We start from the raw sequence: 72,089 nt of genomic DNA on the forward strand, positions 1-72,089 counted from the left end.
AGCTATAGACAAGCGGGTGAACAAGCTATGGGCAAACGGGTGAACAAGCTATGGGCAAGCGGGTGAACAAGCTATGGGCAAGCGGGTGAACAAGCTATAGACAAGCGGGTGAACAAGCTATGGGCAAACGGGTGAACAGGCTATGGGCAAGCGGGTGAACAAGCTATGGGCAAGCGGGTGAACAAGCTATGGGCAAGCGGGTGAACAAGCTATGGGCAAGCGGGTGAACAAGCTATAGACAAGCGGGAGAACAAGCTATGGGCAAACGGGTGAACAAGCTATAGACAAGCGGATGAACAAGCTATGGGCAAACGGGTGAACAAGCTATGGGCAAGCGGGTGAACAAGCTATGGGCAAGCGGGTGAACAAGCTATGGGCAAGCGGGTGAACAAGCTATGGGCAAGCGGGTGAACAAGCTATAGACAAGCGGGTGAACAAGCTATAGACAAGCGGGTGAACAAGCTATGGGCAAGCGGGTGAACAAGCGATAGACAATGGGTGAACAAGCTATAGGCAAGCGGGTGAACAAGCTATAGGCAAGCGGGTGAACAAGCTATAGGCAAGCGGGTGAACAAGCTATATACAATGGGTGAACAAGCTATAGGGAAGCGGGTGAACAAGCTATAGACAATGGGTGAACAAGCTGTAGACAAGGGGTGAACAAGCCATAGACAAGGTTTTGAACAAGCTAGAGACAAGGGGGTGAAAAAGCTATAGACAAGGGGGTTAAAAAGCTAGAGACAAGCAGGTGAATAAGCCATAGACAAGCAGGTGAACAAGCCATAGACAATGGGTGAACAAGCCATAGACAATGGGTGAAGTAAACTAGACCAGCACTCAGTCGAGAGCAAAAGGGGTAAACAAATTTTAGACAAGGGGGTGAAGTAGCAATAGACAATGGGTGAACAAGCTATAGACAAGGGGGTGAAAAAGCTAGAGACAAGCAGGTGAATAAGCCATAGACAAGCAGGTGAACAAGCCATAGACAATGGGTGAACAAGCCATAGACAATGGGTGAAGTAAACTAGACCAGCTCTCAGTCGAGAGCAAAAGGGGTAAACAAATTTTAGACAAGGGGGTGAAGTAGCAATAGACAATGGGTGAACAAGCTATAGACAAGGGGGTGAACAAGCTATAGACAATGGGTGAACAAGCTGTAGACATGGGGTGAACAAGCTGTAGACAAGGGGGTGAACAAGCTATAGACAAGGGGGTGAACAAGCTATAGACAATGGGTGAACAAGCTATAGACAAGGGGGTGAAAAAGCTAGAGACAAGCAGGTGAAAAAGCTAGAGACAAGCAGGTGAACAAGCCATAGACAATGGGTGAACAAGCCATAGACAATGGGTGAAGTAAACTAGACCAGCACTCAGTAGAGAGCAAAAGGGGTAAACAAGTTTTAGACAAGGGGGTGAAGTAGCAATAGACAATGGGTGAACAAGCGATAGACAAGCAGGTGAACAAGCTATAGACAAGGGGGTGAACAAGCTAGAGACAATGGGTGAACAAGCTATAGACAAGCGGGTGAACAAGCTATAGACAAGGGGGTGAACAAGCTATAGACAAGGGGGTGAACAAGCTATAGACAATGGGTGAACAAGCTATAGACAATGGGTGAACAAGCTGTAGACAAGGGGTGAACAAGCCATAGACAAGGTGGTGAACAAGCTATAGACAAGGGGTGAAAAAGCTAGAGACAAGCAGGTGAACAAGCCATAGACAAGCTGGTGAACAAGCCATAGACAATGGGTGAACAAGCCATAGACAATTGGTGAAGTAAACCAGACCAGCACTCAGTCGAGAGCAAAAGGGGTAAACAAGTTTTAGACAAGGGGGTGAAGTAGCAATAGACAATGGGTGAACAAGCGATAGACAAGCGGGTGAACAAGCTATAGACAAGGGGGGGGGGGTGAACAAGCTAGAGACAATGGGTGAACAAGCTATAGACAAGCGGGTGAACAAGCTATAGACAAGGGGGTGAACAAGCTAGAGACAATGGGTGAACAAGCGATAGACAAGCGGGTGAACAAGCTATAGACAAGGGGGTGAACAAGCTATCGACAATGGGTGAACAGCCTATAGACAAGTGGATGAACAAGCTATAGGCAAGTGGTGAACAAGCTATAGACAAGGGGGTGAACAAGCTATAGACATGGGGGTGAACAAGCTATGGATAAGTGGGGGAACAAGCCAGAGACAAGGGGGTGATCAAGCGTGAGACAATGGGTGAACAAGCTATAGACAAGCGGGTGAACAAGCTATAGACAAGCGGGTGAACAAGCTATAGACTAGCGGGTGAACAAGCTATAGACAATGAGTGAACAAGCTGTAGACAAGAGGGTGAACAAGCTATAGACAAGTGGGTGAACAAGCTATAGACAAGGGATGAACAAGCTATAGACAAGTGGGTGAACAAGCTATAGACAAGGGATGAACAAGCTATATACAAGGTGTGAACAAGCTATAGACAAGGGGCGAAGAAGCCATAGACTAGGGGTGAACAAGCTGTAGACAAGGGGTGAACAAGCTATAGACAAGGGTTTAACAAGCCATAGACAAGGGGGGGGGGGGTAGCTATAGACAAGTGGGTGAACAAGCTAGAGACAAGCAGGTGAACAAGCCATAGACAATCGGTGAACAAGCTATAGACAAGTGGGTGAACAAATTAAGACATGGGGGTGAACAAGGTATAGACAAGTGGGTGAACAAATTAAGACATGGGGGTGAACAAGGTATAGACAAGGAGGGGTGGGGAGGTAGGTATATACAAAGGGTGAACAAGCTATAGAAAAGGAGTGAAGTAGCTATAGACAAAGAGTGAACAAGCTATAGACAAGGGGGTGAACAAGCTACAGACAAGTGGGTGAACAAGCTATAGACAAGGGGGGTGAACAAGCTAGGGACAAGCAGGTGAACAAGCCATAGACAATGGGTGAACAAATTAAGACATGGGAGTGAACAAGGTATAGACAAGGGGGGGTGGGGAGCGGGTGGGATAGCTATATACAAAGGGTGAACAAGCTATAGAAAAGGAGTGAAGTAGCTATAGACAAAGAGTGAACAAGCTATAGACAAGGGGGTGAACAAACTATGGACAAGGGGTAAACAAGTTATAGACAAGGGGGTGAAGTAGCAATAGACAAGGGGTGAACAAGCCATAGACAAGGGGGTGAGGAAGATATAGACAAGGGGTGAAGTTGGAGGCGGGGCTTAGTCCGATCGTGTCCTGCCTCCTTGTAGTTGGCGGTAAATGTTGATGTTTAAAGGAGGTGCATGGTCGGCCGGGGCAGTTAAACCTTGGAGGAAAGTTACTGAGGGAAAGCATGCATTGGGGAAAACCAACCTTAATCCCTACCACTAATTAGCATGTCTTCACCCACCCTTCCCATATTTTTTCCTTGCACAATATTTCATCGACTTATGTACAGAACATTTGTTGTTCAGTTTGATAAAACAAAATATCAACTGTTTCAGATGAAGAGAAACCAGAGTATTTAAAGATGAATTAAAGTGTGAAGCATATGGTCACTTGTGGGTGTGCAAAACATGTCATCAAACATTGAAAAGGGGCCAGGTACCTGCACAAGCGTATGCCAATGGGCTCCACCTGACGGATATTCCACAATAACTAAAGGCTCTACGACCATTTGAAAGTCGCCTCATCAGCAGGAGAATCCCATTTATGAAAACGGTCGGGCTACCAAAGGGGCGACAGAAAGCAATCCATGGCCCACCTGTCGATATTCCAACCAAATTGGATCATTTGTGCTAATTGTTACCTCGATGAACAGAAGATGCTCATATACTTGCAATGAAGGTGAAGAGAAAGTTAGTCCACAAAGGACACCACTTATATTTCTACGTCCGGCCACAAAAAGTGATGTCTGCCTTGCTAGGGTTGAAATGGGATACCCCATACGACAAAGACGTCAATGTGTGTAAAGACTGGGAAAAACAGTGGAGTGACAATGACAGTGAATTATGGGAATCATTGATCGACAAACCAACTGAACAACCAACTTCCGATCACCTTGCTGATGGTCATGGCAGCCCTTCAGTTTCTTCAAAGTCCCTCTGTGGTGCAACTGTAGCTCTTTCAAATTGTAACTTCAGATCAGTGCACACCTTCAGTGAGAACAGAGTTACCATGAATACCCCGGCTGCAAAGTTTGGATTTTCTGTGGATGATGTACCATCAGATGACAACTGCTATTTCTCTGCCATTAGCAAAGACTTGAAGACCACCGGCATCCAGGAAATTAGCGCTGAAACACAGCGGCAACAATTTGTTCATTTTTTCTCGATCCACTGACAATTCTCCTCGTTCCACGAACTTCCTATCTCGTCCTGCTGGTGGTCGTTTAATCAACAAATACAGCGATGCTGCAGCAGCACCAGAAGATGTTGATCACACAGTTGCTTCAATTAGGAAACCCCAGATCTGTCAAACAGGGACGTGGAACAAATATGTGAACCGGCTTGAGGAGGGTGCCTGGGCTGACCATGTAGCTATTCAGGGCTTGGCAGACATGTTGGAAATTGGCATACATATTCTCGCCACACTCAATCAAGATAGGTTCGCAATAGTGAATCCCATTAACAAATCAAAACACAGCAAGTCCATACATTGTGGTTGGCCTTATCGACCAAATTCACGATGTTACATTGGAAAAAGCACATCCAGGGCCTAATGTTCCAACAACAAATGGACATGCTCAAGATGATGAACCAGTATCTACAACTGAAGAGGTGGAGGACCAGACAGCATTCGAAGAAGCTGTCAGCAAACATGGACTTCCATATGAAACCTGTATGCAGCCTGAGACTCCTTCAGATACAGATGATATCCTTTGTATAGCCCCAGGACAGATGATATCCTTTGTATAACCACATTTCAAATCTGGCCTCCAAAGCCAGTCGCCGACTGGGCATCCTCCGTCGTGCGAAGTCCTTCCTTGGCACACCTGAGCTCCTCACTACGTACAAGGCTTTCATCCGCAGCTCAATGGAATACTGCTCTCCCCTCTGGGCTGGTGCTCCTGCCTCACACCTAGCTCGTCTTCACGCTGTTGAAACCAAAGCGTTCAGAATCATTGGAATCTCCCGCGATGAAGCTAACTCCAAGGGCCTCTCACTCACTCACCGCAGGCAGGTTGGTGGTCTTTCCGTCTTCTACCGACTCCTCTCTGGCCTTGCCCCCCCAGCTCTCTCTGGGCTCTGTCCCGCAAATATTCCTACAGGTCGCACAAGATCTGCCTGCAACCCTCTTATGGTCAAACTGCCAAAATCAAGACTCTCTGCTCACCTTCACTCCTCTTTTCTCCCGCCTCTGGAACAAACTCCCTCACTCTCTTCAATCCCACTCCACCCTCCAAGTCTTTAAAACAGCTGTTCACCACCATCTCTTATCTTCCCCAATCCAAAACCTTGATCTTTTCTACCCCCGCTAATTTCACCCCAATTCCACTTTTTTGAAATACCAACTTCTGTCCTGGAAGTCCTTGTGTTTTATGCTTTATACTTCTCCCTCCCCCCCCCCCCCCTTCCCACGCCTCCTCTCCCCAAGCCCTCTCCCTTCCACACATCTCCCTGCTCTCAAATGTTGTGTTTGTGTGCTTCCCCTTCTCTCCCCATCTTGTCTTCCGCTCCCTCTTTTTATATATTTTGTTTGTCTGGTTGATTTGTTTGTGAAGTAAATGTTAGCTCTTGCACGAGCCTCGATTCAGTATACAAAAAAAAAAAGGAGAAAACCAACATCTCACAGCATTTCTAACAGATATCAACTTCGAAAACTTCTCAAATCCTGACAAATACCCATATGGAAACAATCGTTTTTCCACATCACGTAGCAAACGACTACACAAAGAAAAGGAAGAGGGCGAGTCCAAGCATAAAAACCTGTTGATGATTTATTGGCCATGGACAAATGAACATGACCAAAAAGGAAGTTATAACACCTACCAAGCCCACTACAATAAAGTTCAGGATGCCGTTGAGTTGAACAAACAAATGTACACACACAATGCCAACATCATTGAAAAAACGCTTGGAGTTCTGGAAGACTTTGGTCCCCCCCATACATGCCTGGGATCTGCTGGCACTTGGGACTGAACAGCAACAAGGGGATCAAGAGGAAGAAGGCCACCTCCAAGAGCAACAAGTTGATTCAGTGGATGGTGCCAACAATCCTGATCTTAATGACCATCGTCAAAACCTAAACCAAAAACAATGCTGAGCTTCATGTAAAACTTTACTGACCCCACAAGAGTACAGAGCAATGATGAGGCAACTCAACCCCCAACAGCAACAAGTCATTACTCTTCACCGAAAGTGGTGCAAAGAAACTGTAATTTGACCAACCTCCACCAACCCAGCCAGCACGTGCAGGTAGGGCACAGCTGGGAAATAGGTGCTTTTGATGGGTTAAGCTGGGCTTGGGTTCTGGGTGTGGTTTTTAACTGGTTTCCACATGGGTCTCATCTGGGCTGCCGATGTCATTCTACAACTTTAGAACGACACTCTTTGACGTCATATCCCACCTTACAAAGCTGGCTGGGGCCCACATGGGTTTTCGTCGGTTAGGTGAGCTGAACTGGACTTGGGTTTTTGAGTGGGCTTTGAACTGGGTCCTATGTGGGTCCCAGCTGGGTAAAGCTAATGTATTTTCAGAAATTTAAAAAATGACAGATATATATATATCTATATATCTATTGTCGTGTGACTACACTGTAGTAAACACCGCAGGGCGACACGGATGACCAAACGAGCTTTACTCCAAGGCGTTCAATCCAATGATGACGGTATTCTTTACAGGTGAGGGAAAGGAGGATGACGAACTTACCTGGACGGCTTCCACCCAACGTCTTTGCACCTGGATAATTAATTCCAAGCCGACACCGGATTAAAATGTACAAAAATACCGGCTGTATTGAAGAAATGCCGGTAACCAAATGATGCACGATAAAATAAAGTCCTAACCTGAGCGCCCACATACAGACTCAAATACAAACAATGGGAAAAATAACTGTGAAAAGAAAAGTGTTTGCGTGGCACTTAGCTCTAATCGGCTCTTGAACCTCGTCAGGAATCATCCCGGGCCCCGCGTCCTTGCGCGCGAAAATACGCTCGTTGGCGCGAAGTCTGTGCATGGGAACGACCTTGGCTCGCAGCTCGCCCTTCCAGCCGCCGAGCTCAAAGTTAGCAGGCCGTGCTCGTCCAATCGCCGTCTGCTCCACACCAGCACCCACGTCTCCCAGCGCAAGAGCGCTATGAACTCCGACCACTCGCCGTCGAATCCCGAAAATCAGAGCAAGCCGAGAGAGAAACCATGAGCCAAGAAGAAGAGGAAAATGTCCAGACACGACCGTTTGTTATTGAGGCCAGGACTCAAGAGGACGAAGAAGAGAGGAGAGAGAGAAAATGTCGGGCAGAGCGTTCCTTCATACTCAAGGCTCTGACGTCATCTCATGACGTCTGCTCCACCCATCCCATCTTAGCAGTCCTTACTTGAACCAAATGCCAGACCAATCACTGCTCTTCAGGGCGTGGCCTTATGAACCTGCTTGTTCCTGTGTGCTCACCAGGTCGGTGTCATCAGCACCTGTGTGCTCAATATCCTGCTTCCGGTTGATTTTTATTTTGTCATAAATGCACGATTTCTTTCTAGGTGTGTGTGCTGCATGTGTCATAAGGAACAGGAAAAATAACAAAGGCCATTACATACAGGGGATTAATTACCCTTAATCCCTAACTAATTAACATAACCCCACCCCTAGTGATGGCAAAGATACACTCTTCCACGACATATAGTCTACTGGATCCCTACTTATGATACATGGGCTTTCTTCTTCTTCATGACAGTCGGAGTACGCTACCTATGCAATTCTACCTGGACTAAGGTAATCATTGCTTAACCCCTACAAACGTAACAATATATATATTATTTTAAACGTGGAAGCTGTTTTTATAACAACAAAAAAAACAAATTAAGCAATCCATGCAGGTGTGTCTATACCTACAGATTGTTTTTAAGTGGCCCTGGTGGAACAGGAAAAAGCCACATAATCAAACTCATCCATTATGACATCAAGCGACTCCTCAAGCTGCCACGCCATTTCGAGCCTGATGATGTGCTTGTCCTACTCACTGATTGCACTGGGACAGCTGCATTTAACATCGATGGAATGACGCTCCACTCAACCTTCCTTGGTGCAGGTGCCAAACAACATACCAATCAGGCTTTGAATTCAGAGAAGCTGAAAAGGCTCCGCTCAAGATTAGGGAAACTGAAACTACTTGTAGGGAAACTGAAACTACTTGTAATCCATGAAGTATCCACAGACACAGGTTGGTGCTTGGCCCGATGGACAAAGTGCATCGCCGGATGGAAGAAACTATGAACACATCTGCCTCTCTCTGGCAGGAAAATTTCCATATGGTAGAGCTCACTGAAAGAATGAGACAACAGGGAGACCGACAATTCGCAGATTGCCCCAACCACATGTGCACTGCTGCATGCACCAAGGAAGACATTACATTGCAATTTGAATTGATTATTTAATTTAATTAATTATAACGTTAATTATTTGACATCCATCAAAGTTTTCTGTCCATTCAAGACCATTAATTTTTTTAAAGATCTTTGAATTCAATAAGTATTTACATTTGTACGTCTATGTGTTTTATGTACTTTTGATTGTTATTTCTTCAATAGGATTTATTTGATACTTTTCACATTTGTGATGTTTTCCATTTATATACCAAGACTGATTTTCTCCACTCCTCGGTTTGGTTTTTACTCAGTTCTATAAAGGTATTTATAGATGCACTTATTTAAACAAGACGGGAAGTCTAACATCAGTGTAGCCGGGAATGTAAAATATTATAAACCACAAACAAATATGATTAGCTTTCTAAACAGTCGCTAATGCTGTTTATAACATTAAACAAAGAAATTTGGAGGAATCACAACATCCGTGAGGTAAGTTTTACTTACAGAACTGAGCGAAGATCTACTGTAATCTACATACCCCACAAGGGTTGGAGGTGTGCTCATTTACCAAGCAGCTAGGTAGCGCTTGCCAGGCCAGCCGTTCCTTAAGGGTTTTGAATGGAGTGCTTGCTCGAATGCTGAAACCACTTGGCGATCTCTCCACAAGAACCTTGGTAAATGAACACACACCCAATGTTCTTGAGACCGGCCATCGATCGACTGTAATCTATATACCCCCAAAGAGGAATGACCCTTCCTGCCACTCCCGTAGTGAGCGGATGTACTTGTAAATTAAAATGTACGTTGGTGGGGTCAGCCATCGTAATGACATCATAGATGTAATGACATAACGGACACAAAACTGCCGCTACTTTAATACATAGATGATATATTTTAACTTCCAGTACGTTTGCAGTCACTACGAAGGGATTCGGGTTACGATTAGATTTACTATAATATTAACGTTACGTTATAATTATTTCAAAAATTATATTACCATTAAAAAACCGAGGCGAATTCCTTACTTCCGTGGTTATTAATATTAATGCCGAACACCGATCATTAGACTACGGATTTTTATGTTAAGAAAATAGGCCTTTTATGTTTTGAAAAGCGAATTTTTTTTTTTTATGTGAAAAAATCCCGAAATATTTTTTTCCCCCGTTTTATTCATTTTTTTATTATTGCCAAGTTTTTCAGAAATCAGTCAAAAAAAGAACAAAAAATGGTAAGCTTTTTCCTGCACAACATTAAGCACTCTGGGCTAGTAAACAGGTAAAAAATGACGTTCAGGTACCTTTATTGCAACCGCATTGTTTGATAAGTAGAGGACGAGAAGAAATTGACAAGACCCTTTTAGGAACAGTTAAAGTAGGTGTTTGAAATCATTATCTTGGTAATGTTCTCCTTGGTGAGACAGTGTCGGCGGTCGGTGAGGACGTTTCTGTAGACGGAGAAGGACCTTTCCACGTCGACGCTGACGATGGGGCAGTACCTCAAGAGGGGGATGTCGGCAAGCTTGACTCCAGCCGGCACACCAACCTCAGATCCGTGCTGATCTCCATCCAGGATCAAAGCCACTGTCCTCAGCACACCAATGTCGGGATTGCACTGCAGCACCGCCTTGAACTTGGTGAGCAGGATCTCCTTACGGCAGCCTCGGATCTTTTCGAGCTCCTCCTTGGCCTGATCAAGGAGCTGGAAGGCCTTGGCCAGCTCCATGGCGGCCTCCTCCAGCTGCTTAAGGATCTTCGGGATGAACGACACGTGGGCATTTAAGAAGACCAAACTGAGCTTGATGTCCGCCTTTCTGAACAGGTCCTTCGCACTCCGGATTGCCATCGCGTCGTCATCGTTCAGCTGGTCCACAATGTCCTTGACGGCCTCGAAGTGCTCGGCGTAAAACACCGCGGCGTCGATCCACGTCCCCCACCGAGTCAGAATGGGCTCCGGGGGGAGAGAAAGATTGGGCTGCTGCTCCTTCCAAAGGACAACACGCGACGGGGCTTTGACGAACACCTTCTTCGTCGTGGCAATCAGGTCGTTGACGTCCTTGAACATTTCTCGGACTGTCTCGCAGACACGGTGGAGCGCGTGGGCAACGCAAGTCACATGCAGCAAGTCCGGGAAGAGTTCCTTCAGGGCATGGCCGGCCTTGATCATATAGGCCGCGGCGTCGCTGACGAGGACCTTGAGGCACTCCGGCTTGAAATCAGGCCAAAGATAGCGCAGCGTGTCATTGACTGCGCACACGATCTCCCCGGAGTTGGTCTTCTCCAGAAACATGCACTGGACGAGGTGGGGACGAAAATATCCCTCCTTGGACAAGCGTCCCGCGATGATGTTGGCCACATATCGACCTGCCGAATCGGTCGTCTCGTCGACGGACAGCCAGATGGGCTGCTGTCCGAGGTCGGCACGGATCCCCGCCAAGGCCTCGTCGTAGCACTTGTCGAGGTAGTGCTTTCGAATCCAGCTTTCATCGGGGATCTGGAGAGTGATGTGCTTCTCCAGGAACGACCGGAGGGCAGGGTTTTCCAATTTCGACCATGGGATGCCAGCGGCCAGCATGGCCTGGCACAGCTCCTGAGCCACGACGTCGCACTTGTGCCTCTTTCCGCCACCAAAGTCCTCCATGGTGGCTTGCGTGACCGTCCTCTTCTTCTTCAAGGCCAAGTTGCTCTTGTGGCGGTCTCCTCGGACATGTTGGGCCAGCTCAGACTTCTGCTTCGCCCGGAAAGTCTTTTCACAAGCTCGACAGAAAGCTGTGTCACTCGACACGTACTTGAAGGTGGCCCATCGCCGCCAGCGTTGAATTCCTTCAGCCACTTGTCACGAAGAGCAGCACTCATCTTGATAGGAGACTTGTTCACACTTTGTGTACACTCTCTCACTGTAGTACACCGCCTCACTGCTGTACACGCTGGGGACGCAACGCACGCAAGTGGACGCAACGTTTTGTTTTTGAGATCGATCGCAGTTAAAAATTTAGAAAAATTCCCGAATTTTTTTTAGCGTTGCAAGACATTTTCAACCAAAAAGGGCATTTTATTTTATTTTTCCCGAAAAAGGGCGAAAAAATTTTTTTTCTCCGAAAAGAGCAAAATAATTTTTTTGCGCGCAAAAAAGCCGTTTTATGTGAAAAAATATTTTTTCTTTTTTTCATAAAAATCCGATGTGCACTGATCATGAACCATACACCGCTAACTTTGTATTCATGACATTGGGATTAAAGTGTTATGGTTACATTTACTATATTATTATTATTATGAAAACGTTACTACTGAAACGATACACGACTGTAATTAAGAAATCTGGGCTTAATTTGTCCAAAGCGGTGCGCAGGTGAGGCATAACGCCTAAGGCCTATACGTACCGTATTGTTGGAAGAGACGTGACGCCAATGCTTTCAATATGTCATGATCATTTTAACAATCAGTTTGTTTGTGTTTCACACTGAATGAAAAACGTAAAGGTGGAGCATGGCGATTGTGATATATGACAGGTTCGACGATATGTTCGGCATTAACGGAATATAAATCAAAATGGCGGAGTGTGGCGAGTCAGCCGCCATGCTGCCGTAATGACATCAGACATAAATCACATCACCCTGTCATGTGACCCGATCCCTCAGCTCTGGTTAGTATACGTTCGAGGGGACATACATACATACATACGGACAAACACTGTATTAGACAGCTTTGCCCGGTGGGCTTCGCCATAAAAAGATGGGTTAGGAAAGCAGAGGTGGGGTAATGGATTTTCATCTTGCTTAATAAACATGTTAATTTGGAAATGTTCATTTTCGGATGTATGATATTGTTACGTTTATGGGGGTAGGTAAGAGAATACAGGAGGAAAGGTAGAATTGTATAGAAATGGCATGGACCGTGTGCCGTGTAGGAGCAGTTTTTTTTTTTTTTTTTTGTATACAAGATCGAGGCTCGTGAAAGAGCGAACATTAATCACACAGAAAGACAAACAGACACATAAAACAAATAACATCGGGAGCGGTAGACAAGATGGGGAGAGAGGGGGAAGGACACAAACACAACATTTGAGAGCAGGGACCAGCTGGTTGAGCTGGGGTACTCAGCAGACAGGATGCATCTGTTTCCAAAGGTGGTGGGCTGTGCACCAACTGATGAGGTTAGCGTACACCGCCATCGATGACACCGCCACAAATGGCGGAACAGATGGTTGTTTTGTTTTGGTTGATGGTTGTTTTGATGTGCATCATACGGGGGATAATGCCGTGCTAAAGAGAGTAGGGTTTAAGTTTAATTTCCCCTGTACGTCAAACCCTCTGTGGCCATCCCTAAAATTATAACCGCACGCCAAGCAACATGGCAGCCGGTTAAGCGATTCATGCTCCCTGGACACTTACGGCAAAAGACCCGCCCAGAAGAGGCGGAGCGACCATGGTACGGGGAGGGAGGGGGAGAGGGAACAAGGCCGGCATGCCAAATCCCCGAGTGACGTGACAGCACGCCTGGCACATGACAGCACGCCTAGCGTTTCTAAAAAGGCACGTGAAAGACTCAGAGCATGAGGCAAAATATTCTGTGGTCTGATGAGACGAAAATTGAACTATTTGGTGTGAATGCAAAGTACTACATCTGGTAGAAACCGAGCACAGCTCATCACCCATCGAGCACCATCCCTACCGTGAAGCATGGTGGTGGCAAGGCAGCATCATGCTTTGGGGGTGCTTTTCAGCGACAGGGACTGGGAGACTTGTAAGGATAGAGGGAACAATGTATGGAGCCAAAACCTTGAGGAGAACCTGCTTCAGAGTGCAAAAGACCTCAGACTGTGGCGAAGATTTACGTTCCAACAAGACATCAACACTGGAATTGAATGAATGGCTTAAGAAAAAGTCCTTGAGTGGCCCAGCCAATGCTGAGAGTTTAATCCCACTGAGGATCCTTGGAAAGTCTTGGATTGCTGTTCACTGAAGCTCCCCATCCAATTTGCAGAGCTGGAGCATATCTGCAAGGAAGAATGAGAAACTCCCCAAATCCAGATGTGCAAAGCTGATACAGACATACCCAAGAAGACACCAAACTGTAATCGCTGCCAAAGGAGCTTCTACGAAGCATTAACTCACGGGGTTGAATACTTATGTAAATTAGATATTTCTGTCTCTCATTTTTTATTATTTCATAAACAACTCTAAAAAAAATATCCCACTTTGACATTATGCAGTGTTTTGTGTAGATCAGTAATAAAAAAAATATCAATTTAATCCATTTTAAATTCAGGCTGTAACAAGAAAATGTGAAAAAGTCAAGGGGTGTGAATACTTTCTGAAAGCACTGTAGTTGTAGGTTTCTTCGTTTTCTAGTTCCTGGATTGATGTACTTTCATCGATCAAGATATTTTGTGTTCTTTCTGTTTTACCAGATAGAAATGTGCATTTGGCACATTTGTCAAGACCAAATTCCATTTGAATGTCCTCTGAGTAGTTTTACCAGTTTCAGTTGATCTGCCAATCTTCTATGATATAAAAGGAGCTCGGTCTCGGTGCGCCTGAGTGCGTGCGTCCTTCCGCCTGTCAATCAACAATTGTCCTATAAGGGATTTATACGCCGTAAGTATGCTCGCCATCAATTCTGATCGCCATCTTTTTATCAATCAGATGCTAGGCGATCTCCAAACTATGATACACTCGTATTTGACCAAGGTGAGGATAGATGGGCCGGTGTCAATTTACATTCCAACAAAAACTCTTCCTCTTCAGTTAAAATAATGGAGAGTCTCATTCAATCCGGTATCTCATATTGATTAGATTCAGAAAACTCTTGCCATATTCAATACTTTTCCCCTAATATTTCCATTTTAATCACATAACAGTAATATATCGTCCCATCAAACAGTATTTCTGATAAACACCGCCTTTTAAAGCATCACAAAGCAGGTCGCTCCACTTGCAACACAGGTGAGAAAAGGATACGAACAAAAAAGCAGCTGCTATTTCAATAATTTATTTGCACGATTTTTAAAGAGTAAAAATTAATTTTTATATATTTTCTCTGAAAAAAAAAAACCCAAAAAAAAAACTATACCATCTATTTATTACATAAGCAAAAATGGCAGAATTTCCCTCTTCCCTTCTGCACTGTATTCTCCATACGTGAGGAGTGGCAGACTGATGTGACATGGTGCTTCACGAAGGGGAGGACACACATGACCTCAAAAATATCTCTCGCGTGCATACGGTACGTAAATCTATCTTTATATACAAGATTGGTATACCCATCAGCAAAGCAACGGGTCTTATATTCCAGTTGGCCTGAAAGTAAAGACGAGAGTTAGGGCCAGTGGTTTCCCCAGAAATTTAAGTTAGGGGGGGTGTTTGAAATCCCAGGTGGTGAGAACTGAGCTTCAGTTTTTATTGCATGACAGGTGAGATCGTGAGGGTAGGCACTAGGTTGTGTTCTTTTTCTGTTGCACGTTACATTCTATCCGTGTCCATTTGGAAAGCTTCTCCCGTTGGTTGTTATCTCCATTTGTGGGCTTCAGGGGGTCGACCCTCACAGGTCTCAAAGTATCCACCTTCGTGTGCGTGTGTGTGTGTTATGTAATATGTTTTTAAAAATACGAATCCCATCCCCTACTTTAAAGCTAATATAATCCACCCTTTCTAAATGAGTGTTTTCCCATATGGCTGAAACTCCTCCCGTTGGTTGTTATCTCCATATGAGGGTTTTGGGAGATGGAAGGAAGTTCTCCGAGAAGTCAAAATCTCCACCTCCTTTTTTTTGGTAAACTATCATTATTCATGAACCAGACTGTGAAACTTCATTCTCACAGCTTCGTTCCAAAGGCTCTTTTCAGAATCCTCACTGAACCTCTGACAGCCTAAACTTGTAGCTCCTTGTCGTGATATTCCCCGGAATGCTTTTCAAGTGCTCAGTAAGGGTTTTCTTGATCATCCCTGTTTCTCCATCACTGGTACAATTTCAGCTTTCTTCAATTTCCAAGACCTCTTGACCTCATTTTTCAGCTCCTGGTATTTAAGCATTTCCTTGATCTCTGAAACATTTAGTCCAAAGTCATTGGGAACCGAAACCTCAATCAACAGCTCCGTCTTTTCCTTTTTGTGTTTGAGCATGATGTCAGGACGCAATGCTCCACCTGCAATGTCTACACTTGCTGGGATCACTCCTCCCCTGTGTGTCTTCTTTGATGTCTACACAAACTTGATGGACGATCAAACGCCTTATTACATACTGGGCATGTGAACGGTTTCTCACCTGTGTGTACTCTTTGATGAATTTTCAAATCCGAGATGTAAGCGTAACCCTTGCTGCACACAGTGCACTTGTGCGGCTTCTCTCCAGTGTGTATTCTGAGATGATTTTTTAAATTTGATGATCGCATAAAGGCTTTCGGGCACACAGAACACATATACGGCCTCTCTCCAGTGTGTGTTCTGAGATGATTCTTTAAACTCGTCGAATCGGCAAAGGCTGCAGGACACAAAGAACACTTGTAAGGTTTCTCACCTGGGTGTATGTTTAGATGCTTCCTTAAATGGGTTGATTGAATAAAGGCTTTAGGACACAAAGGGCATTTGTAAGGCTTCTCTCCTGTGTGTATTCTTTGATGTTTCCTCAAATGTGAAGATTGACCAAAGGCTTTAGGACACAAAGAGCATTTATAAGGCTTCTCCCCTGTGTGTGTCCGTTGATGAACGTGCAAATCTGATGAGCGAGAATACTCCTTGCTGCAAATGGAACACTTGAACGGCTTCTTGACCGTGCGGATTGTTTGACATCGTTTCAAACATGGCAACATTGCAAATGATTGATCACACACAGAGCACTTGTGTGGTCTCTCACTTCCTTTCATATTCTTGAGGGTATCTGTGCAACATTTACGAGATGCACTGCTGGGCGTGTCCGTTTCTTGAGTAGCAGTCTGTGTCATGTGACGATTGCAAACTCGCGTGTTGACCAACTGAGAACAGTTGGAACAAGAATCCAGCTTTGTTTGTTTCTCTGTAAAGACAAGTAAAAAAAAACATCATCAGTAATTCACACCAACTTGTCCATCCATATTTGATAAGTTTCTCACAAGTTAATTCAAACACTCCATATTTCTGTCCTCCAATCAAAGGAGCGGGTCCAGTTAGAATTGAAAATAGAAGAGTGTTGGAACTAGCCAAATTAATCAAAGAGTTATTGAGCACATACTACCTTAGCAACGTTTGTTCCATTGTTCTGTACAATGAAAAACAATCAGAGGTTTGTCCGACCAATATCAGCTTCTCCTTGCTTCCAATGGCGAATGACATACTTCGATCTACATTCTGTTGAATCCATCCATTGCTCTTTCCGTCCACCAATCTCTCATCCTTCAGTTAAGCAGGCAGCATCCTCTTCCCTCCCTTCAGACCTTGACAAAATCCCAACCTGGTCAACCACTTGGAATATGTCTTTCAATCCAGACAAAAACCTGATCATATGTTTGTTAAAGTGGACATCTCTCTGGCCGTTCTCAAGGAGCCTCCTCAGCGCCGACGAGTCTGGCATTTCACTCAGGTCGACTGGCACGGTCTTCAAGCAGCCATCAATCTGGACTCGTCTCCCATCTCTACCGTCTCTGATATCAACTCATCCTGGGAATTCTTCCAAATGCCGACTGGGCATCCTCCGTCATGCGATGTTCTTCCTTGGCACTACTGAGGCTCCTCACCACATACAAGGCTTTCATCCGCAGCTCAATGGAATACTGTTCCCCCCTCTGGGCCGGTGCTTCTGCCTCGCACCTAGCTCGGCTTCACGCTGTTGAAACCAAAGCTTTCAGAATCATTGGAATCTCCCGCGATGAAGCTAACTCCGAGGGCCTTTCACTTACTCACTGCAGGCAGGTTGGTTGGTCTTTCTATCTTCTACCGACTCCTCTCCGGCCTTGCTCCCCCAGCTCTCTCTGTGCTCTGTCCCCCAAATATTCCTGCAGGTCGCACAAGATCTGCCTGCAACCCTCTTCTAGTGAAACTGCCAAAATCAAGACTCTCTATTCACCTTCACTCTTTCATTCCTCTTTTCTCCCGTCTCTGGGAACAAACTCCCTCACTCTCTTCAATCCCACTCTTCCCTCCAGGTTTTCAAAGCAGCTGTTCACCACCATCTCTTATCTTCCCCCATCCAAATCCTTTATCTTTTCCACCCCCATGAACACATGCCAAATCCATCTTTTTCAAATTCCGTTTTTCTTCCTGAGAGTTTGTGCAGTGTCCATCTTGTTTATCCCTTGTACCCCACCCCAGCCCTCTCCCTTCCAAATATCTCTGGATGGCCCTATTCTCCACTATTGTTGTGCTTCCCTCTCTCTCTACCCCCCCCCTCCCCCCAAGTCTCCCGCTCCCTGTATTATGTTTCATGTGCGTTTCTGTTTATGCTTTTGTGTTGTATGGGTTTGCTCTTACACGAGCCTCAAATTTGTATACAAAAAAAAGTCACTCTGTCCAAAAGGACTGCATGAAAAACCCTCCCATATACTTTCTTAACAATCCTCTGGAGGAAGTTCAGTCTCTCAACCTCCAGTGTCTCACTATCAGTCATGTTCTTTCTTCCAAAGCCCCCAAAGCCTGTTTCCGACTGGGCATCCTCCGTCATATGAAGTCCTTATTTGACACATATGAACTCCTGTCCATATTCAAGGCCTTCAACCGCAGCTTGCCTAAGGACTGCTCTCCCCCCTGGGATGGTTCCCCTGCCTCAAACCTTGCTCAGCTCGACGCCGTGGAAGCCAAGGCCTTCCAAGATTATTGGAATCTCACGCATTGAATCTGAGTCTATGGGCCTGTCACCTTCCCATCGCAGACAAGTCTGTTTTCACTGTCTTCTCCCCTCTGTGCTTTCTGTGCTATATCGCCCCCAAGGTTTCTGCAGGGAGCACGTGTTCCACCATTAACTTCCTTCTGGTGAAACTCCCAAAATGCAGAATCACTGCTCACCTCCACTCATTCGTTCCTCTTTTTCCCCACCTGTGGAATCAACCTCCAATTCTTTTCAATCTCATGATTCCATCCAGGTCCTTCATGACAGCTGCTCACCATCATCTCAAATCATCCACCATCCAAAACATGATCTCTTCTACCCCCCACGAATCCTGCCATCCCCAAGCCCATCTTCTTCCAAATTTCCAGCCTTTCTTCCTGAAAATCTTCTTCTCCATCTTCATCCAACCCGTGCATCCTCCCCTTCCCCTCTTGCCTCCCTACTTCCATTTTTTGCTCAGTCTCCATCTATTTTAACCTGTAACTCTACTGTTGGTGTCCACCCCTCATTCAACTCTTCTTGCTGTTCTGTTGTATTCTGATCCATTCTGTGTTCTCACTCTTCCACGAGCCTCGACTTTGTGTACAAAATAAACAAACAAACAAAAAACTGCGAGAGATACAACCACTGTCTTTCTGTCAATGGGCAGAATAATTGTCATAAGTCCTTCCAGATGGTCTGTGGAATGGTAATAAGAGGTTTATGTCGAAATAGGGAGGTTAAAACAGTAATCGTGAATATCATGGAATACAGAATGCTCTCACAGTGCAAGCTAGTGCAGGAGATATGTTGACATTCGATGTTGATCTGATCATGAACTTGAACAATCGGATGCACAACTCACGCTGATCTACGATAGCAGCTCCCTATACTTCAAAACAACAGAACCACAAGATGACCGAGGATAAGGGACATAATCGAATAAATGGTGAGCATTTTCACTTCTGACCCCGCAAACGATCTCAGATGTTAAATAAAAGGGTCCTGGCTTAATGCATTGCATTAAAATAACCAGGAGATAGTAGATGTGTTTGAGATTGTCACGCAGCTGAGTTGTTGAACTCCTTTCCACAGGAAATCATCCAAATTAGTGTTGGTGCATGTAACACTGTGGAACGTGGAAGCACAATTCTGAATGGCTTGTGATCGACATGATTAATAATCTTGAATATGCTTCTCGTATTATTTGTTATTTCCAACGTTATTGCCACTGTGTACACGTTGATGAAATACAGACTTTTAAAACTTTATCTTCAAGTGTCCAATCAATCCTGAGTTAAGACCAGAAATACAAAGTGGAGAATGTTTTCTGGGTATTTTGAAAGAACAAGGTATCCCTGTCTCATTCACATAAACAATCGATTTTAGTGAAAACTATTCAAATGGACCTGTCATCTGTCCTGCTTACCTTCGAGCAGCTGAGCAGATTTGCATGGCTCCGTGGGTGGAGAATCACACGGTTCCTGCTTTACATGATCCTTGCTCAGAGCATCCTGGGAAGTGTGAAGAAGGTCGTTTTGGAAAGTTTCTGACTTCTCTACTTTAGCTTCACCTGCAAACCAAGTGACAACAGCTCATTACAATAAAGGAAGGGATAAACATATTGTTACGTTTATGGGGGTAAGTGGAAGGATACCTAAGGGAAGGTAGGATTGTATAATTGTATCATGGACGCATAGGAGAAACCTCAATGTACAGTAAGTAGGGAAACTGTAGCTTAAGATTGTTTGTGTGTTGTCACACGGGGGGTGAAGCAGTGCTAATTAACTATAGGGATTAAGGCTAATTTTCCCCAGTACATGATTTTCCCTCTGTAATTTTCCCCTCACGTTTTTTGCTGACAAGGCCGGCCATGCAAAACCTCCCATAAACAACAACAACACCAACTGCAAGCAAAAAGGTTCCCGGACTAAGCCCCGCCTAAAGGACCTAACAGGTGAAAGCCCGCCCACAAGAGGCTGAGAAATGGGCGGTCAAGAAAAGCCATGAGCCATGAGACGATTGGCTCACAGGAGTGAAGAAGAGGAGTCTCTCGATCTTGCTTGGACAAGACGCTGGCCATTTCTTTTTTCTTGGTTGTGTTGGTGCGATTTCTGTGAAAGTGTTGGGGGATTTTTGCCTTTTGGAGTGCACGGTGTCCTTCAAGGAGCAGCGACCTGTTTTTATGCATTTGACTGCATTGGTTTTGACTGCATTGCCACAACTGGAGAGGGAAATGGTCTTCGGGACTCGCCTCCTGCCTGTGGAGCCGAAAGCGTGCAGCGCTTTCAGGCCGTCGCCATTTTTGGAGTGCTTCCCGCGCGAGTGGCCACATTCGTGCTCGGCTTCAACAGCCGCCAATCTCCTAAAAGGATCTATTGGGACCAGCTAAGTGCTGAAAGGGGATTTCTTTTTATTTTCATTATCTTTTCCCTTTGTGCGTGTTCGAGACTGCGTGGAGGTACCTCGGTTAGGAAATTAATTTACCTCCACCTTTATTTCGATATTTTCATTCCCTCATGTATTTACATTAAAATCATTGTTGTTGAATTTTATTGGTCATGTTTGCATGTTTTGTGGGCTCGGGAATAAACCCGTGTTGCTTTTCGTTCTGTTCAGGTAAACGTCTCTCAGCCTCTATCTCGCGCATGCTCATAACCGCCATATATGGTTGGCCGCCTAGGCCCTAGGGAGTAAAAACGTTTGGCTATTCATCATCCGGCGGTCTCAATCGCCGGTGACAGGACAATGTGATAATATGTGCATTGTCGTTGTAGTGATTTAAACAATAGAGGTGCAGAAGATGGTGAGAGGGTGTATTGTGTAAAAGCTCCTGTGCAGGCGAGGCCAGGTGGAGGACTTAGGCACAATCACATCAAATAAAGTGTTACATGCTTTCAAAAGGCACTGGCCGTGGCATAATTTTGCCTTTCGTTTCGTAATATGTGAATATGCTTTGGCATCGGTTTATCGGGGCATTTTCAGGTACGGGGTTTCCCGGCAAGGGGCATTTGTAGAGGTTTTTCCGTTGTGGTTTAATAAAGATGAATCGGAATCCGAACGCCTCGGATGACTTTTCTTCCACACTAAATTGGTGACCCCGACGTGATTCAAAGGGGAAGGACTAGGAGTTGCAAGCGCTCAACGAGTCCCCAGGGATGAACAGCCAGTCTTGCCCTTCCCAGATGTTCAACCACCATCAGTGGCAGCGATTTCGTTAAAGCTGCCGCAATTCTGGCCTCATGACCAGCAGCTGTGGTTTACGCAAGTTGAAGCGCAATTCGACACCCGAAACATCACTACCAAGATGAGCTGGTCCAAACACATTGTTGGCTCCTTTTCACCCGAGTATGAAACAAAGGTAAGAGATATTTTACTACATCCTCCAACAAACATTCCGCAGACATCTTTGAAGACCAAGTCTAAGCACTGCCGCTTTCAACAACTTCTTACAGCCGAGGATTTCGGAGATTGCAGGCGCACAATTGCTGTGTGACAAAAAGCAGCTTCTCGGTGACCACCTTGCTACCTTCAACCAGTCGCTGCCTCATGAGTTGTTTTTGCAACGTTTACAACCACACATCTGCATGATACTTGCAGCTAACTGAGCTGGCACTGAACACCGCTGAGGATCTGGCTGACATCTCATGGACACTGTTCCACCGACTGTGCCTAATGTTCCACCTCCACTGCAGCACGTGGCACAACTACAATCTGAAATGGTGGCCCATAAGAAGCTCATCCAGGAACTCCATGCTGCGAAACACCATTCGTGCTCATCTTCGCGTACCCCATCGAGGGACGGAGAGAAATCAAGTTCTGTGGAACCCCAATATTCGCGGGTTTTCACAGGATTTTCGATTTTTCCTTTTGAATCATGAACCGCCGGGAACCTATCCCCCTTTTCCCATGGAAGCAATGCCCCAACATTCGCAGCATTTTTCAGAAACGTATCACCTGCGAATGTTGTAGTTCTACAGTACCTTGTGCCACCATTTGCCTTCATCCTCCGTGAACACTCCAGATTGGTGTTGGTACCACATAATATCTGGTGCTAATGCTCTTCAGTGTAACGCACAGATTATTTCTTGACCGCCAGTCCACGGACAGCCGACAGTCTGCAGAAGGAAGGTCTGTGGAGTAATGAAAAAAAAAAAAAAAAAAAAACATTCTTCCACTCACCCGCTAGCAACACCCAACAAATGTATATATAATGGAGCAAGTGTATGTATGTATGTATCATCTACTCCAGGGGCGGATCCAGGATGTATTGAAAGGGGGTTTGCAGAAATAAAGGGAGCAGGGTGCATACTCGCCGATATGCAGTGAGCACAAAGCCATCAAGGTGTGGGGTCCGGGGCCCACTTGCGGGGCTTGGAAGTTGTGGGATTTCATGGTACACTGAGCATCTGCTGACCACATTGGCTTCATGTTGGGAGGAGTGGGTGGGAACCTTTGTTTCAATTGTAAAAAATATTTTATTTGTCTTTTCATTATTAATTTTGATGTGATCGAGATGGATCCTGTAGCTTTATCAACTTAAAGTGACATCACTTACTCAACAATCCTTTTGTAATTTACTGCAAAACAAAACATGTTTATTGAAGTAATTAAATCGTAGTATCTGAATTTGTTCAGGAACTCCGAGGATGGATTGCTCATGAATATTCATGGGTAGTTTAACTTATGCAGCAATCGGGAACAATTCTCATTCATACGGCGTGTGTTCGTGAATATATGGTGAGCGATTCGAGTTGCACTTTCCATGTATATTAAAAAAAATTTATTTGTCTTTTTACACACCAGCAAATAGCCCACCACACCGAGTGTCCCACCAAGCCTAAGGTTTGATCTGTTCTTAGGCGCTCAGGGACTTCATGCGTACTCGAGGGTGTGTAACATCAGAGGCAGCTAAACTCGGCAATGATAGAAAAAACAAAATATTACTGTAAAAAGGTATTTGAGATTTAAGACGTGCTAAAGTACAGACAGTACAAGGCCATTAATTACGTGGTTCCCAATTGGTACTCCGCGGTCATTTATCGCTAATCTTTGCCGGTCCCAGTTGTGAAGAAAGGTTAAGAACCCCTGGTGTAGAGCACCGTGCTTGTACCAGCCACAAGGAAACGATGACACACACAACTAATACTAATACACAACTAATGGCGATGAGGTCACCTGGGGCATATATGTGAGTCGCCTTCTCTTCCTCGTGGATCGTACTTGGGCTTTTTCTTGTGGATACAGGGGAAGGGGTGAGTATTGTGCCACTGCTTTTCACTGAACGGAAAAATAAACAGGAATATTTATTGCATGCAGCATCCAACAGTACCATTGCTACTTTTGGAGAATGTCTCCTCCTGATGGATTTGAGTTTATGTCGCTCATTTACATGGGGTTTTATGATTGCCGACATCGGATACTCGATCCTAGGTTGTTACGGATTCGGCCCTAATTATGGTTGTTATTGTTGTCATTGTTGGTTCTAGATATTATGCTTATTGTGGCTTAAGGGAAAGGGTTATTGTGGTTAAAAGGTTTAAAAGCGCTCCTGGTAAAATGTGGCCGGAAATCCGGATCGTGACCGGAAGAGGTGGAGCGAGGAAGAAGAGGCGGGAGGAGATCGTAAAAAGACGTTTTGGTTGAAGCTCCGGACCGATTGGTGGAGCGTACAGGGCGAGTGGACCCTGCGTCCTTGAAAGGAAGTTCGGGCGATAGGAGATATCGCCGGAATGCTGTGGAGCCTGTGTAGTCGGGTATCCTCATTGAGGTTCCGGAGTATCCTTGCCTCAAAGCCCGGGTTCGAGTGAAAGCTGCCCACCATCTTCGCCACGCGCGCAACCTGCAGTGAACAGGTTTTTGTCGCGTCGGCCGGGCATTATTCCCCGGTGGGTTGCCGGGGACGGCTGTGCAAGAAAGGGGCTTTTGAGGATTATACGGAGACTCGTTCATTGAACCGCAAACGTGTACATCGGAGGTTTCCCATTCCACCGCTATTGTGCTGGATGTGGATCACGTGACCTGTGGGTTGCTTCGATCGTCCACGCCTCAATTGATTGTGATCGGACATTGATCCAATTATCGCTGGAGCGAATCGACCTCACCTTGGAGGGGTACAGAGACATTGGGGGAGTACTGTGAGTTTGGGTTAAAGGACGAGATAAGGTGGTACCATCTTAAAAATAGTGATTGTAGGGTGAATTGTTAGTATTATTTGTGTCGTGATTCCGGTGTGATTTATAATATATTATTGTTTGTTCATAACCCTTGGTGTGGTTTCATTATTGATTTGATTGATTTCAACCAAGGATAACATATCTTTCTGCCGGGGACCCTCTCGGGGTTCGGAGGTTTACCGAGACCAGGGGATAGGGGAGGACCCCGTAACAGAAATTGGGGGCTCGTCCGGGAGATAAAATTCCCTAGATTTAGTCCGGGAAAGAATTCCCTTACATTCCCAAATTTGGAACTTGTTCCAACATTCCCAAATTTTTCCAAAAAACAAACAAAAAAAAAACTTGTTTTTTTTTTGTTACATTTCTTGTGTGGAGGTTAACAGGTGAACAATAGTCACCATGGAGTTTGACGCAGATAAGTTTACAGTGACCCCTAGTGAAGCACAGTTCAGAGCGTTAGTAAAATCGGACCTCTTGAAATTGGCCAAACATTTTAGCTTGGAGGTCCGAACTAATATGAAGAAGGCAGAGTTGCAGACAGTGGTGATACAATCTATGGTGGGATTAGAAACATGGGAAGAGGTAGCCTGGGATTGGTTACCAGAAGAGCAAAGAAAATGTGGAGCTCCGGAAACTGGAGATGCAATTACAGAGCCAGGAAAGGGAAAAATCAGAGGAACGAGAACTCCAGGAAAGGTTAGAAGACAAAAAAGCAGAGGAAAGGAGAGTGGAACGAGAACTCCAGGAAAGATTAAAAGCAGAGGAAAGGAAAGCAGAAGAGAGAAGAGAAGTGAAACAAGCAGAGGAAAGGAGAGTGGAACGAGAACTCCAGGAAAGGTTAGAAGAGAAGAAAGCAGAGGAAAGGAGAGTTGAAAGAGAACTCCAGGAAAGGTTAGAGGAAAAAAAAAAACAGAGGAGAGAAAAGCGGAAAGGGAGTTAAGGGATCGTGAAAGGGCCCTTCAGCAGGAAATTAAACTCAAGGAGCTGGATGTAATGAAAGAACGGGGAGAGGTACCATCCATGCCGACTGGTTCGACACCAAGTCAGAACACCTGGGATGTTGGCAGACATGTGAAGCTGGTTCCACCCTTCAATGAAAAGGAGGTAGCCAAGTTTTTTTCCACACTTTGAGAAAGTGGCTCGACTGTTAAACTGGCCTAAGGAGTACTGGTCCATACTCGTGCAAAGTGTTCTGGTGGGTAAAACTCAAGAGATTTATTCGGCTTTACCGATTGACCAATGTGCAGATTACGAGGTATTGAAGAAACACATCCTCAAAGCCTATGAATTGGTCCCGGAAGCTTACCGGCAAAAACTCCGGAAGGCCAGGAGGAGGGAGAATGAGACCCATGTGGAGTTTGCCAGATTGAAAGAAACCATGTTTGATAGGTGGTGTGATTCAAAAGGAGTTGGAAAAGACTTCGAACTATTGCGACAATTGATCCTGGTGGAGGAATTCCAACAGTGTGTCCACGAGGACATTAAAGTTCATCTGGAGGAAAGGAAAGTACCAAAGCTGTATGAGGCAGCAACCATGGCAGATGACTATGCCTTAACACACAGGATGGGATTCCACAAACCGAACTTCTCGCCCAGACCTAGCATGGGGAGCTATGGTACATCAGGGGCGGAGAATGAAAATCCATGGGGGCGGCCTCAAGATGAAAACGAGGACCACTCTGACACCACGACTTCTAGAAATCAGAAGAATGCGGCTCCAAGACAGACCTATCGTCCGGGGGGCTCGAGGCAGACCGCCGCCCCCATGCCTTGGCAGACCACGAGGTTCTCCTCCGGGCCTACTTGCACTTTTTGCCATAAACCTAGACACTTGATGTCCAACTGTTATGCTCTGGGAAAGGAAAATCAGGAGTGGAGTTCGAACAGTACGACTCCAAATGCGATGGCCATTGTGAGAAATCGCCCTCAAAAGGGTTACCAACCATTTATTTCAGAGGGGTTTGTGTCACTGGATGGAGCCTCGACTAACCGGAGACGGTTAGGATATTGAGGGACACAGGAGCACATCAATCTTTAATGCTTGAAGGCATCTTGCCATGGTCCGGGGAGACGGCAACTGGGGATAGTGTTCGTTTACAGGGGATTGGTGGCTGTGTTAGTGCTCCACTTCATGTCATCCATTTGGAGTCCGATTTGGTGTCAGGACCGGTCACTGTCGGTTTACAAGCCACGCTTCCTGTAGAGGGAGTATCTGTTGTTATCGGGAATGATTTGGCCGGTGGTCAAGTCTATGGTAACCCGATGGTTGTTAAAAAGCCCAGTAGGGAAAATAACACCAAACCAGTTAGGGATGGCGACAAATTTAGCAAGTTATTTGTAGGTGGACTGAACTTCAAAACAAAGGAAGATGTTCCGGAGTCTGCCTTCAGCAAATATGGACTGCTTTTGGAAGTGCTGCTGATAAAAGACAGGGAGACATGAAAGTCAAGAGGGTTTGGCTTTGTCACGTTTGAAAACTCAAAGGACGCCAGAGAGGCAGAAAAGGATCTGAATAGCAAGGAGTTGGAGGGTCGGACCATCACAGTAGGGAAGGCATTTCCTAGAGGTCGAGGGGGCTACAGAGGAGGACCACGGAGTAGTAGTGGTGGTGGCCGCAATCGATATTATTATGGAGGCTTCCAGAGTTATGACAGCTCCCGAAGGAAGGATTATCAGAGCAGTGGCCGAGAAGGAGACCGCCATTCAGGTAACTACTGTGACAAGTGGTCCAACCGTGATTGTTAGGAAAGTTAGAAAGAGTTGAAGCACTGAATGCTGTGGAGCAGCCGAGCCAAGATTCCTACACGGGTTAACCGTGAACTCCACGTTCCTGAAGGCGTCCACGTAGTGAACTTTCCTACACGGACTAACCGTGAACTCCACGTTCCTAAAGGCGTCCAGGTAGTGAATATGTCCAGGCCTCACCACCCAACCACCATGGAACCTGGCCCTCAGCTCGGCCTCCCAGAAAAAGTGCTATCGATTGGCTTGACTTTGGATTTTTGATCAACCCCTTAACCTTCATTCAAAAGAAACTAAAAGTAAAAATCAGAGGTTGATGAGAGGGAGTTTGGCTTTGCAGGGGTAACTTGGAAATTGAACATGTAAAGGGCAGGGACAATGTCGTGGCTGATGCTTTGTCCAGAGTGAATTAATTTTGGGAATTCTGTGGGTGGTGTGAAAGTTTTGTTGCTTTATTTTTGGGGAAACATTGATTACTTGTGTTGGTTTCAAGAATTTGCCTACAAAGAAAGTTTTCGCTGTGTTCAAACTTTCTTTCTTGAGGGGGGAAGTGTTACGGATTCGGCCCTAATTATGGTTGTTATTGTTATCATTGTTGGTTCTAGATATTACGCTTATTGTGGCTTAAGGGAAAGGGTTATTGTGGTTAAAAGGTTTAAAAGCGCTCCTGGTAAAATGTGGCCGAAAATCCGGATCGTGACCGGAAGAGGTGGAGCGAGGAAGAAGAGGCGAGAGGAGATCGTAAAAAGACGTTTTGGTTGAAGCTCCGGACCGATTGGTGGAGCGTACAGGGCATCCTTGAAAGGAAGTTCGGGCGATAGGAGATATCGCCAGAGTGCTGTGGAGCCTGTGTAGTCAGGTATCCTCATTGAGGTTCCGGAGTATCCTTGCCTCAAAGCCCGGGTTCGAGTGAAAGCCGTCCGCCATCTTCGCCACGCGCGCAACCTGCAGTGAACAGGTTTTTGTCGCGTCGGCCGGGCATTATTCCCCGGTGGGTTGCCGGGGATGGCTGTGCAAGAAAGGGGCTTTTGAGGATTATACGGAGACTCGTTCATTGAACCGCAAACGTGTACGTCAGAGCGCGTCTTTGGGAGGTTTCCCATTCCACCGCTATTGTGCTGGGTGTGGATCACGTGACCTGTGGGTTGCTTCGATCGTCCACGCCTCAATTGATTGTGATCGGACATTGATCCAACTATCGCTGGAGCGAATCAACTTCGCCTTGGAGGGGTACAGAGACATTGGGGGAGTACTGTGAGTTTGGGTTAAAGGACGAGATAAGGTGGTACCATCTTAAAAATAGTGATTGTAGGGCGAATTGTTAGTGTTATTTGTGTCGTGATTCCGGTGTGATTTATAATATATTATTGTTTGTTCATAACCCTTGGTGTGGTTTCATTATTGATTTGATTGATTTCAACCAAGGATAACATATCTTTCTGCCGGGGACCCTCTCGGGGTTCGGAGGTTTACCGAGACCAGGGGATAGGGGAGGACCCCGTAACAAGGTGCAGATTAATTTGTCGTTTCAATCTCATCGTAGATGTCAAACATCGCCATCTATTGGATGCCGCCACACAACTTATTCTTCTCAGTAAAGCATCCACTGTTTTGACGCTGAATATCACGTGTCTTCCATCCATACCGACATGCCCTTTACAGAAAGTACTTTATACACCTGAGCTAAATTACAATTGCTCTTATAAGGGGGGTGGACACTTTCCAACCAAAATATTCTAGTTTTGCATAAATAATGAATTTTCTGAAAATTGTAGAATTTGTTTTTCACTTCGAAGTTGTGGGTTACTATGTGTAAATAAAGTTGGAAAAAGTCTGATTCAATGCATTTTAATTCCAGGCTACACGGCAATAAAAGGTGAATATTTTGAAAGGGGGGGGGGGGGGGTGTAGACTTTCTATAGGCACTGTAGATGATATTCTAATCGCCAGTGCGGCTGCAGAAAAACATCAGCAAAACCGATGTCTCCACTGCATCCCTTTGCAGAATCTTTTGGGCCTCGTCAACTTTTACAATTGATGTACCGTGGGACCCCGCTATTCGCGGGGGATACGTTCCTGGAAAATCCGTGAATTGCGAAACCGCGAATTGCAGGGCATTGTTTCAATGGAAAAAGGCCGAATTGGTTCCCGAGTCACGAAAATCCATGGAGAGGAACAAACCGCGAATGGCGAGGCAAAATCCACTAAGGTCGATGAAAATCACGGAAATGGTGAGGCAAATTCCGCGAATGTCGGCGATAATCCCGGAAATGGCGAGACAAATCCCGTGAATGTCGATGAAAATCCGTGAATGCATGCCGTGCCAGTTTCAATGGGGGAAAAGAGAGACAGTTAATTGCACTAATATATACTGTGGAGTGTTTTCATTCCATACGGTAACTCGTGGGGATGACGTGTTATGCAGCTGGTGGAACATCCCGCGGCTAAAATTTGCGGCTGCGAAAGCCATGAAAACGCAAAGCACACAGCAGTGAATGTCGAAGCAGGTCATGCTCGTGGCTCGTAGATATTTTTTTTGCGTATGCCCATCAGCTTTATGCATGGCTGGTGAAAGATGGGTTTTATAACTGTGTCAAGCCAGCGGCTCATGATTATTTTTTTTGCGCACCTGAAAAACCACAAATTCACGGAACACGGCCGCGAATAGAAAAAAAAACCCCCTGCGAATTTGCGGGACACTCTTCCGTGAATAAAGAAACAGGTTGCATTTTATCACCCGCGAATACAAGGAACCCGTGAATAGCGGGGTCATACTGTATTCAAAAACGCAGCGACAATGCTGCAACTTCTGAACGAGTTACTCACAACTGGTAAGCAACCTGAAGTGTTCCGATGGTCGGAGCTAACCTTCTCGGTCTTCTACAACATCAAAGACACACTGGCAAATGTCTCACTCCTGATTCATCTGAAGCAAGAGGTGCAAACCAGCCTGATGGTAGATACAACTGAGGTCGCAGTGGGTGCGGCCCTTCACCAGTTCATCAATGTCAACTGGCATCCACTGGCCTTTTTCTACAAAACGCTAAAACCAACAGAGTGCAAGTCCACCGCCTTCAATCGGGAATTGCTCGCTGTGCACTCAGCAAAGTACTCACAATCAAGCCGTCCGCCACTTCTTCGTGGCCTGACCATTCTCTGTCCTCAGAGACGACAAACCTTTACCTTTTGCTTAATCCATCAATTCAGACTCTCACTCACCTCACACAATTCGTTAATCTCGCATTTCGCCACCAACATCCAGCACATTAAAGGAATTATGAACTCAGCAGCCGACGCTCTCTCTCTCACGCATCGAGGTATGTACAATGTACATTCACACATAACTGTCTGCAAATGGAACAAGCAGAATGTTGTTGTGGTTCAGACCTTTCTCCTGAGATATTGAATCATCCTCAAACTCAGATTCCATCTTCACTTTCACAATCACTTCTGAAAAGAAAAACATCCTCATAAAAAAAAGAACTGAAAGAAGAATAAAGCATTGGCATAGTATACATATGAAGGTTTACTCTTTTACTTGAATTTTATCCAGCTACCAATACGCCTGCCATACCAGGTGACCTATGATGTCAAAGATACAGCGGCCTGCAAAAGTATTCACCCCCTCCAATAATGCAACATTTAGATGAATTTTGAAGAAACAATTTTTCCAAATGAACTATTGCATTCATATCTGAAGAGATCAAATGAAATACTGTTGTAGTTGAAGGAACTTACATGTTAAGAATACCTGAAAAAACATGTACAAATCAAAATTCACCAGATGCAAAAGTATTCATCCCCTTAGGTTAGTAGTAGGTGGAAGCACCTTTTGCAGCAATGATGGCTACGAGTCTTTCTGGGGAGTTCTCCACCAGCTTTACACAGTGAGATGGTGAAAATCTTTGCCCATTCTTCATGTGAAAATTGCTCTAGTTCTGCCAAGTTTGATGGGTATCGTCAATGGACTGCAGTCTTCAAGTGTCATCATAATTGGGTTCAAGTCAGGATTTTGACTGGGCCACTGAAGAACATTTATTTTCTCTTTATTCAGCCATTCCAGTGTGGCTTTAGCTTTCTGCTTTGGATCATTGTTCTGCTGAAATGTGAATCTCCTACACAGTTTCATATTAATGTTTGACTCGAGCAGCTTTTCATCAAGGATTCTCCTGTACTTTGCCTCGTCCATTGCCCCTTTTATCCTGACAAGCTTGCCAGTCCCTACTGATGAAAAACAGCCCAATAAGATGATGCTGCCACTGCCATGCTTGACAGTAGAGATGGTGTTGACTGGATTATGTGCAGTGTTCAGCTTGCACCAGACGTAACTCTTTGAATTTAGACCAAAAGGTTGAATTTTTGTCTGATCTGACCACAAAACTTTTCTCCACATGCCTGCAGTATCATCAAGATGCCTTTTCACAAACTCCATGCAAACCTTCGCATGCATATTTTTCAGTAATGGCTTCTTTCTTGCCACCTGTTCATGGAAGCCAGCTTTGAGAAGAGAACGGGATAATGTAGATTAATGAACAATGACCCCATCTCAGTCATTGAGCCTTGCAGATATATCAGTCATTGTTGGATTTACAGTGACATCCCAAACCAGTTTCCTGCTTGCCCTGCTGCTGAGTTTGGATGGGCGACTTGATCTGGGTCGACTCTAGGTGGTATGATACATCTTCCAACTTCTTAATTATGGATTTCACTGCAATAACAGGGATAATGAGTGACTTTGAAATATTCTTTAACCCTCTCCTGAATGGTGCTTCTCCTCCATTTAATGTCACTTCTTTGAAAAGCTCCATGATCTCCATGTTTGCCTTGTTGGTTGACCAAGCGAGTTGCACCTTGAAACTCCTTACATAATTGGGGGAGCTTAATTTTAAAGTTAAACAACTGATTGCATACAGGTGAAACCGATTCAGGGGCGGATCCGGGGGGGGGGGGGGGGGGTGCAGGGGTGCGCACCCCCCCCCCTTCGATCCAGGATGAGGGTACAGGCGGTGCGAATCTGCTGAACTGTTGGACCAGGGAAGAACACAAGGAACTGCAGAAACTTCCAAGAACGCACGAAATGCTGTTTCTGATGATCAATTTTTAAAAATTTCCTGGGGGAGGACCCCCAGACCCTCCTTTATCCCCCCCCCCCCCAGCGCTAGAGTTGCATGCACCCCCCCCCCCATCTTTAAATTCCTGGATCCGCCCCTGCAATTATACTATTTTGTAAACTTTTAAACAAATAATTTGCTCCTGAAGTGATTTAGGGTTAATTAAGCAAAGTGTTTGAATACTTATACAACTGAGAATAATCTAATTTTCTTTTTAATCAAACTTCACATTTTATCTGCATTTTTTTTTAGCTTTATCACTTTGGAGTAGTTTGTGAATTCTCGATACATTAAGTTTGATTTGAAAGCATCATGGAAATAAGCTCAGGTTGCATCGAAATGTGAAATCTTTGGAAGGGGTGAATACTTTTGCAGGCCACTGTACCTTGTGTCACATACCTGCATGGATCACACACCTGGGATTTTCATTTACAGCAATACTTGATCTATTGGATCAACAATTACATGAATGTTGGGAACTAGAACGGCACCGACGTCGCGATGTCGACCGAAATGCATCCGCCCACATTATTACATCATTATACATACTTTACTTAGGCAGTTAAGACTGAAAAATAGGGCGTATCGTTCATTTTTTCAGGAAAGCACCAAATTTGGCACAGATGTAGTATTGACCTATACAATTGTTTTCCTGAGGGGCGCCCAAAAATTCAGAACCCCTGGTGGCCGCCATATTGAATTTCAACATGACCGCCCTCTGTGACCTATTTCCCTCAATAACTTCTATACTATGAGCGATAACACCACAGTTCCAGTGTCTTACCCCATGTTTTCATGGTCTCTGAATCCAATGGGATCAATTGCATAAAGATTGGCATCCATCATCTTTAATTTCAAGATGGCTGCCATGGTGTTTCCATTTTCCTGGAATCTCTCATAGTATTTTAGGTAAAATTTCAATTCCAAGTGATACACATTGTTTTATTGGTCTCTGATAACAATGGAATGGTATTAATTAATCAAAGTTACACACAGTTGCAGTTTTAACTTAAAATATTGTGGGCACTTGAAAGGTGGAGGCTCTCGCACAGACGCGTAGTACTACAAGCACTGTCCATCGCAGTCACACAGTGATGTGCAGGGCAGATTTGCCCTGGAGCATTTACAGTTGCCTTTACAGGCCGACTTACAATGGCAGCTTGTAAGCTCTGAACATGCCTCCTGTATCAGTGGTATTGTGGTCCAAATTGGTGTCCAAGAAGTCCCTGTTTTCATCCAGCCCCAATCAGCTGGTGATGGAAGTTCTGGGTAGGGCACAAGTGCCTGACTCCATACGTGTCCAGCCTGAAAACATGCACGTTTTAGGTGTTGTTCGAAGGCATCTGCTGTTGGGGGAATGTGATCAATTGTTCTTGCCTTCTTCGTGAACAAGTGTCGGCGCATGTAATTCACTGTCTTTATCTCGGTAGTCCGGTCATAGAGGATGGCAACATATTGTAACAAATTTGAGAAAGTGTAAAGAATGTGAGAATTATGGTTTTGTTGTGTGGAAATGGCACCCTCCGTAAGTAAAGAAAGGTCGAAGCTCGTCCTCTTAGTTAATTCCATAAACCTACACGCAGGGCACCATATATCCTTTTAAATAGTTAGTCCCTTATTCTATGTAGTTTAAGAATGTGTTTCCCAATAGTTTGACTCTTCATTGCACCGAATTAAATAAGAGTAGGTCCCATCTGCAAAGTGTCAGGTTTGGATGGTTTTCGCCACAAATGGACTCCATTGAGCACGCGGTCGGTTGGAAGAAGAAAGGCGTGTCTCCACCTCGTCATAGAGGGGAGGAGTGAGCCAGCCCCGAACAACCAACCAAGTATAAGGGGTTTGGCTTGAGAGGGCGGAGAGAGAAAGCTTGGGGGAGGTTCGCAAACGCTCAAGGGTGGGGCTTATATAACCCGCGGGAGACGCCCCCACCAGAGATGCGCTGGAGATGAGCAGGTGTGTCCAAGCCGCCGTGATACGTGCCGCGCTGCGGGAAATACGGACCGAGGCAACGCAAGGAGCGCGCGATGCAGCAGTGCGGAGAAAGGAACTTCGCCCGCGCAGTTTGGGACTCCCGCGGCTCGGCTTTTTGACGGCGGTGCCTTCTGGCTCGACCGTGCCCAGTCCCCGCTGAACCTTCCTTGCCTCTCAAAGCCATCCATCTCCAAGCCATTCATTCCTGCCTGCATTTCCCCGTGTAAGTGTGAATGTTCGTCTGTCTTTCACGTTGTGCTGGGGTTTATTAATTAAGCTTGTATAGGTAAGCTAATGATTTCACTGTGTCTCCTGCTCCTTCCATTTCCCTGTATATAACCATGACTGCTCTTTTTGCTTTGGCTTGTGTAAATAATTAATAAATCCTGTTATTCCTCCATACTTCTTCTTCTTCACATTCGGTCGCTTTAGAGGTTTCCCAATTGGATGTACGCGGCGCGATTCGGCCAACGAATAAATCGGGTCTAGTCATTGGTAACCGGCTCACGGTGCAGTCCGCTTCGCTCGGCGCAACTAGTCCATTACGCTGCGACCGTGAGCGGGGGAGTATTTCCTCGCGTGTCGGGGAGCGCTGGTATTTTAATAGGTAATAGGACGGTTTAGGCCTAATACCCTACCCAGCGTCGACCGGCCGTGGCGTCATACCCCCAGGACCACGTCGGTCAGTCATATAAGCGAGGGAACTAATCCCCCCTTGGTAAGTGGGGAAGGCCGACGTTGGATTCCGTAACAATATCTTTCTATGCTCTGTAGTTCCATAGTAATAGCGTCCACAGATGGCCTATAAGCGAGAGCATGAAAGGTCTGCGTGATGCTGGGGTATGCCTCCCAAGCCTTCCAAGCTGTCATTTTCCCAATTTGGGCAAAAAATGACACTGTGTCGCAGCCAGTGAAGGCATGAAATAATGGCAAAGACTAGGACTTCCTGCGGCCAAGGCCGGTGGCAATTTTATGGATGGCAAGGTAGCGGTAGCTTTTACCAGTGCCAATGGCAATCCAGAGTTCCTCCACACCATGTGACTGGTAGGTAAAGTAGTGTGCTATTGCCAAGACCACAATATCAGAATCTACAGTTCGAATCGATACCCGTTTTCTCCCCTTTTTCACGGCATCCAGGACATTTTTTTGGATTTTTTGAATTTTCTGAATTTTTGGGCGCCCCTCAGGAAAACAATTGTATAGGTCCATACTACATCTGTGCCAAATTTGGTGCTTTCCTGAAAAAATGAACGATGCTTCCTCTTAACTGCCTAACTACTTTTTTTTTTTTTTTTTTTTTTTTGTTGTTGTTGTTGTTGTTGTATACAAGATCGAGGCTCGTGAAAGAGCGAACATTAATCACACAGAAAGACAAACCGACACATAAAACATATAACATCGGGAGCGGTAGACAAGATGGGGAGAGAGGGGGAAGGACACAAACACAACATTTGAGAGCAGGGACCGAGAGACATGGAGACATCGAGAGATCTGAGAGAGGGCGAGGGCTTTGGGGGGGGGCATGGGAAGGGGGCGGTGGGAGAGGTATAAAACATATGGACACTGCCAGGACTTCCAGGAAAGAAGTTGGAATTTCAAACAAGGTGGATCTGGGGTGAATTAGCGGGGGTAGAAAAGATCAAGGTTTTGGATGGGGGAAGATAAGAGATGGTGGTGAACAGCTGTTTTAAAGACCTGGAGGGAGGAGTGGGATTGAAGGGAGTGAGGGAGTTTGTTCCAGAGGCGGGAGAAAAGAGGAATGAAAGAATGAAGGTGAGCAGAGAGCCGAGATTTCGGCAGTTTAACCATCAGAGGGTTGCTGGCAGATCTTGTGCGACCTGTAGGAATATTTGGGGGACAGAGCACAGAGAGAGCTGGGGGTGCAAGGCCGGAGAGGAGTCGGTAGAAGACAGAAAGACCACCTACCTGCCTGCGGTGAGTGAGTGAAAGGCCCTCAGAGATAGCTTCATCGCGGGAGATTCCAATAATTCTGAAAGCTTTGGTTTCAACAGCGTGAAGCCGAGCTAGGTGTGAGGCAGGAGCACCGGCCCATAGGGGAGAACAGTATTCCATTGAGCTGCGGATGAAAGCCTTGTATGTGGTGAGGAGCTCAGGTGTGCCGAGGAAGGACTTCGCACGACGGAGGATGCCCAGTCGGCGACTGGCTTTGGAGGCCAGCTTGGAAATGTGGTTTTCCCAAGAAAGATCATGGCAGATAGTGAGACCCAAAATCTTGAGCGACAGAACTTCTTGGAGAGGATTGTTGAGAAAGTAGATGGGAGGGTTGTCCAGTCGATCTTTTCGGAGAGACATAGTAAGAGTGTGAGATTTGTCAGGATTGAAAGACATGTTCCACTTGTTTGACCAGTCTGTGATTTTGTCCAGGTCTTCAGAGAGTGAGGAGGCAGCAGACTGCCGATCTGAGGGAAGAGGAATGGAGCGGCAGAGAGTGGAGTCATCAGCAAAGAGATAGAGAGGATTTTCGAGAGAGTCAGAGAGATCATTGATGAAGACCAGAAAAAGCACGGGGCCCAGAACACTGCCTTGGGGAACTCCAGCCTGAACAGGAAGAGGAGATGAGAGAAACCCATTCAGGGCCACACGTTGACGACGACTAGAGAGGAAGTCCGCCAGCCATGCGTGGAGATTTCCATGGATACCAAAGGAGGAGAGTTTGGTGAGCAGAGCGGGGTGCCAGACCGTGTCGAAGGCACGTGATATGTCGAGGGAGACAGCTCTAATTTCCTGTTTGGCATCGAGGACCTCCATCCATTGTTGAGACAGCAGAAGCAGCATGTCCAGAGTAGAGTGACCTGGTCTGAAACCAAATTGATGATCAGAGATCAAGCCATTGGAGAAGAGGAAAGATTTCATATCCGAAGCAATGATGGATTCCATGACTTTGCTGATAATTGGGAGAAGGCTGATTGGTCTGTAGTTGCTAGGATCTGTTTTTGCACCTTTTTTGTGCAAAGCGGTGATGTTGGCTGATTTCCAAGCAGATGGCAGTTGACCTTGAGCAAAAGAGAGGGTGAAGAGAACAGAGAGAGGGTGAGATAGAGCAGCAGAGCAGGATTTTAGGACCCGTGGGCTGATGCCGTCGGGTCCAGTTGCAGAATCAGAGTCGAGGGTTGACAGAAACTTTTCCACCTTGTCAGGAGGAAAGGACACGGAGTCCAGGAGCAGCAGGGTACGACTGGGTATGGTGGGTACAGAGAGGGATGGGTTTGGGACACAAGATTTAGAGGCAAACACAGAGTTGAGGCATTCAGCTTTTTCACGTGCGGAGTCAGCTGTGTAGCCGTTTGAGGTAAGGGAGGGGATGGAGGGGGAACAAACACCAGAAACGGATTTGACCAGACGCCACCAGGATTTGGAAGAGGGAGACAGATAAGAGAGTTCGGTCTTGAGAACGGAGAGATATTGTTTCCTGGCTCTCCTGAGGGTGGACACACACTTGTTTCGGGCTTTGTGAAAGGAAATGAGATTTCCTTCCGTTGGATTTGCTTTCCAGGAGACGAAGGCAAGTTGTTTCTGGGCAACAGCCTCACCACAAGATTCCGTGTACCATGGACGGGAGGAAGGGTATGACAACTGAAGACGAGATGGGATAAATCTGTGCATGAGAGAGAGCAATTTACTTTGGAAGAATTCCCAGGATGAGTTGATGTCAGAGGTGGTAGAGATGGGAGACCAGTCCAGATGATTGATGGCTGCTTGAAGACCGTGCCAGTTGGCCTGAGTGAAATGCCAGACTCGTCGACGCTGAGCAGGCTCCCTGAGGATGGTCAGAGAGATGTCCACTTTAACAAGGACATGATCAGATGATCCGATCGGAGCAGAAGAAGAGCAGCAGACATTTTCAGGGAAGTTAGTCATAACCAAGTCCAGAAGAGAAGATGTTCCGTTGACTGAGATCCGGGTCGGGAAATTGACAGATTGTGTCAGTCCCAGTGAGTCGCAGAAGTCCTTTGCTGAAGAGCCATGGCTGGTGAGAGAGGTACCCACACCCAACCAACTGGCATGGTGACAATTGAAATCACCACATATGAGGAAGAGAGAGTTGGGATGAGTAGATAGAAGTTGGTCCATATCATCAGACAGCGAGATGTAGATGGAGTCATCACTGTTTGGTGGACGGTACAACACACATATGAACAAGAGGTGGGAGCGAAGGGGAAGCCGTAGCCAGAGGTATTCCTGGGGGTGAGGTGGAGAGAGTGCAGTGCAGGGCGAGTGAGGAAGAGAGTTTTTGATAAAGATAGCAACCCCGCCTCCAGGACGAGGCTCAGGTCTATCATACCGGAGGAGGGAGTAGCCCGGGAGAGATACTATGGAATCAGAGACATCATAAAGGAGGAAAGTTTCTGTTAAGCAGATCACGTCTGGTTTGACAGAAGCAACCTGTATGGAGAGATCAGTTAAGTTTGAACGAAGGCCCCGGATGTTTGAGGTCCATACCGTTAATGAAGAGGAAGGGGGAGCATCAGATACAGAACAGGGGGGAGGAGGGGTAGGGTAAGATGTGGAAGAGGTGGAAGAGATAGGGAGAGCTGTTGAAGGTGTGTCAGAGATTTCAGAATAGCTCGGAGAAAGGGAAGGATGGGGCGGACAAAAGGTTTGATGGTGATTGGGTGAGCCACAATGAGGTGTTATTTGAGGAGGGGGAAGAGCGAGGCAGAAGGTTGGGGGAGATGGAGGTGAGAGTTTGAAGGGGGAAGAAGCGGGGAGGACGCTTTGAGGAGGGGGAGTGAGAGGGGGGAAATTGAGAAGCAATGAGGGTGGGGAGATTTGAAGGGGAGGGGTGAGGGGGGAGTTTGGGAGGGAAGGGACAAGGGGAGGGATTTGAAAGGGATGGGATATGGGGGAGATATGGAGGGGAGGGGTGAGGCAGGAGTCTAGGAGGGGAGGGGCGAGGGGGCGTCTTGGCGGGGAGGGGTGAGGGGGTAGTTTAGGAGGGAGGGGGCAAGGGGGAAGATTTGAAAGGGATGGGTGATGGGGAAGATTTGGAGGGGAGGGGTGATGGGGAAGATTTGGAGGGGAGGGGTTATGGGGAAGATCTGGAGGGGAGGGGTGAGATTGGATTTTTGAAAGTGTACGATTTATGGGAAACGAACATTTATTGCAAAATGAGTTTCTTGTGACCTTCGAGTTAAAAATACGTTTAAGGACGCTGGATGGAGGATGGAGTGCAGGAGAGTTTAGGGAATGTAGAAAAAAGGCACTATAGGAGATGGATATTTTTTTTGGGATGAATTGATTTGGTGAGCAAGTCGAAAGCAGCCTTTTAAAGAAGAAGAAGAAAAAGGTGTTATAAAATATGACGGAATACATAACTTGAGGGGAAAGTGTAAACATTGAAGGTTAATGAGTGAAAACTATCTGGGGGAAATGGGGGAGAAACACGTGGTCGAAGAACGAACGAACGAATAAGAATGAATAAACGAATGAGAACAGAGAAGGAAATGTTTTTTTTTTTTTGTTTTTTTTTTGAGTTGAGATTTACACAAGGAAGTAGGCTATGGGTGAAAAGCCTGGGAATACAGAGAACGAAAGTTATTGGATCACAAACGACGGACCGCTGAGAGAAAAACAAAGCCTCAAGGTTGTACAGTGCACACTGTACAAGGCCTCAAGACACGACACGGCAAACAGACGATCAATTTATGAAAGATAAACACCGAGAAACAACCAAAGTTGCACACAATAACTTCACACACCGAAAGATAAATACAGTTTCGACAAAATACAATTGTGAACAGACTTAACTTCGAAAAACGTGGAGACCGTGTGGAGCTTCGAAAATCCCTCCCACCGTCTCCGAGATCTCGCGAGATCTCCAAGTTTGTACCAAGTTTGATTTAAATCCATTCAGCTGTTGTCAAATATCACATTTTTACCTGACACGACCTCTGAACTTTGATGCCAAAACATAGTCAGTTCATCTTTTTATCATATGTACTTATACCAAGTTTGGTCAATATGCCATCATTGGTTCACAAGTTAGCTCGGCAACAGAATTTTTACCAAACGAGACCTCTGACCTTTTGACCCCATCATCTAATCCGTTTATCTCCACATCATTAATAATTATACTTGTACCAAGTTTGACTTGGTTCTCTTCAGCCGCTCTTAAGTTATCGCGTTAACGAAAACCTATTACAGACTCTGACCTTTAACCTTTGACCTCTTGCCCCCCCCCACCCCCAAAATCAAATCAGTTCATATTTGCATCATCATACATACTTGGTTGGTCAAAATCCCATCAATGGTTCACAAGTTATCGTGGTAACAGGATGTTTTCCTAACATGACCTCTCACCTTTGACCTCGTGTCCCATTCTTTCTATAGGTTGGGAATCGAACTCCAATAATAACACTTGCACATTTTACTCTATCCAACTTTTACAATCAACATCTCGCCTCAACAATAGCGTCATATAAAGTTATCCCTTGCTTTACACGGGTTTGGCTTACGCAATTTCGACATTACACATATAATTTTGTGTATGCCGTTCTGTGTTTACACGGGTCCAGTCTCACTTTTACGCAATATTTCCTCCACACCCTACCCTCTCCCCCCAGTGTGGATCCATATTGTTCCTCCAGGATCATAACTCATGTGTAAAGCAAGGTTTTGCTGAATAATAAACAATTCCACGTCGAATAACAAGAATAATTAGCATGAACATCTCACTGAACAAATATACCGCCCAACAGTCTCTCATAAAGAAGTTATTACTGTCGTTTGGTAAAGATCGATGAGAAACCTCAGTTAGCAAAACAAACAAACATAGCGTTCCAGGTTTAGAGTAGAGAACTACTAAGTTGAACAATAACATGAAGACTGTTGTCGTTCAAACCTTTGTCGAATGACGAGGAATTGTCCAGTAACTCGGGTTCAAGCTTCACAGCCACAACAAAATCTGAGAATAAAACACCGCATTCAAACTTCATTTAAGGAGCATTTCTAAACTAGAACGGCACTGGTAGGGCACATAGTCTCACCTCGCGTGCTCATTCTGAAGAAAATTACCATCGTTAACTGAACACTCTACTATTATTAGTCCTTGAGCCAGACCAAAAGTAATGCTCCGGCGAGGGGAGTAATTCTCATTATGATTTTCCATTAGACCAATGTCTCAAGTGTCAGAAAAGGTGTGATGGACATCTGAGAACGGTAGCTTAGTGCCCGGATGGACGCCATCTTTGAAACCACCCAGCTCGAAAATGCCCATTTGGTGGGGTACATTGTTGCACGTGTATCTGGACTTCTATACTAGCTATCGATGTGCGGTTGACGACTAAATATACGTCCGATGTGTACCGTCTAAATAAAAAATAATATGAAGCATTTTGTTTTAGATTAATTATTATAAAAATCAATTATCGAAAAAAAATCATATATTTTTCAATATTTTATTATTAGACTTGTACTTTTTTTAGTGAAACAACACTGGTATGATTTTCCAAATTATGCATTGTGCTACACCGTTTATCTGTCTATAAAAATAACTCAAAAACTAAAACATATCATCCACCACGAGTTTACAACAAATAAATGTAAAGAGGCATAAAATGACTTAGGCCGCCGCTGGCATTATCTATTCTGACGATAACGCAAGTTAGGAATGTCGTACGGAGAGGATTTTAACACCATACGATATCTAATAAGCAGGCGGAAATTGTTACATAGGAAATCTGCACTTTGGTGGCCATCTTGGATTTCAAAATGGCCGCCAATTATATTAATTATTCATTACTAGAGTTTGGAAAGACGTATGGAGCTGATTTTAACACCATACGATGTATATTCCTAATAAGCAAGCGGAGGTATCATTGAACATGTCATGTTTTAGTCAAATAACACCGGTATGATCTTCCAAATTATACATTTTGCTAAACCGTTTATCTGTCTATAAAGATTTTCAGGCAATTTGGCCTGCATTATAATAGAGAACAACATATGCTATACAATATACAGTGCACACAAAGTTAATCATCAGAGTCGCCATCAGAGTCATTGGCATCCTGAGCCACGATAGCATCATCCTGCACCATGTTGGAGCATCCCTGCAGCTTACACACAACAGTGCACTTCAACCCATTCAGTATGCAGGAGCAATCTGACGGTCGACACGTCCTTCTGCATGTGCATGAGATGAGATTCAAGAAGACATCTGGAGCTGGTAGACCCGCCATCCATCGGATTGTGAGCGAACCGCCATCATCGAGTTCCCAACCATGTCCTGCTGATGGTGTTGGGACGTCTGGTAGGTTTTCAAGGCTGCGTCGCCAGATAGCCGCCTGATAGTTGGCCCTAAGCGTATGCTGCATCAAGGAGTCTTCACAAGGCGGCAATTGTCCAGATTCGATCTGGCCCTTCTTTGCACAGAACATGTGATAACGGAGCGAATTAACACCGACGATCTTCGTGTTCTTGGCGTACAGCTGACACGTGAAGGCCTGAATGCTATTGAAGACGTCTGTTGGTACATTCCACGAAGATCCCAGATCTGTGAATGCTTGAAGATACAGCTCATTCGCTTGCACAAGCTTCAAAGCCTTTATCTTTCCTTGGCTAGCCAGAGCACTCACAGTGTCACACCCGCTCCATGCATGAAGCCCTGGCAATGCACTGCAAACTCCAGACCCCAATACCGCAGCCAACTTTCCAACGTCGATCATTCTGACTCGAACCTTTGTTCCTCGTCTGATGAAGAGCTGACTATCGATGGTTCTGCTGAGATGAAGACTGATGATCAGAACGTCGGTGTCATCTGCCACTAAGATGATCGTCTTGTAGTGGGTAGCGGCGTGCTTTGCGTGGCGAAACATACGCGTGTCTGCTTCCTCGTGGCTACATTCGAGTGCTTGCACCAACTTCCACCTATCGCGGGTCAGTACCAGACATTTTTCACCACAGGTGACATACAGTGTTCTGTTGCCTAGCTTTTCGCGATTTGTTTCATGTTTCCACGACTCCGCCAGAAACACAACCAGTTTCTCCTTTGTCTGGCTGCAAGCAAGGAGACGCCGCCAGTTCATGATTTTGTGTGCGGGTCTGATCTCGCTGAAACTGATGCCTTCATTTGAACCGCGGTTCACACGCTCAGCTGCTTTGATGGATTCTTCTGTGTATGTGTCAAAGACAACATCGATGCGCTCACTGCCTTGACCAGCGTGAAGCGCTGCAGCAAGGATGCGGTCAGATAGTTCTTCGAACGTGTCGTTCTCGCCATGCATCTTTTGTATGAGAGCCATCGCATCAATTATTGTTGCACTTCGCTTGTCAACGTTCTCGGCTGGTTCCACAAGACCTTCCATGTGTTTCGCAAGTGCAGCTTTGTTCGTTTTTTTCATTGACCCATCAACGTTTGCCAAAGACCATGGTAACGGCCCTAGTGGGTGACAAAGGACAAGTTGCATGTCGAGGTTCCTTGTCTTGGCGATGAGTATCATGGTGGCAAACAGTTGTCTGTCAGCTCTCAGGACGATCTCCTTGTTTGTGCCCTTCACAACTTTCTGCTTGATCTTACCAAAGGTCTTCAAGTTTAGCTTGTTCAATGTGTCATGAAAGCCTGTTCCCTCTTCAAGACGTTTCTGGAAGCTTTGATACGCCGCTTCCCCCTTTTGCAGGGTGTTGAGTAGGTCATTAGAAACGTCCTCCCTCGCAGCCGCTCCGGTAGATATACTGAGAAGACATGACGGATCATCGGCGAATGGATTGGTCCAGTCATTTTCCAGTAGATCACAGATAGCTGTGACGCCAGACTCATCACGTTTGATGCGAGAAGTAGACAAGTCAGGGTGCTTGGCGTGAGATGTGTCGCTGCCATTCACAAGGATAGTTTCTCGTAGTTGCCTCAGTGCAGTAGCCCGATTTTCTGCAGTTAGATAGTATCGTGACACAGCCCCTTGTCGAAGACTAAAACCTCGTGTTCCTCCAGCTGTTTGTGTATCTTTGTTTACTGTTTCTTCTGTTGTCTGATCAACAGCGATTCTGGCAAATGGATTCCCTGGTCTAAGCTGTACGGAGAAGTAGCCTTGATTGAAATGCCTGTACAACTCGGGGCATGTTTCGTGGAGTTGCGTCATCTGTGCATAGTACACTGGTAGATATCTAGCATAGTTCACCTTGTTCATTGCGAAACACCAAGGGATCACTCTTCTGACACAAGCCAAGTGAAGCATCCAGTCGCCTTCTCTATCCGCACGAATCAACCCCAGCAGGGTCTCTACCATAATCAATATACATCATCCAGAAGCGAGCCAGGTCTCCATGTTTGGTTCGCAGAAAATGTAGGTATTTCGCGAACATGTCAAAGCTCTGTACACATGAATCATCATCGAGAGCAGCAGCGAGAGTCTCGTGGCAAACATCCTCCTTGATGCTGCGAATTTTGAGGTCAGTGCTTCGAATCTGGGGTTCCTTGTCAGGATGATTGCTTTCTATCCACACCTGGAAGCCCTTCCAAATGATGCGCATTAGTGCCTCGTACATCAACTTGTGGAGTCGCACAGCACGGTTGTATTGCTTGCCTTCCAGAACCCTGTTGATGGAACCTTCAGCGATTACTCCTGACTCAACAGCTACATCCCGAAGGCCTGCATCTCCAAACATTTTCCCAATGCTCGACATGAAGTTACAGATGGTATGGAAGTTCCCCATCATGAGCACGATTCTTCCATATCGATCGACATCTTTCCATGCTATTTCGGTCGCCTAAGCAAATAGTGCCTGGTCTAGCACCACCGGTATACGCTCAAGCTGAAGTGATGACATGATGTTCAGAGCTTCTCTGAGGATTTCTTGCACTGTTGCCATATCTGTGGCAGGCGCGTTTATAGTCGGCAGGTAGCCAACTACATCTTCCGTCACCTGAACACGATCTCTAGTCATGATGTTGAAACCAGTCCACGAACTGATTGTCTGGTCGCATGGTTCCAGCATGCGAGTCATAATCCATACGTGATTTCGGCGCTGCGCAAGGGATGTTGCGCCTGCAAGAGTGTCAGAAAGATCTGCAGGCTTGATTGCAGGTGGGCCCTCTCGTTTCCCACCGCTGTATATTGGAACTAAATCGCTGGATGACGGGATAGATCGCTTCTTATCTGCTTTGGATACTGCCGATGGAGGTTGGGGCGGCAAACACGACTGCGACTTCGGTTGGACGATGATACCGTTGACGCGATGCGATGTTCCGCCACCACTCAGCGATTCCTCTAGCCTGTCGATGTTATCGAATGCTAATACAGTCGGGACCGAAGGGTGCACATGTGACGGAAGTGGTACTGTATCTTTCTCCACACTTGCTAATTTGTCTATGCATAGCGCTGTCTCGATTTCTTCCAGAACTGTGTACGAACATCCGTGCCCGAGTCGATTCAATATTCTGATGACCTCTGTATTACCGGTGAGCGTTTTCATGACCCACGGAAGTAGGACATGCTTCGATGTTCTGATGGTACCCCGGTGTACAGCATTGATGATATCTTGAGCCATCGACCATACCAGTGTGTCGGCACGCGCAGAGCTACCCCCACTCCCGCAAATCAAAGTATGCAGAAATACACGAAGAGAATCTGGTATCTTCACGTAATCTGAAGTGAGTTCTGCTGGCTGAGGCGGCCAACGTTCATTGTAATGAGCATCTTTGATCTGGTGTCGCAGTGAAGTAGCTGCACGCACAATGTTACTTTCACCGTCCGTTCGTTCAAATGCTTTCACTTCTGCTTTCAGGTTTACGCACTCTGCAGCAATCTCTCGCTTTGTCAGATTATCGGGCATCAAGTATACACGGTGTTTCACATTGAAGAAGATGAGCGATTCTCCAAACTCTCTTTGTAATGTGCGCTGCAGATTCTTCTTGATGGAGTCACGAACATCAACTGAAAATGTATCTGAAGACAGGATATCTGTTGCAACATCAACTATTGGAACAATCCTCGGGTTCAAGAACAAGTCAGTGCGAATGAAATTGAATATACATCGTATCATTTCTTTTTTCTCGATATTATCTTCAATGTCAGTTTCTACTTGAGGTTTTTGGGGCCGTGTGTAGTTTCTATAGCAGGAGAAGTGGTAGTGAGCCTCAGCTGCAACCATATCTCGTGTAGTCAATGCCAAAACTCTCTCATCATTGCGAGCTGTCGCAGCATCTCTTATTGTCTTATCTGCTCGAAGTTCAACAGCCAAGACAACTGTTTCACGGGTACGACTGCCTTTTATGAATTTTGAAGCACGCTGGCAAAAAATGCATTTATCATCGTAGACCGTTGAAGTTGATCCTGTCTCTTCCCGTGATGATCGCCGTCGCACCGCATCGCCAGTATCAACTGAAGAACTTCTAGCTGCATTGGTCAAAGTAGCTAGGTGGTTTTTGTGAGTGAAGTCTGATCTACAAGCCCTATGGTATAATATTGGAATATTAGGAAGTTCAACTGCGCCTTCTTGGACTAGCTTTAGAATTGGATAAAAGTTTCTAACTGCGGCTGCGTCACACAATGTCTTCCAAGAACTGTTGCCCGCTGCCTTGCTTAGTTCAGAGAGTGGCGACTTCTTGCTGCACAGGATGCACGTTCCGGACTCAGGTTCAATCTTCGCCCGTTTCGCCTCGACACCGGCCATCTCAGCTGAAAGAACAAAAAGACTGACGTTAGATTACTCCGATATCCGAAAAGCTCGCCAGCTTACATAGACATACTCATCCAAGTCAGTGAACATGTTAGATGGCGCCACAATACAACTCTATAATAGAGTTGTATGTGGCGCCATCTAACATGTTCACTTTTAGTTCTTAAGCCACCCACCCCCCCCCCCCCCCTCAGAAATTAATCAGGTCACCGCAACAAATCTCAGACTGAGATATAGAATATAGAATATAGATATAGAATAGACTGACGTCACTTTCGGCACTGGGTTCTGTGGGTTGATTAATCGGCGGGAAATTCCAACTGACATAGTTTCGGTTTGTGGAAAGTGCATGCCTTTTCATATATTTTTTGTGTACACTCGTGGTGGATGATATGTTTTAGTTTTTGAGTTATTTTTATAGACAGATAAACGGTGTAGCACAATGCATAATTTGGAAAATCATACCAGTGTTGTTTCACTAAAAAAAGTACAAGTCTAATAATAAAATATTGAAAAATATATGATTTTTTTTCGATAATTGATTTTTATAATAATTAATCTAAAACAAAATGCTTCATATTATTTTTTATTTAGACGGTACACATCGGACGTATATTTAGTCGTCAACCGCACATCGATAGCTAGTATAGAAGTCCAGATACACGTGCAACAATGTACCCCACCAAATGGGCATTTTCGAGCTGGGTGGTTTCAAAGATGGCGTCCATCCGGGCACTAAGCTACCGTTCTCAGATGTCCATCACACCTTTTCTGACACTTGAGACATTGGTCTAATGGAAAATCATAATGAGAATTACTCCCCCCCCCCCGGAGCATTCACTTCAAAAAATGGCCGGTTGGCTTAAGGACTATATGGCCCAATGCTATTATGGTCGATATACCCATATCATCTATGCACCCTAATATGCCACATACATTGTCATTATCCACAGCCATATTGATTATTTGGATATTTGTCGACCACTCTTGTGCACAAAAAAGTTAAATTGCATTAATGAAGGTGAACAGGAAAAAAAATTTTAAACTATATCCCCCATGGCGAGTCGATCATATTGTCGCTTTCCTGGCAATTAAAATCTTTACCAGGAAACAGATTAGCCGAGCAAGCTTTAACTCCAGGCGTTCATCAAATATGGCAGAGTTCATGCATGCAGGGAGGGGGAGGGGGGCGGGAAAGGAGGAGGAGGATGAGGATGCTGAAAATCACCTACCTCACGGATCCTACAGGCAGTCTTCAACCTGCAAAAAATAACTCAAACCGGGGCGGATTTAAAATGTACAAAAATAAACAGGTTTATCAAACGGAACCCGAGAACAAGGAAAACGCGACGATGCAACTGAAACCTAAATGGAGCGCTCCCACACCAGACTTATATCACGGACGAAGGAAAGATAAATAAAAATAACCGTGTGTGTGTGTGTGCATGTGTGTGTGTATGTGCTTAGATCAACCACTCGGGGTCTTGTCAGGGTTCGTCGACTCGTCCGGTGCGTTGGCGGGAACCACCCGTTCCCGCACTGCTAGGCCTCCATACGCCGCAGTGGCAAGCCGCACGTCCACTCGGAGAACTGCAGTTCCCGTTGCCTCTCCTGGTTTACCGGTGGCGTTCTGCACGGTCGGTCCCAGCACGAAAGCGTGAGGGAGAAGGACAAAGGAACAAGAGAGAGGAAGGCGAAAAGCGAAGGCAAGAGATGAGGGCAGGCGAGCAAGGGCGGCAGGCAAGAAGAAGAGAGTCCAGGGCACGAAGGGATCCAAAACGAGAGACCCAAAATGCCGGCCAGCCGTGGTTTTTACGTCCTGACGTCATCGGTCCTCCCTTCCAATTTCCGCAGGCCACACAGCCCAGGTTCAGCTCTCTCTCAATCAGTGAGTCCGCCCGCCTTCATGATGCAATGCACCTCTCTCCAACAATCCGTGGGAAGCTTCTTGCCCCACCCCTGGCCAATCACAAGTCCTTCCTTACTCCGTTCTTCCTATTGGTCAACTCCCGCCCAACAGCGAGTCGCTTCTTGGTCCGCCCTGGCCAATCACGGGTCTCCTGGGCGTTCTTCGGCCTGCTTCAGTGATGTGTGTTCAACCAGGCGGTGTTGTTAGCCCTGGTGTTGATGTCTGGCTTCTGGTTGTTTTTATTGTGGGGGAGGGAATTTAATTAGTATGTGTGGTGCTTTCAATGGTGGGATTCCTCACTAGTGTTTAGGTGTGGTGCCATAAGGGACAAAGGATAGATCACAGAGGTTTGACTAACAAGGTAGTAGTTAACATAATCCCTATAACTAGTTAACATGCCCCATTCCTTGTAATGGGGACGAAGATACACCTTAATCCGACATTTGGGCTAAAACAGGTCCCTGACTTGAGCACATCGAAGTAGTTCTTTCTACCCACGATCATCGGAGCACCTACCTATGCAGATCTACCTGAATCTATATATCACTACCCCAAAATTCATAACAATATTGTTACGGTTTTGGAAGACCCGGGGAGCCACATACAACACACGAGGAATCCCAAGCGTGGTTATCCCCATATAAATTGTGTTCAGCTAAAATACCCTTTCCCTCATCAGTGGAAGGGGATGATGTGTTGTGAATGTAGTTAGGTGCTACGTTCAGGTGCTAAGTTCTGATCAAGAAATAGTTCATGTATTGGAGAAGATCCCATCCTGAAAGAATTTTGCGAGAGAAAGTTAAGGTTCTGAAAGAGTCTTCCAAAGACTTCTTGAGTCTTGGGGAAAGAAAACTGGCCGGATTGACCGAGTTCCCAAAGCACCAAGAGGAACGCATGCTGCACCAAACTGTCACGTCTTTACATGTGCACCTTATACCCTCGCATTTCCAGCACATACTCTTTATTGACTCACACTGTTGTGGAACATCAACGTGAGCCCGCAACAGTTCTTTTCAAAGCTCACACTACACGCTACCGCACCACACCTCCCACTCACCTGCACCTTAAACCTTGTTTGTTACATGTGAGCCATCTGCATCACGTACGGGTGAGACCGGTGTCTACAGCATACTCCACCGACTACTCTTCCCTCTGTCTTATCACCCTTCCTTATATACAGACTTGGCATTTAATATGGAATTTTTTTTTTTCTTGACTTGGGTTTAATTTCTGAACTCTGTATATCAATCTGGTGAGTTTATTTTACGCCTCGGTGATTTCTTTGTTAAAAGAACCATGTCACTGAATGTCTGTCGCAGCAAGAAGTCAATAACAGGATTATATCACAGGTGGCGTGACAAAATGTACGGACAGGTACATTTGACGATTGGCTTCACAATCAGGTATATAAGGGTTGTTGCGTTCTGTATTAGTGGAAAACAACTGCTGCACATCTACAAAAGTTATTGCCGCTTCCCCTGGAGATGGTCTGTCAACTCCACAATGCTGTTTGTCATTTAGTGGTGGCTTTACGAAATTCCGGCATGAAACAGCGTGCTATTGCTTGGCAGTATGGCATCATTCAAGGTCAGGTGTCAAAGATCCTGAAACGAAATGCTCAGAGGGGTGTCCCTCCTCCAATACCGAGGCCAGGTCGTCCCCGCAGAACCACAAGGAGGGATGATCGCCAGGTGCACTGGTTAGTCCGCAATGGCCGTACCAAGTCAGCTAATCGGCTTAGGGCTGAGTGGCAGCAACTGACAAATGTGCCTGTATCCAGAAGGCTAGTCAGCCAACGACTGGTTCAAGCAGGCTATCGTGCCAGGCGTTCCCTGAGAAAGCCACGTCTGACCAGACAACACCGCCAGCGCCGATTGCAGTGGGCCAGAGAGCACCGTCAATGGCAGCCAGGACACTGGAATCACGTGATCTTCAGTGACGAGTCTAGATTTCTGTTCTATCGTCAAGATGGCCGCGTCCGAGTGCGCAGACAAGTGCATGAAGCCTACAACGAAGATTGTATGGTGCCAAGAGTCCAAGCTGGAGGTGGCGGGGTGACCGTTTGAGCTGCTTTTCATGCAGGGGGCAAAACTGACCTGGTTGTTCTGAATAGAAACCTGAACCAGTTCAAGCACAGGGCCATTCTGGAAGAAACATTGCTTCCATTTGTTTGTGCAGCCTTTCGAGGAAACTTTGTCTTCCAAGATGACAATGCACGGCCTCATCGTGCTCACACTTTCTTGTTGACCGTGGTGTAGAGCATATGGAGTGGCCTGCCATGTCCCCGGATATGAATCCGATAGAGAACTTGTGGGCAGAATTAACGCGTCAAATCGACAACTTGGACCAGCAGCTTGCCTCTGTGTGAATTGCAGCAGGCTATTGTAACTGCATGGCAAGCGATTCCTGTCCAAACCTTGGCAAATCTCGTGAACAGCATGCCTCAACGTGTACGTGCTCTCCTGAATGCTCGTGGAGGTTACACGAAGTACTGAACTGTAATTTTACTGTCCGTAATCCCAGTCGTAATTTAACTTTTGTTTTTGTTAAAAAAATTTTTGGCTAATGTGCAAAATAAAGAGATACTTCTGGAAAACGCACAGAAGTTTAACACAGTACTGTCCGTGAATTGAGTTCGATATCAGTTTACACCACTTTCAAGGATCAATTTATTTGCTTCAAAATGTCAAATGTGGTTTTTGTTTCTTTTAAAGGTCACATTAACAAAAGCTAGAATAATTTCAACATAATTCCAATGAACTTTTGGTTCTAAGTCATCTTGAAAAGTAAGTTCACCCCCACAAAAAAAATATTCCATATTAAATGCCAAGTCTGTATATAATTTCCTGAAATGTCTGACGCCTCTGTCCTTGCTTCGTGTAAAGGTTAAATGTCGAAGGGCCTAACAACTTTACCTGCGCCACCAAAGGTGGATGGATGTTATGTTTTCACATAACGATTTTCAGAATAATGATTTTCAGAATCATTGGAATCTCCCGCGATGAAGCTAACTCCAAGGGCCTCTCACTCACTCACCGCAGGCAGGTTGGTGGTCTTTCCGTCTTCTACCGACTCCTCTCTGGCCTTGCCCCCCCAGCTCTCTCTGGGCTCTGTCCCGCAAATATTCCTACAGGTCGCACAAGATCTGCCTGCAACCCTCTTATGGTCAAACTGCCAAAATCAAGACTCTCTGCTCACCTTCACTCCTTCATTCCTCTTTTCTCCCACCTCTGGAACAAACTCCCTCACTCTCTTCAATCCCACTCCACCCTCCAGGTCTTTAAAACAGCTGTTCACCACCATCTCTTATCTTCCCCCATCCAAAACCTTGATCTTTTCTACCCCCGCTAATTTCACCCCAATTCCACTTTTTTGAAATACCAACTTCTGTCCTGGAAGTCCTTGGTGTCCTTGTGTTTTATACTTCTCCCTCCCCCCCCCCCCCCCTTCCCACGCCTCCTCCCCCCAAGCCCTCTCCCTCCCACACATCTCCCTGCTCTCAAATGTTGTGTTTGTGTGCTTCCCCTTCTCTCCCCAACTTGTCTTCCGCTCCCTCTTTTTATATATTTTGTTTGTCTGGTTGATTTGTTTGTGAAGTAAATGTTAGCTCTTTCACGAGCCTCGATTCAGTATACAAAAAAAAAAAACCAAAAAAAAAAACCCCCTATCTGTCTGTCCGTTTGTGAACAAAATATCTCAAAACATTGTGGACGGATTTGGACGAAACTTGGTGGACCCGGGTGGGTGTCTGACAAGGACGATTTGATTCGATTTTGGTGAAGATCTGAATATGGATTCGGATATGAGAATTATTTAATTTTAAAGTGATTGTTCACCATTGGGAGATAGGGCACACAACGATACATAGCAGGATATCTCAAAAGGTTATGGATGGATTTGGATGAAACTTGTTGGACAGGTTGTGTGTGTGAAAAGGAAGAGTTGGTTCAATTTTGGTGAAGATCCGGATCCAGCTAGTATAATTTTTTAAAAGTGATTCTTCATTCACCATTGAATGATATGGCCAACCAGGCAGAGGTATGCTCTCTACTGAGTGCCGTTCTAGTTTCTTGTGTGACACTGCACCCTTGTAAATACTCGTGTCTTGATTTCAACGAGACCCGTTATTTCCAACCTGATCAGGTGTCTCTCCATTGGTTTGACATAATATGTAATGAGTAGACAGGACTTTCACCCCACGGGTTCGTTATGGTAGACGGACGCCAACGTTTCCGCTGACTTTAATTCGGCCAGCCATCCCAAACAATAAATAGTGGAAGCATCATCATCATCATCATCTGGACCAGACGGCATCAGCCCACGGGTCCTAAAATCCTGCTCTGCTGCTCTATCTCACCCTCTCTCTGTTCTCTTCACCCTCTCTTTTGCTCAAGGTCATCTGCCAGCATCTTGGAAATCAGCAAACATTACCGCTTTACACAAAAAGGTGCAAAAACAGATCCTTGCAACTACAGCCTGCTTCCAATTATCAGCAAAGTCATGGAATCCATCATTGCTTCGGATATCAAATCCTTCCTCTTCTCCAATAGCCTGATCTCTGATCATCAATTTGGATTCAGACCAGGACATTCTACTCTGGACATGTTGCTTCTGCTGTCTCAACAATGGATGGAGGTTCTCAATGCCAAACAGGAAATCAGAGCTGTCTCACTTGACATATCACGTGCCTTCGATACGGTCTGGCACCCAGCTCTGCTCACCAAACTCTCCTCCTATGGTATCCATGGAAATCTCCACTCATGGCTTGCGGACTTGCTCTCTGGTCGTAGGCAACGTGTGGCCCTGAATGGATTTCTCTCATCTCCCCTTCCTGTTCTAGCTGGAGTTCCCCAAGGTAGTGTTCTGGGCCCTGTGCTATTTCTGGTCTTCATCAATGACCTCTCCAACTCTCTGGAAAATCCTCTCCATCTCTTTGCTGATGACTCCACTATCTGCCGCTCCATTCCTCATCCCTCAGATCGGCAGTCTGCAGCCTCCTCACTCTCTGCAGACCTGGACAAAATCACAGACTGGTCCAGCAAGTGGAACATGTCTTTCAATCCTGACAAATCTCACACTCTTACAATGTCTCTCCGAAAGGACCGACTGGAAAACCCTCCCATCTACTTTCTCAACAATCCTCTCCAAGAAGTTCTGTCACTCAAGCTCTTGGGTCTCACAATCTGCCATGATCTTTCCTGGGAAAACCACATTTCCAAGCTGGCCTCCAAAGCCAGTCGCTGAATGGGCATCCTCCGTCGTGCGAAGTCCTTCCTTGGCACACCTGAGCTCCTCACCACATACAAGGCTTTCATCCGCAGCTCAATGGAATATTGTTCCCCCCTCTGGGCTGGTGCTCCTGCCTCACACCTAGCTCGGCTTCACGCTGTTAAAACCAAAGCTTTCAGAATCATTGGAATCTCCTGCGATGAAGTTAACTCTGAGGGCCTTTCACTCACTCACCGCAGGCAGGTTGGTGGTCTTTGTCTTCTACCGACTCCTCTCCGGCCTTGCTCCCCCAGCTCTCTCTGTGCTCTGTCCCCCCAATATTCCTTCAGTTCGCACGAGATCTGCCTGCAACCCTCTTATGGTTAAACTGCCAAAATCTAGGCTCTCTGCTCACCTTCACTCTTTCATTCCCCTTTTCTCCCACCTCTGGAACAAACTCCCCCACTCCATTCAATCCCACTCCTCCCTCCAGGTCTTTAAAACAGCTGTTCACCACCATCTCTTATCTTCCCCCATCCAAAACCTTCATCTTTTCTACCCCCGCTAATTCACCCCAGATACTTTATTTTTTTTTGAAATTCCAACTTCTTTCCTGGAAGTCCTTGCAGTGTTCATATGTTTTATACCTCTCCCACCTCCCCCCAAGCCCTCCCCCTCCCACATTTGTCCCGATGTCCCTGCTCTCAAATGTTGTTTGTGTCCTTCCCCCTTTCTCCCCATCTTGTCTACTGCTCACCTTATTTTTTGTTTTATGTGTCAGTTTGACTTTTTGTGTGATTAATGTTAGCTTTTTCACGAGCCTCGATCTTGTATACAAAAAAAAAAAAAAAAAAAAAAAAAGCGTTGAGAGCACATGCCTTATCTGGGGTAAATAATTCACCGGGGAGGCAACGCAGGTTTTTGGACGCGAGGGCCCCACTGGAATTTGTCGTTTGAGATGGCGCCGATGGTTCGTTGTGCTGCGGAGCTATTTGCGGCTTGTCAGCTTCAGGGTCAAAGGTCGGGAAATGGGTGCAAGTAGCCCCTCATGACTCGGACAGCAGACCCATAAACAATGTTTGAAGTTTCACATTTATCTGTTACGCAGTTCTGGAGAAGATTTTTTAAAAATCTAACATGGCCGTCAGAACAAGTTACCGATGACATCATAAATTTAATTCTCCACTCACATCGGGTCGTAGATCAGATATATGAAGTTTCAGATTTTTCGGCCAATGATTTCAATTCAACAAATTATGGGTGAAATTTCACCAATTAAGTCATCGTTATCACCCTATATACGCCACGGGAGTTGATGACTTATGCTAAGTTTCAAAAATTTTTGTTAAGCGATTTCAGAGAAAACTATGTCCAACCTTTTTTCCTTTAATCCAATATGCCTGCCATACTAAGTGACCTATGATGTCAAAGATACAGCGGCCTGCAAATGTATTCACCCCCTCCAAAGTTTTCCCACTTTGATGCCACCTGAGCTTATTTCATGATGCTTTCAAATCAAATTTAATATATAGAGTCTTCACAAATTACTCCAAAGTGATAAAGCGAAAGAAAAAAAAAATGCAGATAAAATGTGAACAAGTTGGATTAACAGAAAAAATCTGATGGTTCTCAGGTGCATACGTTTTCAAACCCTTTGCCTAATTAACCCTAAACCACTTCAGCAGCAGAGTATATCTGCTGATATTTGTTTTTGCAGTTTAACTTTATTTTTTCTTTGCGATCATTGGGGCTGTATTTGTTTCTGTTTCGTTTTTCTATGTAGTATCCTGTACTTGCACCAGTTTTTGAAAGTTTGTTTCTAAATTGATTTATCAATACCTTTTCTGGTTTGTTTTCTTGCTCGTGCACAAATCTCATTTGATAGTCTGTTGTGCTTTTGACATACTCCACTCGTCCTACACATGCTGTCCTTCTCGTCTTAGCAAGTAAAACCTCAAAATGCATTGGTTTTTGTGGAATATTTTGTGAATACTTAGAAGTTTCCTTGTTTTGATGTCTAAGGTGTTGATCTCTGATTGTGGCCAGTTGATAATTGCCCAGCTATACTGGAATACCGGAACGGCAAGTTGGTTTATAGCTTTGATTTTGTTCATTGGAGAGCGGCCCGATTTCAGAATTGGTCTTATTCTGCGTAGGTACTCTTTGCTGATTAATATACACATTTTTTGTGTTGTACCTGGCTGGGGACCTTCTATTCCGAGGTATTTGTCGGATGCTTCATTTTCTAGTTCCTGTGTTGTTATATTCTCATTGATTGAAATATTGTGTGTTCTTTTTGTTTTACCAAATATAAATGTGCATTTGGCGCATTTGTCAAAACCAAATTCCATTTGAATGTCCTCCGAGTAGCGCTTTACTAGTTTGGCACAGGCTGCATACTAATAATTATATAAATAAACACAAAACCCAATGATCTGTTAACACAAAGACAAACAATAGAATACTACAAGATGTCGTGTATAATGTTTGGTTAACATCTTTATCTCCTTATGCAATTCTGATAACCTCCTTTTCTGCTATCTACCTTACCTTCTGCTCACCTTAACTCCTCTTTTGGTTTGTCAGACCTCTTCACTGTGTCCACTGGTGTGAGGCAAGGGTGTGAGGCAAGGATCTTGTCCTTTGTTATTTGAAATACCGTAGATTTTATTTTGAAACAAATGGGAGCATGTAAGAAAGTATTTCAATGTTTGGATTACAATCTTGGAGATTTAAACTTTGCAGATGATATTGCTTTGCCGAATACATCAGTGATTGAGATGCAATTGGAGGTAACGGGCTGGGAAAACAGCAAGAAAGGTGGGATTGATTGTGAATAAGTCAAAAAGGAGGCCATGAAGATTAATTCCTCTGACACCTCAAAATCAACATTAAAGGCGATGCCCGAAAAGGTGGACAGGTTTACCTACTTCGGCAGCACGATGAGCCAAAATGGAGATTTTCTGATCAAAATCATGACAAGAATTGGAAAAGCCAACATTGTGATCTTGCATCCCTATGGAAAAGTAAGAGCCTGAGCATTAACACAAAGCTTAAAATATTTCACAGCAATGTCATGTGTCCTCTTGTACAGGTGAGAAACATGGAGAACAAATAACAATTTGAAAGAAATTTAAAAGGTTTTCAATGCAGATGCCATCGCCGGGTGCTCAACAGACTTTATGACCAATGAAGAAGGAATGGAAAGATCAGGTGCTGAAGACGTCAATACAATCAAGAGGATGATCGACGTACCTCGGGGACTTGTTGAGAAAGTCTGATGACAGAATTCCAAAACAATCCTGGCATTAGAGACCAAATGGAAAATGAAAGCTGGGGCACCCAAGAGCGAACCTGACAGGTACTATAATGGAGAAGGCCAGAACCATCTGAATCAACCCAGATGAGATAGAAGACAGGGCATAAGACCATACCAGATGGTGTCGTACAATTTTCGCCTTGTGGGTCTGACGGCACATGGAGACGGATAGTCAGATCATAACATTGTGTGTGCAAGCATTGTTTTAAGATTTAGAGTTCAGGATAGCAGAGTAGGACTGAGATTTCAGGAAGGCAAACTTTGAGGATACGAGGACAGAGGTAGGCACTCCAGGTTGGGACAAATTAACAGGGGGGCAATCAGCGTCAGAGAAATGGGCAACCTTCAAGGTAGAAATGTGCAGTGTACCAGGTAAGTATGTTCCAATCAGGTGTAAATCCTGAGGCAGAAGGGGACCAGGGTGGTTAAACAGGGAGGTAAAGAGTGCAATTAAGGATAAGCAGAAGGCAGTTGTGAAGTACGAGGTGTGTTCAAAAAGTATCCGACCTTTGTTCATAAAAAATACTCGTATCCAGATACAACAAACTTATACTAATCTCCTTCAAAGTAGTCCCCTTGGGCTGCCACACACTTCTCCCAACGGTTCTGCCACTGTCGGAAGCAGCGCTGGAACGCCTCTTTTGGGATGGCGCGCAGCTGGTCCGTCGCATTCCGCATGATGTCTTCTCTGGACTGAAATCTGGTCCCTTTCAGGGGCATTTTCAGCTTGGAGAAAAGCCAGAAGTCACACGGAGCCATGTCAGGAGAGTAGGGAGCCTGACGAAGCACAGGTGTGTTGTGTTTGGCCAAGAAACTCTATCAAATGTGAAGAATGGGCGGGTGCGTTATCGTGATGGAGCTGCCAATTGCCCGCTGCCCACAGGTCCGGCCGTTTGCGTCGCACAGCGTCACGAAGGCGATGCAGAACCTCTTGGTAATACTCCTTGGTGATGGTTGTGCAGTGTGGTGCGTACTCGTGATGAACCACGCCACTGGAGTCGAAGAAGACGGTCAGCATGACTTTGACATTGCTGCGGACCTGCCTTGCTTTTTTGGCCTCGGGGATGTTGGATGCTTCCATTGTGATGACTGCAACTTGGTTTCTGGGTCGTACCCGTAAACCCAGGACTCGTCGCCAGTGATCACTGTGTTGAGGAAGCTGGGATCGCTGTTCACAGTCTCCAGCATGTCCTGTGCGATCTCCAAACGGAGTTGCTTCTGCTCAATCGTTAGCAGCTTTGGTACGAACTTCGCTGAGATTCTCCTGAAGCCCAAATCCTCCTTCATAATGGAATGAACGGATCCAATGCTGACGCCCACCTCGTCTGCAAGTTCTCTGATCGTGATTCGACGATCCTGCATCACCAGGGTCCTCAATTGGTCAATGACGATCTCATTTCTTGATGTTGAGGGCCTACCCGAACGTGCTTCACTCTCCACTGATGTGCGGCCATCTTTGAAGCGGTTGTACCACTCCTTTATCTGTGTGGTGCTCATTGCTTCGTCCCCGAAGGCCTGTTGAATCTTGCGGATCGTTTCAACTTGGGAATCGCCAAGCTTTACACAAAATTTGATGCAGTACCGTTGTTCAAGTTTTTCCGTCATTTTGTCAAAAACGAAAATCCGACGGCGCTCACTTACACTTCCTCACTCATCGGCGGTCTGGCGTCGAATGACAGCTTCTGCAGGTGGGAAAAAATTCACGCGTGCGCATTAGGATCGCCTACATACGTGCACCAATCAACGCTTCCCTAGCTTCATTTGTTTACGCACGACAAATTAAGGTCGCATACTTTTTGAACACACCTCGTATATAATGGATCACCTTTCGAGGCCATTTTTCCCCACAGAGCAGGGGTTGGCCTTTTTCAGGCACCGTGGTCCCCTTTTTGAAGCAATGTTTTATGGCCGGATGCCCTTCCTGCCACCAACCCTGTTAGTCGCCTCTTGCCACACACAGGGAATTACCAGTGAACTGGTACTCGATTTGCCGACCTCGGAAGGATGACAGGCTGAGTCAACCCCCTTGGCGTTCATTCAGCGATCAATCGGGAATTGAACCCAGGATCCTAGGATCCCAAGCCGGCACCCTAACCGCTAAGCCAACACCAAGCACTTGTGAAGTATATAATGAAGCGACTGAAATTGAACTCGTTTCAGGAAGTAAGTAAGCAGTGGCTTGTTTAGAGTACTAGAAGCACCTGCTCCCTATGGGAGCGGGCCAGGGGGTTATGTTTTATCCTTATTCAAAGTTCCTCGAAAACGACAAAAGGAAAAGTTGGACTCAAACTTAATTCAAAACACCTCACTGAACTTGGAAACGTTGGACAGGAATACTTTACTGCAAAGGGTGGGGACTTGTAATGGTCAGGTCAAGATTATAGGACAGGTGGGCAAAACAAAAAAATGTTTAACCACAAAACTGTCCACATTCCCCTTGAAATTGTCAACTGATGAAGCTTGGACGGTCTCTTAATGTAGTCCATTCCAAGTATTAACCACTCGATGAGAGAAATAAACTTTTCTACTCCTGCTACGAGCCGCAGGCTTTGTCGTTTTCCAGGAACGACCATGAAGGCGGACATTCCTGCTAAGACTAGGTGGTTCTCCAAGAGCAACATAAAGGTCCCCACCCCATGCAGGATTCTGTAGAGGGTCATTGAATCCCTTCAAATTTGTCTATCGTCGAGCGACGAGAGAGAGGATAATCGTTCCTCGTATGAGAAAAGCTCTTGACCCTCGCTATTCTCGTTGGGGTGCATTGCAGGCGATCAAGAATAACTTTGTCATGCTGCAAAAACAGCTTCCACGCCAGAAGCACTTCTGCCGTGGAAGCCGTTTTGGACTAAGCAATGCGCTATGGCCTATATATTGAAGATGTGATCTTACAAGGTAGCATATCGATAATGGGAAATATCTGGTGTAATCTCATCAAAAGCACGACAAATTTGCGAAAAGCATTCTTCGAGCCCTATTTGCGGCCATAGCGCATTGCTTAGTCAGCGACTGTCACCTGTGTGCAGACTCCAAGGTTAGTATCCTCCATCACAACCGGCAGTGCAACATTATCGAGTCTGTACATCTGTACGGAACTCTGGCATGCTACATGCATAACATTTACATTTTAGGGGGTTCAGTTGTATCAGCCACTTATCTGCCCAGCTCTCAAGAAGAAGCAGGCCATGCAACATTTATCAATCGCCGATCTTGGGTAATACTCCCCCACCTGGAGGTGGCGCTGCACGATACACATTTACATAGAGAATTTGCCTCTCCCCACCCCCTATTCTTGAAAGACCACTAGCAATGATAAAAACACCCCGATACACTAATTGGGGGTCATGCTGATCCAATGTAGCAAGTCTGGATGTAATCGGCCCAGAACTGCAAGAGGAGTAGTGTGACAAACAAAGAAACACACACCGGTCCGTGAATTACAGCAAGGATAACTAGGTAAGCAGAAAGGGCATATGAGAACCAAAAGGCCAATAATATTAAACATATTGGTAGCCTGGTGTTGGCTGAGCAGTTAGGGTGCCGGCTTGGGACCCTAGGATCCTGGGTTCGAATCCTGGTCAATCGTTGAATGAACACCAGGGGGGTTGACTCAGCCTGTCATCCTTCCGAGGTCGGCAAATCGAGTACCAGTTCACTGGTAATTCCCTGTGTGTCGCAAGAGGTGACTAACAGGGTTAGTGGCAGGAAGGGTATCCGGCCGTAAAACATTGCTCCAAAAAAAAGGAGACCACGGTGCCCAAAAAAGGCCAACCCTCCCCCCCCCCTCTGCGGGGAAAAATCGCCTCTAAAGGCAGTTCTATATTGGTAAGACATATGGCCTGTCTGAAACTAAAAGAGAACCTCACAGTCATGACTTAAATCACAAAAGTGTTCCCAAACAAACACTGTCGCCATGATTCCGATCTCGCAATTAACTAGCATTCTCGGCTTTCTCGCTCCCACGATAATATATATGCACACCAGGTGTCAGACGATTTGCTAAGATGTGGATTTGAATAACGACAAGTGGATTAGAATCCAGGATAACAAACTTTATTTAAATTTAAGAAAATATAATATGCAATTTAACAAAGAATACTCAAAGAAAAAAAAATTGAACAATCAATGAAATTCGTAGAAAAAAATGAACTTTGCATTCAAATAAAATCAATATTTATCATCAGCATCACCGTCTGAAGGGGCGTCAGAAAGGGGTTCATCAATGATAATCATGGTCCTGGCACCTGCAAAGGTACAAGGAGCTGAATGAATACAATATATTGTACATCACCCCCCCTTCCTCTATACCCCCCCCCCCCATTCCGTCTGCAGGTGTCGCCACACCATTTTGTGATGGCAGTGCCCAGCGATGTCACGCGCCAAAGGATACAAGTTAAGACAAGGGGGTACAGTGCTCAGGTTTTACTGTGTTTGCTTTCCCGTTCGTTACTTTGTCTGGGTGACATCTCGGCCACCTTTTGAGCTCAACGTCTGATATTTGGATATAATAGTGATTGAGCGCTTTGGCAAGTTACTGTAGATGTCAGCCACATGTATCATTAAGATTGGCAAATAAACCTACATATATTGGCAGCCTCCTCACTCTCTGCAGACCTGGACAAAATCACAGACTGGGCAAACAAGTGGAACATGTCTTTCAATCCTGACATCTCACACTCTTACAATGTCTCTCCGAAAAGACCGACTAGACAACCCTCCCATCCACTTTCTGAATAATCCTCTCCAAGAAGTTCTGTCACTCAAGCTTTTGGGTCTCACTATCTGCCATGATCTTTCCTGGGAAAACCACATTTCAAATCTGGCCTCCAAAGCCAGTCGCCGACTGGGCATCCTCCGTCATGCAAAGTCCTTCCTTGGCACACCTGAGCTCCTCACCACATACAAGGCTTTCATCCGCAGCTCAATGGAATACTGCTCTCCCCTCTGGGCTGGTGCTCCTGCCTCACACCTAGCTCGTCTTCACGCTGTTGAAACCAAAGCATTCAGAATCATTGGAATCTCCCGCGATGAAGCTAACTCCAAGGGCCTCTCGCTCACTCACCGCAGGCAGGTTGGTGGTCTTTCCATCTTCTACTGACTCCTCTCTGGCCTTGCCCCCCCAGCTCTCTCTGCGCTCTGTCCCGCAAATATTCCTACAGGTCGCACAAGATCTGCCTGCAACCCTCTTATGGTTAAACTGCCAAAATCAAGACTCTCTGCTCACCTTCACTCCTTCATTCCTCTTTTCTCCTGCCTCTGGAACAAACTCCCTCACTCTCTTCAATCCCACTCCACCCTCCAGGTCTTTAAAACAGCTGTTCACCACCATCTCTTATCTTCCCCCATCCAGAACCTTGATCTTTTCTACCCCCGCTAATTTCACCCCAATCCCACTTTTTTGAAATATCAACTTCTGTCCTGGAAGTCCTTGGTGTCCTTTTGTTTTATACTTCAGAACCCACCCCTTCCCATGCCTCCTCCCCCCAAGCCCTCTCCCTCCCACACATATCCCTGCTCTCAAATGTTGTGTGCTCTCAAGTGTTTGTGTGCTTCCCCTTCTCTCCCCATCTTGTCTTCCGCTCCCTCTTTTTATATATTTTGTTTGTCTGGTTGATTTGTTTGTGAAGTAAATGTCAGCTCTTTCACGAGCCTCGATTCAGTATACAAAAAACAAAAACCTAAATAATCAAATTTCTTAATTACCTTCCATGTATGCTTCCCTACTCTTGCGGCCGCCATCTCTGTCACCGCTGTATTTCAGCCAAGATTTGATTTTGGCCTCACACTGAGCTTCATTAACTGAAGCTTTTTTGGCTGCAGCTGGGGGAAAAAAATGAAATACTTTAAGTTCACACACACAAACTTGAATAAAACCAGCTCTTGCATGAGCCTCAACTTTGTATAAATAACCCCAACATGATGAGGCCTTGTTCCTTTGAAACAATACACATGTGAATATGATGCACTTTTATGTAACTTTTGCCAAAGTCTCACTTAAGTTTTTCACATAAAGGGTATAGGTATAAGGTTATGAACATTTCATGCAATTGAATTTGACCAAGCTTATAGGCTAAAAATAACTAAATTAATTAATAATAAAAAAAGGCCAATGTTAAGAACAGCAAAAATCTTGTACCTTTGATGGCTCTTGTTAATGCAAGTTCGGAGAACGCTGACTTGCTTCCTCGCCCCATCCAATTGAATTGTGTGGCAATTTTGTTGCTCACAACATGACACAGGATGCGTCTAACAACGTCATCCTGTGTCATTCCACCCAGCTTACTAAGATGCATTACCTGCAAGGATATTCAAAATGTGAACATACATGTGTCAATAATCAACTGTTTAGACGGACATACCAAATTCCTATGTACAACGGTGTTTCTTTTCACCGAAATGATTACATACGCAAACACCGACAAACTCGGTTAAAAAAAGGAAAGGCGACTCCAGATCACGAGGAGATAAAAACGGGATGGTAGGGTAATTATAAAATAGATGTTAAACAAACGGTATGAAGCATACCAGTGCCCTTTCAGTTGCATTGTCTGCCAACAACTCCTCTACCATCTGAACGTCCTCCATCGTTTTCAAGGGGAAATTGAACTTGTGCATGGTGGACCATTCAACATCCTGAGGCTGCTGTCGCTCAAGTATGGTTTGGAGCATCACAGTGTGTTGTTTCACATGTCGTTTTATTTCCTCAAGTACTGTCAATATTATCTTGTCCTTGTCTATGAAAACATGCAAATCATTCTGTGTCAAGAAAAAGAAAAGCAACAAGTACAGATACATTCAAAGTACACCGACCGCCCCAATGCCAAATAAATAAATATCCTCTAGCGCGGCATTGCCGGGGCGTTTTCGGTGCCTGGCGATACTGCCATGCAGCACATATAGACGGTAGTGGGAGGGAGAGGTGTACAGTAATTAATTGATTAATTGCATAATTAAAATCAATAAATAATGAACGTAAAATAATTTCTTAATCAATTGGCTAATAGCATACCTCAATCACCTGAAGCCTGGTGTTGGCTTAGCGGTTAGGGTGCAGGTTTGGGATCCTAGGTTCAAATCCGGGTGATCGCTGAATTAATGCAGGGGAGTTGACTCAGCCTGTCATCCTTCCGAGGTCGGCAAATTGAGTACCAGCTCGCTGGTAATTCCCTGTGTGTAGCAAGTGGCGACTAACAGGGTGGGTGGCAGGAAAGGCATCCGGCCATAAAACATTGCTTCAACAAGCGTTACGCCTCGGTCCCTCGTCGGTGAAGTGATGCGAGTTGACAAAGTGGAAGACGCAAGGCGGCCATCTTGGATTTTGCCGTGGCACCCCAATTTTCAATAGCGTTCTCCCTTATGCGTAGATACACCCACACACCAGATTAGAAGTTGGTACTTCACTTATTTTTCAAGATATTCCGCTGACAAGGTTCAGACATACATAGCGGCGGCCATCTTGGATTTTGACGTGGCGACCCAATTTTCAATAGGGTTCTTCCTTATGCCTAGATACACCCACACACCAGATTATAAGTTGGTACTTTGCTTATTTTTCAAGATATTCCGCTCACAAGGTTCAGACATACATGGCGGCAACCATCTGGGATTTTGACGTGGGTTGCACCCACACACCAAATTCGAATGCGGTCCTTCGCTTACGCACGCACGCACTGACGGACAAACCATAGTCCCCTTTTCGCTCCGCGGTGCGACGGGGGACAAAAAGGGGACCACGGTGCCCGAAAAAGGCCAACCCCTGCTCTGTGGGGAAAAATGGCCTCGAAAGGTGGTGTGTATATATATATATATATATATATATATATATATATATATATATATATATATATATATATATATATATATATATATATATATATATAAATATATACAGTCACGTGAAAAAGTAAGTAGACCCCATGTAAAGTTTTGACTTTTTCAACATATTTCAACATACAGCTATTTCATCTTCATTTCAACAATATTGATAGATAAAGGTGATATAATATAACAAATATCATGAAACATTTACATTTTGTAGTCCATTGTATAATTTAAATAAACATAAATGAAAATTTCACATGTGGAAAAAGTAAGTTCACCCTTGGCTCTGATAGGTGGTATTGCCCCCTTTGGCAGAAACAACCTCAAGTAGGCATTTCTTATAACTGTCTTCCAATCTCTGACATCAACTGGGAGAAATTTTTGCCCACTCCTCCATGCAGAATTCTTTCAGCTGCGCGATGTTTGAGGGGTTTCTTGCATGCACAGCTCGTTTCAAATCCCCCCACAACATCTCGATGGGATTTAGATCCGGGCTTTGACTTGGCCATTCCAGAACTCTCCATTTCTTTCTTTTCGGCCATTCCTTGGTAGATTTACTGGTATGTTTAGGGTCATTGCCATGTTGCAAGGTCCACCTTCGGTTGAGCTTCAACTTTCCGACAGATGGCCTCACATTATCCTCAAGCACCCTCTGGTACAATGAAGAATTCATAGTGGATTCTATGATGGTGAGCTGCCCAGGCCCTGATGCAGCAAAGCTGCCCAAAACCATAATATTTCCACCACCATGCTTTACAGTTGGTTTCAGGTTCTTGTGGTCAAATGCTGTCTTTGGTTTTCGCCAAACATGTCTTCTGGTAGTGTGGCCAAATAGCTCTACCTTTGACTCATCTGTCCAGAGCACATTGTTCCAGAAGTGCTGGTCTTTGCCTAGGTGTTCATTGGCAAACTTTAGTTGCCCTGATGTTCTTTCTGGACAGCAAAGGTTTCCTCCAGGCACACCTACCATGTAGATCAAATTTGTGCAGCCTCTTTCTAATGGTAGACTCGTGCACTTTGACATCAACAGTGGCAAGAGCTACCTGTAGGTTCCGTGATGACATTCTGGGGTTCTTAGAGACTTCTTTCAGCATCTTGCGGTCTGCTCTCGGGCTGAACTTGCTGGGGCGGCCTGGCCTGAACAAGTTGGCAGTTGTTTGGAATCTTCTCCACTTGTAGATGATCTTCCGGACAGTCGAATTATTGATTTAAAATTATTGTTTGGAGATCTTTTTTAATCCCTTCCCAGACTCGGAGGCATCTATAACCTTCTTTCTGAAGGCCTCAGAGCTCTTTTGATCTCGGCATGGTGACGCCGCACACTTCAACAACAAATAGCAAACCAAACTAAATGTCTGAGGTTTAAATACGACAGATTCCTCCAAGATCCTCTACAACGATGTTCTAATCATTTGCACCTGAGCTGGTGCACCTGATTCTAATTTTAGGTATTTGAAGTAGTGATAAATGCAGGGGTGTACTTACTTTTCCCACGTGCGAAATTTGCATTTATGTTTATTTAAATTATACAATGGACTACAAAATGTAAATGTTTCATGATATTTGTTATATTATATCACCTTTATCTATCAATATTGTTGAAATGAAGATCAAATAGCTGTATGTTGAAAAAGTCAAAACTTTACATGGGGTGTACTATATATATATATATATATATATATATATATATATATATAATATTATATATATCTATATCTATCTATCTATATATATATATATATATATATATATATATATATATATATATATATATATATATATATATATATATATATATATATATATATATAATTATATATATAGTTGTGGATATGAGAATTGTGTTTTTTTTATTGTGTAATAAATTGTAAAATATCACCCTCCTTCCTCCAGTTGTTGTGTATAAAGGTCAAAGGGCGTCCCTTAGTTAGGTCATATACCATCATGTAGCCAAATCATAGATTTCCTCCTTGTTGGTAGTTATTTCCTTATTCTGTGTATTAGGTTAAGGCTCTGTTTCCAACTAGTTAACACTGCATTGCATCGAATTCAAACAAAGGTAGTATCCCCTTTCAATTTCCCCAGAACCTCCATGGGATCCCCCTTTTGTCAGCCGCATTAACAAATTCGCTGCATTACGCTGTTCTTTGGGCTTGTGGTTTTCGCCGCAGCTGCTTGGCGGTTTTCACTGCGACTCCATTAGCCACGAGGTGGGCTCGGAGAAGAAGGGGGAGGAGCCGCCGAATCCAGGGCGTTGGCCGCCCCTCGTCATCAAGGGCGGAGCCAAAGGAGGCCGTGCGAGCCAACCGGCACGGCAGTAAGCGACCCGGTAGGCGTGCCCAGAGAGCTCGCGGAGAGAGGTCGAGGCGCGCTATAAAACGCGTGCGCATGCGTCAAGAAGGGAGTTCTAAGAGTTGAGTGAGAGGGTTAAAGAGTGGCTGAAGAAGGAGAGTTGCGTTGGAGAGTTGCTGAGTTGCGTAAGGGGAGGACGTTGAGTGTGGCGTGAAGTGGCGCTGAAGTGGAGCTGAGGAGCCCGGAGTCCAGCACGAAGCGCCCATCCGCTGGCGGTGAACGATACGCGCCGCTGGACACCAAATTTTCCCGCCAAGAACGCGAGTCGACTCCTGGAGCCGGACCTCGACGCCTAAAGTGGCCTGGGCCTTCCCATTCCTCCTTCCAGCCAATCCACTCTGCAATTCCCCGTGTGAGTCTGTCTTTGTTTGTGCTGTCCCTGGGTTAATTAAGACTGTAATAGATAAGCTAGCATTTTCACTGTGTCCGCTTCTTCTTCTTCCGTTTTTATTTTATTATCTTTTCCTACTCCTTGGTTGCTTTCAATTGTGTAAATAGTAAATATATCATATTTGTATTTCTTACCCTTTGCCTTTCTTTCCTCTACATCCGTCGTTGTTGTCTTTTCCCTCATTGAAAACCTGTGGCGCGATTTTGGCCAACGTTTGAGAATCGGGTCTAGTTTCTGTTAACGGTTCGTGCCGCGGCTGCCATCCGCTCGGCAAATTAACATCTTATCCGCGGTCGCGAAAGAAGCTGCTCACCTGCCTCTGGAGGGAGCTTGTGCAGCTTCAGGACTCACGTCGGTCAGTCACAAACGAGGGGACTAATCCCCCCTCGAGAAGGGATCCGAGGCCGACGTTGGGTTCCGCAACAAATATATATATATATATATATATATATATATATATATATATATATATATATATATATATATATATATATATATATATATATATATACATATATATATATATATATGTATATATATATGTATATATATATGTATATATATTATATATATATATGTATATGTATATATACAGTGAAACCTTGACTTACGAGTTTAATTCGTTCTGTGACCGAGCTCGTAACTCAATTTGCTCGTTTCTCAAATTAAATTTCCCCATTAAAATGCATTGAAATGCTATTAATCCGTTCCAGCCCGCCAAAAACCACACCAATTTTTTTTAAAATATACAGTACTGTATATATAAAAATATCTCGCGCTTTATATTTCACCTGTATGCAGCATACAAGTTGGCAGGATGGCCTGGACTGGAGGTACGCACACTTGACTCTAAACTGTCCAGCCTGGGTTTGAATCCCGACCCAGCTATAACCTGTTATGGGTGAATCACAGGCAGGGTGATTCATCAATGTGTGTACCGCTAAACTGGGCGCCCCGTTTGCGTCCCATTAGTTGTTGGATGTTAAGGATCTCACCGTGTTTTCCACAAAGAGAAGGCGAGCTATCGCCGGCACTCTGAACAAGTTGTGGCCTGGCATGCTCTTCTCCTCTGCCGTTATATACGTCCTCCTCGGCATCTTTTTCCAGAAGAGCCCTGTCTCGTCACAGTTGAAGATTTGCTGGGGGATGTATCGTTCGGCTTCTATCAGTTCGGCAAAAGTTATAATAAAATCTTCAGCTGCCTTCACATCCGCCTCACCAAGTCGACAACACGCACACCTCGCTCATGTTTTTCGACGATTGCGTGTTTTATATCCAAGCACATCATCCTCTTCTTCTTCTCAGTACTGCCCTTGGCACTCAATTTCTTAGGACCCATGGTTAAAACTAAGAAATTTTCCAAAATAACCAACATGCGAAAACAAAGCAGCAGTGATATACGGCAGAAATGCTTGCACGGCAAGATAACCACGTGACCGGAACCCACCTGGTGGCGGGTGGCGTCAGCTCCAAAATAACCAAAATGCGAAAACAAAGCAGCAGCGATATACGGCAGAAATGCTTGCACGGCAAGATAACCACGTGACCGGAACCCACCTAGTGGCGGGTGGCGTCAGCTCCAAAATAACCAAAATGCGAAAACAAAACAGCAGCGATATACGGCAGAAATGCTTGCACGGCAAGATAACCACGTGACCGGAAACCACCTGGTGGCGGGTGGCGTCAGCTCCAAAATAACCAAAATGCGAAAACAAAACAGCAGCGATATACGGCAGAAATGCTTGCACGGCAAGATAACCACGTGACCGGAACCCACCTGGTGGCGGGTGGCGTCAGCTCCAAAATAACCAAAATGCGAAAACAAAACAGCAGCGATATACGGCAGAAATGCTTGCACGGCAAGATAACCACGTGACCGGAACCCACCTGGTGGCGGGTGGCGTAAGCTCGTAACTCAGATCTCGGCTCGCATCTCAAAGCAATAAACCGCCCGAGCGACGGCTCGTATCTCGGAAAACTCGTAAGTTGGTGCACTCGTAAGTCAAGGTTTCACTGTATATATATATATATATATATATATATATATATATATATATATATATATATATATATATATATATATATATATATATATATATATATATATATATATATATATATATATTGTTGCGGATATGAGGACTGTATTTTTTTTGATTGTGTTGTATTGTGGTAAATTGGTGATGAATATTGCTTGAGTCTGCGCCTCCTGCCTCCGGAGCTGTGTAAAGGTCAAAAGGGCGTCCCATAATTAGTCCACAAGCATACATGTCAGCCAATAATAGAATACCCCTGTTCGATAGTTATATCTTATTCTGTGTTTTAGGGTAAGGCTGTGTCTCCCATTAATTGAAATACTCCATTGCACCAGTGAAAGAGATAGATTCCCTTCATTCCCACTCCCAAAACTTCATTCCCACTCCCAAAACTTCCATTCCCATTCCCAAAACCTCCCTTCCAATTGCCAACTGCATTTTGGGCGGTTTTCTTCAACCACCATTGGCCACGAGGCAGGGTTGGGGAAGAAAGGCGTGTCTCCACCTCGTCATAGAGGGGAGGAGTGAGCCAGCCCCGAACAACCAACCGAGCACGAGGGGTTTGGTTTGAGAGGGCGGAGGAAGAGCGATCGGGGAGGTTCGCAAAGGTTCAAGGGTGGGGCTATATATAACCCATGAGAGACGCCCCCAAGGGAGATGAGCTTTTACAGAGGAGAGACGAGTACAAAGGAAAGAGCTGGGTCGTCAGAGCAAGAGCGCGTAGAGAGGTCCATGACAAGAGCTGAGTTGGTCGTCAGGGGTGGTCAGTGGTTGCGTTCAGTGGTTGCGTTCAGTGGTTGCGTTGGAGAAAGAGTGGTTGGACAAACAAAAGAGAGAGGAGAGAACCCGTCACGCCAGACCCCCCACCAGCGCGTCGGCTCCGACCGTGATCCGACCCGTGATCCCGCGCACACGACAGGATCGGTGGCATCAGCGGCCGTCGAGGTCCAGCCCGACGTCCCGTGCGGGATCAAGCTCCAGCCAGCTCCGTGCCGTCCTCCCCCTCCAGCCACACACCTCCTTCCAGCCAATCCACTCTGCAATTCCCCGTGTGAGTCGTCTTTGTTTGTTCTGTCCTGGGTAGGTAATTAAGCTTGTATAAGGAATTCACTGTGTCACCTGCGTCTCATGTCCCTGTACATAATCGTGACTGCTCCTTCTTGATTATATGTGTAAATAATAAATCCAATTACTCTACTGTACGTCTTCTCGTCTTATTCCTTTTTTCCTCTTTGTATTCGGTCGCTTTAGAGTTTTCCCGATTGAATAGCGGTGGCGCGATCCAGCCAAAGTTTGGGGTGAATCGGGTGAGTTGGGGAAGAATCGGGGGAACTGTCAGGTCGCGGTAATACACCACCGCTCGGTCAAAATAACATCTTGTCCGCGACCCGTAACAATATATATATATATATATATATATATATATATATATATATATATATACATACATATATATATATATACAGTGAAACCTTGACTTACGAGTGCACCAACTTACGAGTTTTCCGAGATACGAGCCGTCGCTCGGTCGATTTTTTGCTTTGTGATGCGAGCCGAGATCTGAGTTACGAGCGAGCGAGCTTACGCCACCCGCCACTAGGTGGCCCAGCGAGCGTTCAGTTCACGTGGTTATCTTGCCGTGCAAGCATCTCCATTTTGTTTATTTTGGAAAATTTCTTAGTTTTAACCATGGGTCCTAAGAAATTGAGTGCCAAGGGCAGTGCTGAGAAGAAGAAAAGGATGATGTGCTTGGATATAAAACACGTAATTGTCGAAAAACATGAGCGAGGTGTGCGTGTTGTCGACTTGGCGAGGCAGTACAATCGTAGTACTTCTACGATATGTACGATTTTGAAGCAGAAGGAGTCGATAAAGGCTATAACGCCAGCCAAGGGCGTTAAGATTATTTCAAAGCTCCGGACCTCTGTCCATGAAGAGATGGAGAAGTTGTTGTTTGTGTGGTTGACGGAGAAGCAGCTCGCAGGAGATACCGTGACCGAGAGCATCATTTGTGAGAAGGCACGGGACATTTACGGGGATTTGGTGCAGCAGACGGCAGGAACATCAACGGACGAGGCATCGGAAGAGTCATTCAAAGCCAGTCGGGGATGGTTTGATAATTTGAAGAAGAGGACCGGCATTCACTCCGTCGTCAGGC

At 45.3% G+C, this 72,089-nt stretch overlaps 2 protein-coding genes across 18 annotated transcripts in view; both read right to left on the bottom strand.

Moving 5' to 3' along the window:
• Nucleotides 1-13,578: 13,578 nt before the first annotated feature.
• Nucleotides 13,579-48,150, bottom strand: LOC137427429 (uncharacterized). Of its 5 annotated transcripts, XM_068116927.2 has the most exons (5): nucleotides 48,131-48,150; nucleotides 41,125-41,187; nucleotides 30,568-30,630; nucleotides 19,692-19,835; nucleotides 13,579-16,498 (listed from the first exon to the last, which is right to left on the bottom strand). In XM_068116927.2, the coding sequence occupies exons 3-5, from the start codon at nucleotides 30,608-30,610 to the stop codon at nucleotides 15,657-15,659; spliced, it is 1,029 nt and encodes a 342-aa protein (XP_067973028.2). In that variant the 5' UTR covers nucleotides 30,611-30,630; nucleotides 41,125-41,187; nucleotides 48,131-48,150; the 3' UTR covers nucleotides 13,579-15,656. The 5 variants fall into 5 exon arrangements, with proteins under 5 accessions (XP_067973028.2, XP_067973026.2, XP_067973025.2 ...); XM_068116925.2 differs by lacking the exon at nucleotides 48,131-48,150 and having other exon boundaries at nucleotides 30,568-30,627; nucleotides 41,125-41,526; XM_068116924.2 differs by lacking the exon at nucleotides 48,131-48,150 and having other exon boundaries at nucleotides 41,125-41,526.
• Nucleotides 48,151-61,368: 13,218 nt separating this feature from the next.
• Nucleotides 61,369-72,089, bottom strand: part of LOC137427427 (uncharacterized) — a 60,918-nt gene continuing 50,197 nt past the window's right edge. For 8 of the 13 annotated variants that reach the window (XM_078778202.1, XM_078778212.1, XM_078778210.1 and 5 more), the window contains 4 exons: nucleotides 63,857-64,065; nucleotides 63,468-63,627; nucleotides 63,035-63,151; nucleotides 61,369-61,575 (listed from right to left, as the gene is read on the bottom strand). In XM_078778202.1, the coding sequence (XP_078634328.1) occupies nucleotides 61,499-61,575; nucleotides 63,035-63,151; nucleotides 63,468-63,627; nucleotides 63,857-64,065 (563 nt within the window). In that variant the 3' untranslated portion in view covers nucleotides 61,369-61,498. Of the gene's footprint in view, nucleotides 61,576-63,034; nucleotides 63,152-63,467; nucleotides 63,628-63,842; nucleotides 64,066-72,089 lie in introns of all 13 variants that reach the window. The other 5 variants (XM_078778208.1, XM_078778206.1, XM_078778207.1 and 2 more) reach the window with 2 other exon arrangements.

This window comes from Myxine glutinosa, chromosome 5 (assembly GCF_964187855.1).
Source record: "Myxine glutinosa chromosome 5, kmMyxGlut1.1, whole genome shotgun sequence".
NCBI lineage: Eukaryota > Metazoa > Chordata > Myxini > Myxiniformes > Myxinidae > Myxine > Myxine glutinosa.

Coding starts and splice junctions, on each gene's coding strand:
- LOC137427429 (XM_068116924.2), bottom strand. CDS start 41,218: ATGAAGTTTGAATGCGGTGTTTTATTCTCAGATTTTGTTGTGGCTGTG. Junction 30,631..41,124: donor TTCCTCGTCATTCGACAAAG/GTTTGAACGACA, acceptor TTTTCTTTTCAG/AAGTGATTGTGAAAGTGAAG. Junction 19,836..30,567: donor TTCAATATCTCAGGAGAAAG/GTCTGAACCACA, acceptor CTTGGTTTGCAG/GTGAAGCTAAAGTAGAGAAG.